The 71,559-nt window shown below is 45.8% G+C and overlaps 3 protein-coding genes across 3 annotated transcripts in view; 1 reads left to right on the top strand and 2 right to left on the bottom strand.

Moving 5' to 3' along the window:
- The window catches only part of LOC114581745 (beta-2-glycoprotein 1-like), a 10,716-nt gene extending 9,759 nt beyond the window's left edge, over nt 1-957 (top strand). The window contains exons 7-8 of the mRNA XM_028702279.2: nt 1-22; nt 613-957. The exon at nt 1-22 is cut by the window's left edge and continues 176 nt beyond it. Coding sequence (XP_028558112.2) covers nt 1-22; nt 613-677 — 87 coding nt within the window. The 3' untranslated portion in view covers nt 678-957. The remainder of the gene's footprint in view (nt 23-612) is intronic.
- A 27,563-nt stretch (nt 958-28,520) lies between these two features.
- MYADM (myeloid associated differentiation marker) lies at nt 28,521-40,694 on the bottom strand. The gene is made up of 2 exons (XM_028702715.2): nt 40,512-40,694; nt 28,521-31,599 (listed from the first exon to the last, which is right to left on the bottom strand). The coding sequence occupies exon 2, from the start codon at nt 31,586-31,588 to the stop codon at nt 30,683-30,685; it is 906 nt and encodes a 301-aa protein (XP_028558548.1). The 5' UTR covers nt 31,589-31,599; nt 40,512-40,694; the 3' UTR covers nt 28,521-30,682.
- Nucleotides 40,695-45,079: 4,385 nt separating this feature from the next.
- ODAD1 (outer dynein arm docking complex subunit 1) lies at nt 45,080-69,821 on the bottom strand. The gene is made up of 15 exons (XM_077917058.1): nt 69,766-69,821; nt 66,539-66,621; nt 63,495-63,594; nt 61,913-62,102; nt 60,984-61,106; nt 60,783-60,896; nt 59,810-59,877; nt 58,664-58,851; nt 56,606-56,731; nt 56,308-56,390; nt 55,492-55,660; nt 52,941-53,104; nt 52,211-52,314; nt 48,636-48,714; nt 45,080-46,546 (listed from the first exon to the last, which is right to left on the bottom strand). Exons 2-15 carry the CDS (start codon nt 66,603-66,605, stop codon nt 46,439-46,441), a joined length of 1,683 nt encoding a protein of 560 aa, XP_077773184.1. The 5' UTR covers nt 66,606-66,621; nt 69,766-69,821; the 3' UTR covers nt 45,080-46,438.
- Nucleotides 69,822-71,559: the final 1,738 nt, after the last annotated feature.

The following is a 71,559-nucleotide window of genomic DNA, read 5'->3' as shown; positions in this document are numbered from 1 at the left end:
AAGATGCCCGACTGCTACGATGGTGAGACAGAAAACAACCCTGCACAAAACAACATTGGGTTTTGGTAGACTGGGGGCAGGAGACTGGAACTGTTATGAATATTATTGCTTTATGTTCTTGGGAGGCAGGTCTACACAAGCTAGTCTCTCTTGCAATATATCTCAGAACATTGAGCTCATGACTGGTACGGTATGTGCCATATTCCAGGCACTGTCCTCGATTTGGGGCTCCACTTCCAGATTTCATTGTGAAGAAGTTCAGTTCCTCATTAAAACGAACTTGAAGTCTGTACAAGTATATAAAAAAATTCATCCCTCTAACTCCAAAATTGTGCAATCAGCATGCAAAGGAACCGAAGTACACTTGAGTAATTAACCGCAATTATAGAATCGTTCGTTTCTGATCAAAGAGCTTGGGATGGGATTGGGAAATGCATAGCATAAAATCTTAGTTTTCCTATTTTAGATATTCTGCTAGCTTCACAGAGGATTTGCACCACCCCCTGTTTGAGGGATGGGGGACACCATACATAGTCAAAAGGGTCCATTTTTATTATATTCCAACCCTCATTGCAAACAGCTTTGCTGATTCCCTTCTCTTTCTTCTTCCAGAGCCTACCTATCTGCAATACCACCTGTTCCCCAAAAGAGTTGTATCTGAAATACCTGCTTGTTGAGCACACCTTCAACCCATACATTCCCCAATGAGATGCTTCCTTCTCTTCTTGTTCTGGCTCAGCAGGCCTCTTGGAAGTGCGGAAAAGACAGATGGAAAAGAGGCAATCAACACAAGCAAATAGGAAACCAGCCACATTTGAAACAGAGATCGGGCCTGGGAATTTAAGTATCCTGATGGCCAACAGCTAGCTATTTTATTGTACTCTATTTATTTTCTATCTTTGTTGCTCCCCAGATGAGCAAGAGATCCCTTTCAGGTCATAAAAACATGCAAGTCAATTTCCTATGTACCCCTTGTTTTTCTCCATTCATCAAGCTGTATGGCTGGATTGACAAATCAGTGCCAACATGATACCACTGGTGGGCTTTTTAAACATGAAGGCAGTTTCATGCAGTAGTTTTTATATAGTGTGTCAAGCATTCAGTACACTTCATATAAATTAATTGCAGTGATCCTACCAATAGCCCTGGAAGGTGAATTATCCATTATATACGAGGGGAGGGCTGAGTCTGAGTAAACAGTGAATGGCTAAGGTTACCCAGAGAGTATATGTGGCTCAAGGAAGTTAATCTGTACCAAGGACTTCTGATCTTATACAGTGGTACCTCGAGTTACATACGCTTCAGGTTACATACGCTTCAAGTTACAGACTCCACTAATCCAGAAATAGTACCTCGGGTTAAGAACTTTGCTTCAGGATGAGAACAGAAATTGTGCTCTGGCAGCGCGGCAGCAGCAGGAGGTGGTGCTTCAGCTAAAGTGGTGCTTCAGGTTAAGAACAGTTTCAGGTTAAGAACAGACCTCCAGAACGAATTAAGTACTTAACCCGAGGTACCACTGTATTGCAGTTCATATCTTACGAATTATGCTACACCAGCTTTCTGTATGCTTAGAAAATATTCCTCCACTACAAAAGGGATTATATTCAAGTAAATTAAAAAGGGGGAAGGAAAAGAGTTTAAAGTTGCAATCTTATGCATTCTTACTTGGAGTAAACATAAATTAACTTGATGAGGGAGGCTTACAATGCAGTCCTACACATCTCATCAGAAGTATGTCCCATTGAGCTGAACGGAGCTTACTCCCAGGGAAGCTGATGTAGAATTACAGCCTTCTTTCTTACAACTCATCCACAGAATTGAGCTGTGCAACAGGCAAAAAAACTGAACGTAGCCTCAGATTGGTGGTGCTACAGGAAGCAAACTGGAGCCAATCGTAACAATGGGCAGGTGCAACATTCGTCCCAGGCCCCGAGGCCTTGTGACACGGGGCTGTGTATGAAGAGAATGGAAACATAAGGCAACTGAAAAACAAGCCTGGAATGAGGTTTATAGCTGATGCTACTGAATACTCATGTAAATTGATTTGTACATAATAAACTGCACTTGTTATACAACAGTGTGAACTTGTGCTCACCATGCAACAGAGAGGAACAAAACAAACCTCTGAGGTTCTCTGGTCGTGCTGCTGCACACGGTTTTAGAGTTGTCACTCTTTCTAGCAGAGCTTTTCCACAGATGAAATTAGGGACATCCCCATCACTTGGGTGGGTGGCACTGAAACTCCTTAATGTAAGCAAACCTTGGCTCCCATCCAAAGTGGCTGTCCGCCATGTTTTGATAACCTGGGGTGTCATGAAATGGGACCCAGGTAAATGTCATGACCTGAGACCCACTGCGATCAACACAGCAAGTAGGCATTTCTGATCATACATTGCTTTCCCAGCACTGATATGTCTTCTCTAAGTCAGTTTCTAATTACTATAGCTTACAGTCTGCTATCAGCAGGTAGAAGGACACCAAGAAGAGCTTGTGCCGATTCGGAATGCAGGGAATCCACAACAAATTCAGATTTTACCATTCTAACAGGACTACAAATGTAGCCCATACTGCTCTAACTAGGGCAAGGCCTACAAGTAGCACTGTCTTGAGGTCCCCCTGAACTGAGGGCTCTGGCTGCATCTGCATATCCTCCAACATTTCTCCAGTGAAAACAGGGATGTCCCATTCCATAATTTTACTATTTATACCCCCACACATCTTCCTGCCTTGCCCCAGCCATAGCTTCCAACATATATAAAAATATAATAAAACATTAAACATTTTTTTAAAAAAAATCCTATACAGGATTGCCTTCAGACGGCTTGGGGTCGGATAACTCCCTACCCTCCAACATTTCTCCAATGAAAATAGGGTCACCCTAAGGAAAAGTGGGACATTCTGGGGTCAAATCAGAAACTGGGATGGCTTATCTAAATGAGGGACGTCCCTGGAAAATAGGGACACTTGGAAGGTCTACATCTGTTGAATTTCTGCATTTCATGTAGCTCTTAAAAGACAAAGGAGCACTACTTGACGGGGACACAGCAATTTGAGGTTACTGGCTAGCATTCACATGTACCTTCTTCTCTCCACCCCATGCTTTTTGGCCAACCATTTTGCCAGTTCAAGGGGAGAGAGCCTAGGCCAAGATTTAGACTGACTGGGGCCAAGCATATTTCAGCCTGATGAAAATGTGGAAGGGGAAACCATGTATTGTGCCTCCATTTTTAAGCTCCTCTACAAACAGAGATGGGAAGCATTTAGCAGTCCCCTTTCTGTCACAAAGTGCTCCCCAACCCCTTCCTGGCTTGTTGCTAGGCAACAGGCCTATTTCCCCCTGGAGCCTTAGCAATGGTGACAGGGGTTGGGGTACGACACCAGTGCCTAAACTGAGAGAAATAAAAGGAACATGGGGGGGGGGGGAGGTGTGAGTCTCTGAGGAGGGCCTTAAAGTTTCCACAAATATCTGCAAGTGAGGTCAACTCAACCCCTTAGATTAACAAAGAGGTGACAAGATGTTGGGTGGGAACTGGATTTTACCTCACTAGGTAACGTGTGGAAAACGGAGGCAGTAAATCTAAAGGCTACACAAATCCAAAAGCAACACAAAACCAGGAAATTTAGTATTGAGTATGATGCCCTTCAGTGAGTCCTACCCAGTGCACTTTGAGCTAGAGTGACACTAGTTTCAAGCCCATGTCGCTGGTTATCAAAGTTACTATTACAGACTTGAAAAGACATCAGAACTGTTTGACTGAGAAAATCATGCACAACCACAGAATAAAGCCATTGGGACTAAATATGAAGAAACATTTCAATAATCACCATCTTCAAATATGTTCATTATTGCTCACAAACCAGACAAAGACAACTTAGGGCTCATCCAGTCAACCTATTTGTTGAGCATTCATCCTGATTTGCTTGAGTGAATTGGTGCTTCCATCATTTTGGGGAAGGATACAATCACATCCCTGCAATTGCAGGTTGCACAATTATAGTTAATTAGGAGGTCTTGCAGAGCAAACCTTCTTCCCCCAAAGGTCAGACTTCTTTGCAATGAGGAAAGCAATGGGAAAATGCACCGGAAAGTGAGGGATAACACTTGCTTTGATGCAATGTCATCTAACCACACTTGCAAAAAAATCAGAATGAATGCTGATTAAATAGCCACTGTAAATAGCCATTAGTAAATCCTCCCTGTCCCTGCAAACAAATCAAATAGGAATACTCAATCAACAGGTTGCCCAAAGCTTATGGGGAGCTTAGATTATATCCAGTCTTTATTGAGCATTTGTTCTGATTTGGTTGTGGGAAGATTATATGACACTGAGCATTCATTCCAATTTGCTTATGGGGTGTGCATTTGTCTTCCCATTAATTCCCATTTTCCTGTCACTTTCCTAGCTGCAAAAAGTTGGTTTCTTTTTCAAAAGTGCATTTGATATGCTAGAATGACTTTGATCTACTTTAGCTGAGCAAACCAAAGTTCCCTGGTATGCACATGAATCCCTCTCTCAAAATACTAACAGTCTGGACGTGCTTTAAAACAAAAACAAAAGAGAGGAGAGGAGAGAAGCATACAAACGGAAGATTTACAAACTGCATGCAAGCTAAAGATTACAAAAGATAAAACGAGGCAAAAGGTGAACAAAATGGCTGGGCACAGGATTGCCCTTTGTGTTAATCATCGCTTTTCTAAAATAAAATAAAAACCTTAAATTTTTGGATATGCAAAGTATAGCTGCCAGCTGCTAGCAAAGGTCATGTACACAAGCATTTATTCCAGAAAAAAAAAATCCCTGACAGTTTTTGTATGCAATGTGTGTGAAGAGGTGAAGGTCACTATTGACGACAAAATGATCTCTTTCTCTTGATCTCTCTCTCTCTCTCTTTCCTGCCAAACCACCAGGCCAAGTATAAGTAATGGTTGCCACTGGGATAAAAGCAAAGACACAGCCTCCACATCCCTCCAAGTTCCTGGAAGCCACCTGAAAAGGGTGAGTGACCTAGTGAGTAACTAGGATGCTATATGCTCCAACTGCCAGGGACAGCCCCTATTATCCAGTCTCTGGTAAATATAGACAATCCTCTTTTCTTGTCCCTAATTTTTGCTTTTAAATGAGATGCCTTGTTAAAATGTTAATGGAGTGTGAGCTGTGTGGTATTCATGGCAGGACTTGGGGGATGGGGAACGGAATCCAGGAACTCAACAATCAGAATAAACAGACCCCTTCAAAAAAATGCAGCATTGCTACCTTACATTATTAAGCAAACCAAGTAATACCCATTGCCATCTAAAGATGAGCACCCCCATAAAAGTCCAGAGTCTAAAAATTACCTAAGTGCATCACTGTGTGAGTTGAGTTGCTAGCATTGCAAATATTCAGTGCTTCAAGGTCAATCCAGAAATAAGTGAAATGTGTGTTTGCATTTCATGTATCTGTTGGAAGGAACGAAGGAAGCCAAGATGTAGAAGAAGCAACCAGAGTTAGGACCACAGCCGATGAGGACAGAGGGGTACCTCTTTCTCCTGTACTACCAACAAAAACCCCCCGCCCTCCAGATCTTATTCCTCCAGAATGAAAACTGCCAGGGCAGCCATCATCTCTAAGTGGGGAATGGGTGCACATTGTCCTGCCAGATGCTCTGGCCTACAATTCCCATCACCCCGGATCATTAATCTTCAGCTGGGACTGATAGGGGTTGTAGCGCAAAACCTGGTGGCAGAGCACCACGTTGGCAACTGCTGCTGCACAGCACCGAAGGCACATGCACAAACACTATGGCATCAAGCCTTAGGCATGAACACAAAGCATGAGCATAGCCCACTGCTTCCACTGCTGAGTTGACAAGATATTCTAGGACAATTATGTTTTCTGTAAAGCGCCATCAGTTACTCTTATGGTTTCTAGGAGCACCCACTGGGCAATTTCAGAATAAATGAATGCAGCATACTGCAGGCAAAGAGCCTGTAAGCATGTGAAATAATGGAGGGGCTGGGACTCGACAAGCAATAACCAGGAAGGGGGGAGGCACAAGCATGGCCTTATTTTCAGCTATGAAATGTTGGAGGGTGTGGGATGGGGAATTGAAGCTCCTCTCAAGGGGACGGCTATTTTCAGCAGTGTCCCTTTCATTTCTGGACCTGCTCCTGCTGCAACTGTCTAGGCTTAAGGAAGAAGGAACTGTGCCATTTATTTTTCCAGATAATGCTGGCATACATCTCTTGAACTCCCTGCAGAATGGTTGCATGAACTACATTCCTGGATGACATGTTAACAGAAGCAGAACAGAAGGATGCTACGGAGATCTGGTTGCAAAGCCACCTCCTCTTTGCTCCTCTTGCCAATCACAGTCAATGGGAATCCATTCCAGACAAGAGAAGGAACAGGAAAATTGCAGAAAGGTACCTGCAGAGCAGAGATGGTTTAAACCAATAAGTGGAGCCACACAACGCAGGGGGAGAGAAATGCCCAAACAAAACCAAGGTCACTTGCTAGCTAAGCAGACCTAGAGCAACATTTTCTCCCAGCCTAAAATCTGAAATAAATCAGACACTGAATTTCAGAAGGGCTGAATCTGTCAGTTTCTATTCCTCTTAGTTTCTCATTTTTCTAGCCTTAAATTTAGTCCTCCACATGTCAGAATGAAATTTATTTTTAAAGTCCTTTTGAAAAACCATCTACATTTTAGTGAAATTACCCTAATATGTACATTTTTCTATGCAATTTTGCCAAATATACCTCTTTCACAAAGCAATTTTCCCAGATGCAAATCATTTCTGTATAGTATTTCACTAATATATGAGTTTCCATGCATACTTTACCCTAGTAGATGCATTTTTGTAGCCATTACTCGGTTTACTTGGCTGGAGAATTGCACCGTAAAATCTGGAGAAGTGCAGAGTATTGTTTTCGGAAACTGCAAATTAGGTAGTTTCACCTTTAAATGCAAACTTAAACAAACCTCTCCCCCATCCCTACTTGGGATATAGCTTCACAAAAAGAAAGTTTTAATGGAGGACAATTCCCTGTCGCATAACATCCTAAGAATTCCTACCACCAGTCAGGTGATTGGCATTGTTAGGTCACTTCCTGTCTCATTTAACAGCAATAGATTTCAGCTGAGGCTTCTTTCACCTCAGCCTTCCTAGGATCCAATTAGCTACCCTTTCCACCCTGACTCTTTTCCCCCACAGAATTTGGAACATTTAGGATGCGGCTTGTGAGCATTCGGTTGTTGACACTTTCCCCATCAACAGAATACTAAGGTATTTGGGGCAGTGAGTGAGGTCCATTGTTTAATGGCAGGGCCTTCTAAGCTCAATAGCACTGATGAGTACTGACAGCAGGCAGAAGCTTCTACATGGTGAAGAAGAGTCTGCTCCTAGCTAAGGATGGAAAGATCTGTCTGTTTCGGTCCTCTCCTTTTTCTCATCTGGAATTCAGTTCTCCCTATTTCTGCAATTTCTTTGAAAATACACATGAATTTTTTCTAGTATTATAGCACATATTTATCCTACTAAACACAGTTTTGTATGTAATTTTGACTAGCATACATATTGTTGTCTCCTAATATAAGGCATTTTTAATACTACTTTCTTTTTAATGCACACTTTCCCCTTCCATATGCATTGTTGTAAACACTGGTTGGTCAGAGAACCGCATCACAAAATGCAGATAAGCCAAAAATTTCAAAAGGACGGCTGAGATTCAGTTCTCATATTGTTTCATAAAGTGCAAAAGTGATACTTTAGGCTTTAAATGCAAACCAAGTCGGGGTTTTCCTCCATTGCTGCTCCTGGCTCTTGCTGAATTGTCGTATGATGGCTGATTCTGAACCTTCCGACAGTTGTCCTATCTGTCCCGGCCTTGGACCTATTAATGATTTGCAAGCCATGAGCAAAGGAACAGAGTGTGAAGTCAATGGCAGGGAGGAGTGGGTAGAAAAGAGGTAGGGTCTTGCCCAAGAGCAGAGAACACAGTTCCCTGTCCATAGTTTTCCTAAAAGGTACAGGCTGGCCTCTAGTGAGGGATTCCTGGAAAAACTGCCACCCTCCATTTTGGCAGCAGGTATGTTCTGTAGCAGGAAACCAACCCCCCCCCCCCAATCATTCAGTTTGTACAAACTTCGCACACACTCACACACTACATACACTACACTTCTGTTATAAATTCATAGAAAATCAACCATACATCGGATTTGCACTGTTCCACTTTTATTTTACTCCATGAAGGAAGGACTACAAAATGGGGAAGGTTTGATACAGGGCACCCATAATCCCTTAAGCATACCAGCACATCCAGTTGCTATGCCAACCCTGATGGTCCTAGACAGAAGACCATCAAGATCACAAAGAACTTGCATATGGGAGTGGATTCAGCACAGACTGGAACAAAGGACAATAATCAACTCTTCCCTCTGGGGGCAGGAAACTGCAAACTCCCCTCTGTCACCTGGAAAGTACTCATGGGGAGGGGGAAAGGGGGAACCAGCCAGGTGACAGGACACTCAGGTTACCACCACAACTCCTCCCTCAACCCCTCCTTTCTGTGATGTATGCATGATGTTTTTGGGGGTGGGCTTGATCTACAGGATGGGAATTTCAAAAGTCTTTATAAGGCCTTGCACACCATTTTTTCTGTGTCCTTTCTCTCTCCTGCAAGGGAGGGGAGCACCCTGTTGCAACAGTTCAATAAAGGCCAAGCCTACAGGCTGCTGTTTTGCTCCAAGTTATCCTGGTTGGTGTCTTTGTTTTTGTCCAAGGGAGCCCTCGGATTTTTCCGTTAACAGTTCCTAGGTTGTCTGATCAGAAGAGCCCACAGCACTCAGTGGTGAGACTGTGTCCTTGCAGAGTCAGTAAGAAAAACTAATTCCAGTTACACACAAACACAGAGGAAACACAGCTTAGCCTGGAAGCAGATTCAGTCAATTATGGAGATGACTTTCACACATAGCATTAAAAGTGCTCTTTGCCTTTCCCTGTGTTTGTAATACAAATGGAAAATTGCATTTGTGAATAGCACTTGTTTGGTCACCACAGGCAAATACACCAAGCGGCTAGATAAGGAAGCATCGCTTGTACTGGGTTTCCCCCACAAAAACCCTGGGAACTAGTTTGTGAGTGCTGAGAAGTCTTTGTTTTAAGATCCCTTATAGCCTCTGGGTACATCTTTGTACATTGGATTGGGTTCAAGAGCCTGAAACTGGATTAAATGTGCAGTGGAAATTTAAGTTGCAGGGATTTAAGTTACAGATTCAGGGCAGGAAAGAAGGTGGGAAACTGCAACAAAATGTTGCAGTATGGAGTGCACCTGTTTGGTGTTCCAGGCATGCCTTCTTCCATGATCTGCGACGCCATTCCCCTCCACTTCTCAATTTTTTTCCTCCCAACAGCCACCCAGCATTCCATAGTTACTGAGCATATGCAATTCCCTCCAGGCTGTTTTGAGGGTTTCCTCTGCTTAGGGATTTTTAAAACTAAAAAGCTTCAGCAAACCTTGCAGTTTCCTCAAGCCTACCAATGCTTCTCTCTTGTGCATGGATGAAGCTGTTTTGGCTGTATAAGGAAAAGGAGTTTGCTATTAGTATACAGGACAAGTAGGACAAAATTGGAATATATTCTCACTTTTGAATAGGAGTACTCTTATTTCAGGTTCCCACTAGCAATGCTGTCTTCTGGCAGGCAATGCCATTCCATTTCCCCTCGCTAAATACAGTGGTACCTCAGGTTACATACGCTTCAGGTTACAGATTCCGCTAACCCAGAAATTGTGCTTCAGGTTAAGAACTTTGCTTCAGGGTGAGAACAGAAATCATGCTCCGGCGGCGGGGTGGCAGCAGGAGGCCCCATTAGCTAAAGTGGTGCTTCAGGTTAAGAACAGTTTCAGGTTAAGAATGGACCTGCAGAACGAATTAAGTACTTAACCTGAGGCAGTGGCGTAGCATGGGTTGTCAGCACCCGGGGCAAGGCAAGTAATTTGTGCCCCCTAACCCGTGGATTTGCGCCCCCTAACCCGTGGATTTGCGCCCCCTAATCTGTGGATTTGCCCTAACCCCAGATGTTGCGCCCAGTGCAGCCGGCCCCCCCTGCACCCCCCACGCTACGCCACTGACCTGAGGTACCACTGTACACTTAAAGCTCTTCCAAACTGTTACTATTTTCAGGTGGGATTCAATCACCAACAAATTCAGGTTGTGCAATTAAACATTATTTGGAGCTCTGGTACCAAAAAAAACCCCCCACGTCCCCTCAAAACCAGACGTTTTTGCAACAAGGAAAGCGTCAAGAAGATGCAATGGAAAGTGTGGCATAACAACTGCTTTCAACGGAGTTGGAGAACCAACCTTCAAACAAATCAGAGTGCGTGTTCAATACATAGCCAGTCTCCCCACCAGCAAATCAAGTTACTCAATAGGCAAGTCATGTGGAAGTGAAACACAGAGTACTTGCCCCACCCCAAACCTGGATTTGGCATCCAGGGAATTATCCTTTCTATACACCTATTTTTCGCCCTTGCACCAACACAGTCCTCATGAGTCCATTTAATGTGCTGATACCTCCCTAACTTATTTCTCAGCAGCCCCATTTTAAAGCTTCATTTCTGTCGATAGCACTTACCACTTGTGTTTGCTATTAAAAGGAGTGATGAGAGAGTGGAATTCTGACATTGTAGGTGACCTGCTGAGTTAAATTGACTCCTCTCCTTAATGGGATTGTGCAATAAACTAAGGTACTAGCTGTCCCGAGACTGCAGAGCTGAACAGAACAGACTCTGCCCTTGGCCACTGACCAGTGGACTAAGGGCTGCTAGGTTGTATGCATGTTTCATCCTTTGTCAACCTGGTGCCAACAGCTTTGCCAATCATCCGGAGGGCATCAGGTCAGTGAGGACTGGTGCACTTAAACACAGGGAGGCCCACCTGTCTAGGTCAGATAATAATGCTGACCAGTTACGCAACTTCAAGAATTGGGGCTTGAATTTGTTTATCATAATTGTTCCCTGGCTTCCTATGTAATCCAGCCTTTTATATACTGAGCCTGTGGGCAAGGACTGTCTTTTATTCTCTGTACGATGGTTAGAAAAGATCATTAGTTATAGATAGATAAATAAATAATAATAGTAATAATAGTTCATAAATGGGTCTCTCTGAAGTAATACAGTGGTACCTCGGGTTAAGTACTTAATTCGTTCCAGAGGTCTGTTCTTAACCTGAAACTGTTCTTAACCTGAAGCACCACTTTAGCTAATGGGGCCTCCTACTGCTGCCGCGCCGCCGGAGCACGATTTCTGTTCTCATCCTGAAGCAAAGTTCTTAACCTGAAGCACTATTTCTGGGTTAGCGGAGTCTGTAACCTGAAGCGTATGTAACCTGAGGTACCACTGTACAGTCCAATAGGTCTAACAGCCTTCTTCCATCTCATTCTGCTGCATCGATAAACTAGGCCATAGGAGAGATTTCTCTTGCCAAACGCAAGGCCCATGCAAATGGCTTCCACATCCACACATACAATGGTACCTTGGTTCTCAAACTTTAATCCATTCCAGAAGTCCGTTCCAAAACCAAAGCGTTCCAAAACCAAGGCGCACTTTCCCCTAGAAAGTAATGCAAAATGGATTGATCTGTTCCAGACTTTTAAAAGCAACCCCTAAAACAGGAATTTAACATGAATTTTACCATCTAATGAGACCATTGATCCATAAAATGAAAGCATTAAACAATGTACTGCAGTCACACAATCAATCAGTCAGTAGCTGAACTAGGTTCCACACAGTCACAAAAACAAAACAAAAAAGAGCCACAAAAACAAAATGCAAAATAAATAGCAAAAACAGACAGACCTCAGTGTAACACTCAAAACGGAAGCGTAACACTCAAAACACAGCATGCCCGGATTCCGAAAAAAAATCGCAAACCGGAACACTTACTTCCGGGTTTGCAGTCTTTGGGTTCCAAGTTGTTTAAGTACCAAGGCATTTGAGAACCAAGGTACCACTTTATACACAAACACACCACCATTCAGTGAATGCCTGACTGGAATTGTTGTTGTTGTTTAGTCGTGTCCGACTCTTCGTGACCCCATGGACCAGAGCACGCCAGGCACCTCTGTCCTCCACTACCTCCCGCAGTTTGGTCAAACTCATGCTGGTAACCTCGAAAACACTATCCAACCATCTCGTCCTCTGTCGTCCCCTTCTCCTTGTGCCCTCCATCTTTCCCAGCATCAGTGTCTTCTCCAGGGAGTCTTCTCTTCTCATGAGGTGGCCAAAGTACTGGAGCCTCAGCTTCACGATCTGTCCTTCCAGTGAGCACTCAGGGCTGATTTCCTTAAGAATGGAGAGGTTGGATCTTCTTGCAGTCCATGGGACTCTCAAGAGTCTTCTCCAGCACCATAATTCAAAAGCATCAATTCTTTGGCGATCAGCCTTCTTTATGGTCCAGCTCTCACTTCCATACATCACTACTGGGAAAACCATGGCTTTAACTATACGGACCTTTGTTGGCAAGGTGACGTCTCTACTTCTCAAGATGCTGTCTAGGCCTGTCATTGCCCTACTCCCAAGAAGGAGGCGTCTTTTAATTTCGTGGCTGCTGTCACCATCTGCAGTGATCATGGAGCCCAAGAAAGTAAAATCTCTCACTGCCTCCATTTCTTCCCCTTCTATTTGCCAGGAGGTGATGGGACCAGTGGCCATGATCTTCGTTTTTTTGATGTTGAGCTTCAGACCATATTTTGCGCTCTCCTCTTTCACCCTCATTAAAAGGTTCTTTAATTCCTCCTCACTTTCTGCCATCAAGGTTGTGTCATCTGCATATCTGAGGTTGTTGATATTTCTTCTGGCAATCTTAATTAATGACTGGAATTACAGCTACCCAATAGCTGATGCACCCACTGGCCACACGTCTAGCAGTAAAGTAAAATGAGTTCACATGTAGGTATGCAGGTGTCTGCATACAGGGCTCATCTATACCCTGGAAACCCAAATCTGAATTTGCAGAGATCTTGTTTCAAACCACCAGCAAACGAACGTCCACTTGGCTTGGCTTGCAAACATACTGAATATGTAGTTAGCAGGCACAATCCCATTCCCCACCCCCCAAAAAAATTACAGCAGGCTCCTCCAGACAAACTGTTCTTTTAGCATTCATACTGATTTGCTTGCCAAAACTTAAACAAAGCTTAGACTGTACCCAGCCTTCATTGAGTATTGAACATCTGATTTGTTTGTGGGGAGTTTGGACGACAATGAGGGGGAAGTAACTTTGCCTTCTGACTTGTTGGCAAAAATTCAAAGTTGCAGTTTACAAGATACTACAGTAACCACCAGATGGTGCTACTGCCACAAGTTTCAAGATGTTGGCTGGATAGTAAGTATGTACTGGGTAGGGCTGCCATATGTCCGGATTTTCACTTTGTGAAATATTGGCAACCCTATACTGGGGGAGTATTCTTTTTAATATATATTGTAGTGATGTCATATTATTTCAGCTGGATAACAGATTTTGGGGGGCAAGGAGCTCAACATATCAATGAGGAAGTTCCATCCTTTTGCAGACAGAAGCAAGGGCTTAATATAACAAGTTGCAATGTAATATATAAGAACATATGAGAAATAATAGCAGGGCGTTTAAGAGTGCTGTGATGTATTGAAGCCAAGATTGTGTACAACGTATTGTTTATTTGATGCAATTCTCCTAAACTTTTATTTAAAAAAAAACAACCCAAACAAACAACTGTATTAAAAAGTAGGCATCATCCATCATGTTCTGGAACAGCAAATTTCAAGATTATGCTTACCCATCAATATTTTTCTCTAGGTCTTAAGGTGTTTTTTTTTTCATAGAACACTTTTCCTTTTCTCTTTTTGATCTAGCCAAATCCCAGTCATTGATGTGAATGGGAAATTTTGTTCCAAAGGCAAATTGCAGACACCAGGGCCCAATCTGGATCAGGAACACAGCAAGGGTAAAGGGTTTAAATCCCCTATTTCCAGACTTAGGTTCCCAATCCTGATCAGAGCCCCTGCTTCGGCCATGTGTGAAGGATTCAATCCAGAATCTTATAACCTGGGGCAGGAACTTGGTCCAGTGATTGCGAGTTCAGGCCACAATTCCCTTGAGGTACTGAAGGAAACAGTGTCTAATTAGCGGTATGAAGCCCTTTGATTGACTAGGCTTCAAATAAATACTAGAAGGGAGGCCCAGGCGCTGCAGTGACCCCAAAACTCAAGCAGGGGCCACCAGTATCAACGCCTCTCCCAGCTTCACCATACTGGATGGTTGAGAACATGCCCTTCAGAGACATTCCTGGAATTACAGAAGCCACCCCAGCTTCTGATTTGATCCCTTCCCCGCCCCCCAGCGCCGCCACCACCAAGCTCAGGGAGGAGGATGAGCTGTTTCAGCTGGCTCCCACAAGTGCGACATCAAAAAACGCACATCCCGATTTTCATCAGAGGAATGCTGGACAGTATGTGAATATGGCAGGCCGCCATTTAAATTTCCCACAATGCCCCAGAGTGGGAATACATTCAAACAACACTGAAAGCCCCTTTGTTATCCTCAGGAGAATTCTGGGCACGGCAGTTTATCCAACACAAATTACAGCAACCCTTAACAGACCACACGGCCCAGAATCCTTTGGGGAGGGCTGCAAATGTGCTTTGAATGTGCTTTTGAAGTGTAGAGAGTACGCAACCTACATCTGGTGCTTGTTGTCCATTTTAAATGGCGGTTTCCGAGGCACCCAGCATCAGGAAGGATGCTCACTGAGGAGGAAGTGGGCCTCTAGGTGGCAATTTTCCAAAGGTGGCAATTTTCCACACTGGAGATAGTCCAGCTTCCCCCTGGTTTTCCTTTCTGCCTTTGCCTGGATATCAAAGTAGATACTTCTTCCAGCTACTCCAGCGCTGTGGCTCAAGCCCCAGGCACCAGCATGGTGTCAGGGATCGTGAGTTGCAGAACATACCCTTCTGGGCCTGGATTTTGTGCATCTGGCCACAGAACTGGCATGACATATCACGTTTGATCTCTTGGCACTTAATTTCCCTGCCAGTGTGTGACGTTAGAAGCTTAAAAAGGGCTGCTGCTACATACAGGAACATGCACTCCATGAGGAACAACTCAACATTCAGACCTGGCCTGCCCATGTGCGGCAGAATGAGGGGGCTGAATGTCAGAGGGGGCTGTCCCAATCTGACTGCAAGGGTGTGCACCACATTTTTAAATGCCCCCTTGTGAAAACTACATCAGAAGTTTAAATACCGTATTTTTCGTCCCATAGGGCGCACCGGCCCATAGGGCACACCTAGTTGTTTTTTTTGGGGGGGGAATAAAGGGGAATTTTTTTTGGAGGGGGAAAAGTGCGTCCTATAGGGCGAAAAATACGGTAATAAGAATTATACCATAACTGGGGGAATGTTCTGCCTGAGCATACTCCCAGCCATACTAGATATCTTAATCTCTACGGCTCTACGTAGACAGAGAGACTGCTAACATTACAATCCCCACATCTGAAACCTGAATCTACCATCTCCTCAATAGTTTAGCCTCGAATTCCTAGCTCAGTATGTTAAACCTGTAAATCAGAACTGGGGGCCATGGGTGTAACATTTAATCAATAGATTTACTAAAAATGTGTCTCTGCATATATTACTACAAATACTTATAAAAACTGCAGGTGGCTAGACACCATCGTCAAGGAGTTTGGGTTGTAGTGTGGGAACTGATTCACAATTCACAACAGTTCATTTTACCCTGGAGTAGATGGTTCCAGCTTGAAGCAGAACCAACAAGACATTTTTAAAAAGTCAGAGTAGAGATTACGCAGAGATGTTTGTAACATTGAACCCCTATTGGTGTTTTTAAGCAGGAAAAGCCAATTGTGGGAGGGTGGTCCAAATGGCTTCTAAGAAAACATTTTGCGAAGTTCAAAAATGTGGTCAGTTTCTCGTTTTTTGAAAAAGCACCTGGGGGCAGTACGAGGAAGTTTGGGAAAGGGTTAAGCGCCCTCCCCCTTCCACACTTTCAATCCTAGCTGCTTCTCCAGAAGTAACCTGTTCTGGTTAAATAGCGGAAATCTTACCTGCATCTTTGTGTAATGTTTACTTTTGCCCTCTGGCAAACCAGACACACATTGTATTCATTTAGTACACAATGCTTATCTCTTTACCCTCCTGGTGGTTTTATTTCTTACTCCTAATTTAAGGTTGGGTTGACAGCAGTCTTGCATTGCCTACTTCCTTAATGAAAATTCCCCCTGTTCCACCCATGTGTTTTAAATGTGAAAAGGAATAAAAAGTAAGTGAGGAAAACGAAAATGAAAATAAGCATACAAAGCAAGCAGCCTTTACAAATCTCAAGATCTCTTCAGAGTTCAGGCACATCTAATCTGGGTTAAGAGATCCTGTTGTCTTGCCTAGAAATATATAGACCTGCCCCCACAAGGTCAGACCAAAGTACACCCATCTGGCATTCTTTGCAGAAATCCCCAATAACCAACAGGCACTCTGTGGTTCAGCAGAAATTGGCCAGCGGTCTACCACAATCTACTTCAGGCTCACCCCTGTGCAGACTTGTGCAGACATCTGTCCCTAGTGTAGTGGCTCCCTAAGCCCAAGCTAGACTTCTGGTCATAAAGGGGTTTTTTCCCCTCTCTCTCCTGTTTCTCAATCCATTAGCAGCTCTCTCGGAAATGACTTCTGAATGATTCATCGGAGAGAAGGAGGGAACCACCCTCTTAGCTCATGGCCGGACCATCCTCACCCCACCTCTCCAGGGATCGAAAAGCAATCCTATTAAGCCATATTTACAGAACAAGGCAGGAGCCTGGGAAGGAAGCAATTTATTATTGCAGGGAGGAAAGAGCTAGAAGGAACAAAGAAATGGAGACATGTTCTGCACAATCCTGCTGTCTACATGAAATTTACTAGTAGGTTAATTTATTGTTGCAGCCTGGGGGAAAGCAGGGGACGCTTCCAGAGGGGGGGGGGGGGCTTCCATTGTCAGATGTTCATAATGAATGCATTTTATTTTACCGTATCCACATGACACTGTTGGCATAAAAATGGCAGCCCATATTTGCCCCTCTCCCATCTAATCCAGATTTACTCTTTCTGGGAAGAATCCAAGTACAGTTAAACAAAGATTAAGGAAAAAAGAAACCCTGTTACCAATATCCTTCTTGCAACATCTGAACAACCCATTTACAATATTAAGCTCCACCTTGAAGCACCCGGAGAGAATAATTCCTGCATTTTCATTACATTTCACATCAATCAATATTGCAGGGTGGGGGAGAGGGAAGAAAAAACCGAGTAGCCCCAATTTTATATATTGAGTCTTAAACTGGTGTAGCAAAGACTAGTCAGTCAAAACATCCCCACCCCACCCCTTTCTACCACTAGTTTGTTTTTCAGATTAAAAGAACAGATAGAATCAGAAACAGGAAATATGACACACTGTACAGGGCAGCCTGTGTGGTATCGGTATATTACACACACACTTTTTTTAAAAAAAACAGTATGCAAGATAAATAACACAAATCAATAACCTTCATACAATTTTGCTCATTTGGCTCAGTTTTCGCAGGGGGTGGGGGGTGGGGGTGTTGCTTTGCATCCTTTGAAATTCAGAGTTGAGCTTCTGGGATTGGAACCAAATAGCAATGTCTCATTCAGCACCAGCTTCCCATCAGAATTTACATAAAACTTGATATTTTGGTCCTCACTAGAACCATCGCAGGACTTGCTGTTTGCAGCCATAATCATTACAAATTACTTTTGTCCACCTGAACTGGAACCTGATAAAAAGGCAGGATCCTTCACATGGACAGAAAAGCGTATTGCACAAGAAGAGCCTTTACTGGATCCAACAAATTGATCCATCTAGTTCCATATCTTGATTCCCTTAATTAAAGGTAAAGGTAAAGGTACCCCTGCCCGTTCGGGCCAGTCTTGCCAGACTCTAGGGTTGTGCGCTCATCTCACTCTATAGGCCGGGAGCCAGCACTGTCCGCAGACACTTCCGGGTCACGTGGCCAGCGTGACAAGCTGCATCTGGCAAGCCAGCGCAGCACACGGAACTCCGTTTACCTTCCCGCTGGTAAGCGGTCCCTATTTATCTACTTGCACCCAGGGGTGCTTTCGAACTGCTAGGTTGGCAGGCGCTGGGACCGAACGACGGGAGCACACCCCGCCACGGGGATTCGAACCGCCGACCGTGTGATCGGCAAGTCCTAGGCGCTGAGGTTTTACCCACAGTGCCACCCGCGTCCCTTTCCCTTAATTACTGAACCAATTTCCTCCAGGAAGCCTCTGCTAGGACAGCAACATCTTCAGTGGTATATAGCACTGCTTCTGAATCCAGAGGTTCCAATTTGCCATCAACCATCATCTTTTTTCTTATTATTTATCACTTATAAAGTATGTAGAATTTTCTAAGTGCTGTACAAAGAATAAAGAATAAGACAGTCATGGCTGATAGCCATTGATTAAGACTACTCTCTGTAAAGTTATCTAATCCCATTTTAAAAATTGCCTAAGGCTATGATCATATCTTGTGGCAGTGAACGTAAATTAACCGATGTCCTATGAAGAAAATTTTTATTTTGCCTGCCCTGAATGACCTGCCCATCGATTTCATTTGGTGACCCAGAGTTTTAACTTAGAATTTTGAGACTGGGTGGTGGGGGGGACGGGACTTTCCTTTATCCACTTTCTCTATAATCCATAGCTCATTTTATAAACCTCTAGCTCATGGCTCCCATATATCATTTTATTATGTGAACAGGCCATTGGATGACTTGACATTTACCAAATAAACGCCATCCGCTAACTTTAGCCAGGAGAAAAGGGCATCTTTAACATTTTCACTTAATCTTTACTGGGGAATAGATAAGGAATAGAAATAGCTTTTTCAAGAACAACTTCAAAATACAGCTGTGTGATGAAAAGACCAAAATTTAATAGATGCACGGATGCTGATTTTAAGTGAAAAGTGACAAAGACACAGGACAGAGAAAAGTAAGTACAGTGGTACCTCAGGTTACATACGCTTCAGGTTACATACGCTTCAGGTTACAGAGTCCGCTAACCCAGAAATAGTGCTTCAGGTTAAGAACGTTGCTTCAAGATAAGAACTGAAACCGTGCTCTGGCGGCGCGGCGGCAGCGGGAGGCCCTATTAGCTAAAGTGGTGCTTCAGGTTAAGAACAGTTTCAGGTTAAGAACGGACCTCCGGAACGAATTAAGTACTTAACCCAAGGTACCACTGTATACTTCTCCATACAGTGCTGTTCATTGTCCCCCGTTACAGAAGACAAGCTGCCTGCATGTACAATGTGTGCCAAAGCAAGGGGGAATGAGATAGCAGAATGGGCTTCACACTGCAGGTATCAGACAGATACCGTACTTGAAAGCTGCCCCATGAAAGTCAGCCAGGACAACAGAGAGAAGTATTTTAGTCTAGTTTGCATACTGTGCTATTTTTTTACTCTGCTCTGGAGCTGGAAAGTGGATTTTGTTTCCCAAGCTGACCCCATTATAAAGCTATTCCCTCTCACCCAATTTAGCAGAAAGGACCTCACAGCTACAAATCACATATTTTTATTTTATAAGAATATTTGTAACCCTCCAACTCATTTTAAAAAAAAAAGATGGCGTTCAACAAAATCATCACAAAACTGTAAAATTATGTAATCATGAAGTACAGAACAGTGGTACAGCAATAAAACAGCCAGCCCATTTGCAAAGCTAAGCAGGGTCCAGTATGCTTTCAAATTGGATGGAGGACTGTATGTCGAGATTCCTGCATTGTAGGGGGTTGGACTAGATGATCCTCGGTGTCCCTTCCAACTCTACAGTTCTCTGATTCTATGAGTCACATGCTCAGGCATCACATGCAAAACCACAAAGAGAAGCTTATACTGTGGGCTTTCTACTTCCTAAAAAAATTCTTTTATAAATAATCTCCGTACCCGCCAACATTTGACATATGGAGAAGAAGCAAGAGCACTGTGCAAGGAACATCACACCAAGTTTGGCCCTCAGGGGCTTTAACGTCTATAAACCTAGCTAAAGAACCTTGCAGACACTGGCAAAATATAACTCCCAGCATCCCTGACCCTGGTACTGTCGGCAGCGGGAGTCAAAGAAGATCTGCAGGGACACATTCCCTAAACTTGCTGAAGAAGAAGAACACGGCTGACTCAAGCATTTGAGGAAGATGTACCCAGGAGGCGAAACTAGAGATAGTAAATTACCAAAGACAAGACTAAGTCCAGAGAGTTGGGAGTTGCCCTGAGAAATAAGGACGGACGGTTATATGCCTTTTCCCCGTTGCAAGCAAAAACGTTACAACATGTTGCTTAAATGTTGGCAGGTCACATCACTCCCCACCCATTGCATGGGTTGGCTAGAACTACTTTGATGCTGGATACAACTCATAGGCTTGTAGTAGTTGCCTATCCCTGCTCTCAGGCCTTGGTTAGCAACTAGTTTTGGTGATGGGTCACTTTTTAGACGAGAGCTAAGGACTCACTGGAAGTATGTACACACACGCTCTCTTCCAAATTGCCACCTTGTCCCTATTGCATCAGCTCATCTCTTTCTTGTCTCCTTCTGAGTTGGAGACATGGGAGTCAGGCTCAGCCCAGAGACCATGAGTAAACTAGCCCTACCCCAAAGCATTTGCCGCCTGCTCCACAGTTTAGTGCAGCGCCTCCCAAACTTGGGTCTCTGGACTACAACTCCCATTATCCCTAGCTAGCAAGACCAGTGAGAAGGGACGATGGGAACTGTGATCCAAAAACAGCTGGAGATCCAAGTTTTGGAAATGCTGGTTTAGTGGAAGGACACATTTTAACCTGTAAGTAATGCTATAAATTAGATCTATTAAAGCGTATAGCCCTACATCAGGTGCAAGAGACCTTTGGCCCTCCAGCTGTTACTAAACTGCGGTTTCCACCATCCCTGACCATTGACCATGCCTGCTAGGGCTGATGGGAGCTGTAGTTCAGGAACAAGTGAGAGACCAAAGGCTCCCCATTCCTGCCATAGATCACAGGTGCAAACTGGACCACACTATTTGAGGCTGTGCCCATGTTCCTGAATCCTCCCCTTCTCCGTTAATGGAATTTGGGAAGTCAAAATCTCTTCTGCATGAAAACAAGTCTGTGCATGAGAACTGGCTCATCCTCAAAAATGTTGAGGAACACTGTCTTGCAAGCCCTTAATTAAGCAAAGCCAAAGGTGGAGATGCTGGTTTGCCTCAGGAGGAGAGCTAGGTTTAAAGGTTACCAAAAAAAAAGAAAGAGTTGTTCTAGGTCAAAACATTATTCTAATCTAAAGTACCGTTTTCTCCTGCCCTTCCTTCAAGGACAAACTCGGGGCAAAAGATTTGGTTCTCTTCTCACCACCTCTTTCATAACTCTATGACGTAGGCCAGGCTGAAAGTTAGTGATCAGCTCATAAAATTAATGGTTGGCTCTAGATCTGAAGGTGGCAGGGACACTATTCACCCCAAGGGCCTCCTTCCCTCATGGCTACTCTTTCAAGGTCTGCATGCCAGAGGTGGGCGGGCTGAAACAGAAGGGGGCGGGGTCACCCCAAAATGGGCAGGATTACACCCACATAGAATGTCTAGTACACAGCCATACATTTAAAGCACATTTTCCCCACCCAAAACAAACCCAGCAAGTTTGTTAAGGGTGCTGCGAATTATAGTATGCTACAGTTCACAGCATTCTGGGGCTGTGTGTACGGTGTCCATGCAACTGTAGTCTAGATGCACCAAAGAACTCTCTAGACCAGCATTCTGTTTCTGACTTTTAGCTGGAAAGATGCATGTGGGCTCTCAAAAGGCACTAGGCCAAAAGGCAATGGCCTTCCCTAATTGGGTGCCCTCCAGACATTTTGAACTAGTTTTCCCATCAGCCCCAGCTGCCTAACAACAAAATCTGTATGTGTATAACTGCTCTGGTGAGAGAGAGGGGAGGGTGGGGTGGGCTTTGGCCATGGCCATTGCTGGCATGTGCCCCTCAGAGGGTTTCGGGTTTTGTTTATTTGTTTGATTTTTACACCTCCCTTCATCCAAGGATCACAGGGTGGTTTACAACATAAAAACACAAAAATACAGGGTGAGTCCTTTAAAAGAGACCCCGTGGATACAGAGTACACATGTTCCACGGGGCCTCTTTTAAAAGACTCGCCCTGTACATACCATAGGTAAAGGTAAAGGGTCCCCTGACCATTAGGTCCAGTCGCAGACAACTCTGGGGTTGTGGTGCTCATCTTGCTTTACTGGCCGAGGGAGCTGGCATACAGCTTCCAGGTCATGTGGCCAGCATGACTAAGCCGCTTCTGGCGAACCAGAGCAGCACATGGAAACACCATTTACCTTCCCGCCGGAACGGTACCTATTTATCTACTTGCACTTTGACGTGCTTTCGAACTGCTAGGTTGGCAGGAGCTGAGACCGAGCAACGGGAGCTCATCCCGTCGCGGGAATTCGAACCGCCGACCTTCTGATTGGCAAGTCCTAGGCTCTGTGGTTTAACCCACAGCGCCACCCGTGTCCCCTGTACATACCATAGTAATGAGCAAAAACAGTATCCCCAACCAGTGCTTTTTCCCCCTGGGTGTACTCAAGGGTACACAGTACCAGCACCCCATGGGCGTAGCCAGGGAGGGGCAGCTGCCCCCCAATCAATAAGAATACATAGCAAACTGAGGTTCCAACCCCCCCCCAACAAAAGGCATGCCCCGCCTAATAAAAATCCTGGCTGCGCCCATGCCCCCCCCCCCATGTTAAAAGTGTGGCGCTTACTGTAGCAACCTCATGGCAAGTACAGTGGTACCTCGGGTTACATACGCTTCAGGATAGATACGCTTCAGGTTACAGACTCCGCTAACCCAGAAATAGTGCTTCAGGTTAAGAACTTTGCTTCAGGATGAGAACAGAAATCGTGCTCTGGCGGCGCGGCGGCAGCAGGAGGCCCCAATAGTTAAACTGGTGCTTCAGCTTAAGAACAGTTTCAGGTTAAATACGGACCTCCGAAACAAATTAAGTACTTAACCCGAGGTACCACTGTACCTTCACCTTTTTTCTATATTAAAAAAGGGAAAACACTGCCTCCATCTCCCCATTAAAGGGGCCATAGATTGTTTAATTAGCCAAAGGCCTGGGATTAGAGGAATGCTTTTGCCTGGCGCCTAAATATGCTTAATGAAGACAGGGAATGCTGCCCTCCTGCTGAAACACATTAGACACCCCTACTCTAGGGAAAACCTTAAGCTGTTTCAGGAGGGCGCTTTTTTTTGTTCTTGCCCAATTTTACTCTGCTTAAAAAAATGTTTGTTTTGGGGTTTTTTTCTTAATGGCAGTCTATAAATATTCTAAATAAGTATCGAGAATGAGCTGGAAATGGTGAATGGGAGGTAATGCCTAATAATAACTGCTGGACACACCCAGCCAGCTGGAGTTCGAGGACTAAACATAGAAGACTCCTTATGTATTATTCCACAATGGGAGCGATGAGGAGTCTCCCTCTCCCTCACCCACACCCATAGACCTGGATCCTGCTCTCAGCCTGGGCGTGGATTTAGCTTCAAGGCGAGCCACAGTATTGGGAAAACACATTCCTGCCAGATATACACACAAAACACACACACACACACACATATTACGATGACCTCATCCCAAGGCTGAGGCACAGCCAGAACTTGCCACTGGAGTGGAAGCAGCTGCAGCCGCAGGAATCCTTTGCACAGTCCTCGGGGGAGGCGGAGGCGGACATAATAATCATAGCAGCTAACAACAATAAAAGTAACACAGCATTCTAAAATCAATTCATTCTAAAATCAATTCAAAATCAAATTAATGGCAACCATTGGGCTAGAGTTCTGTGAGGATTACCAAAGCAGACTGTGCCTTGGCCAAAGGCCTGGTGGAACAGCTCTGTCTTGCAGGCCCTGCGGAAAGATGTCGAGTCCCGCAGGGCCCTAGTCTCTTGTGACAGAGCGTTCCACCAGATCAGGGCCACAGCCAAAAAAGCCCAGGCTCTGGTTGAGGCCAGCCTAACCTCCCTGTGGCCCGGGACCTCCAAGATGTTTTTGTCTGAAGACCGTAAGGTCCTCTGTGGGACATACGAGGAGAGGCGGTCCCATAGGTATGAGGTTCCTAGGCCGTATAGGGCTTTAAAGGTTAAAACCAGCACCTTAAACCTGATCCTGTACTCCACCGGGAGCCAGTGCAGCTGGTATAGCACCGGGTGAATGTGATCCCGCGGCGAGGACCCTGTAAGGAGTCTCGCTGCGGCATTCTGCACCCGCTGGAGTTTCTGGGTCAGTCTCAAGGGCAGCCCCACGTAGAGTGAGTTACAATAATCCAGTCTGGAGGTGACCGTTGCATGGATCACAGTGGCTAGGTCAGGGCGAGAGAGGTAAGGAGCCAACTGCTTAGCTTGGTGGAGATGAAAAAATGCCGCCTTTGTTATACCTGCAATCTGCGCCTCCATGGAAAGGGAGGTGTCGAAGATTACACCAAAACTCTTAATGGACGGTGCTGGCACTAATTGCACCCCCGCAAGAGATGGGAGTTGCCCCCCCAATTCCATATCATCCCAACCCAGCCAAAGGACCAAAGCGCATAACCATCCAGCCACAGCTTCCAAACATCTGATCAGTGTGTCTGGGGCCGAGTTAGGATGGCCACCCATCAACAGATAGAGTTGGGTGTCATCAGCATACTTATGGCAACCCAAACCAAAACTCTGGACAAGCTGGGCGAGGGGGCGCATAAAGATGTTGAAAAGCATCCGGGAGAGTATCGCACCCTGTGGCACTCCACACAACAAGGAGTGGCGCGACCACAGTTACCCCCAAGTGCCACCCTCTGTCTCCGACCAGAGAGAAACTGAAGGACTGTGCCCTGGATCCCCACGTTGGCGAGGCGGTGGTTCAGAAGTTCGTGATCGACCATGTCGAAGGCTGCTAACAGGTCTAAAAGAATCAGCAGCCCCAACCCGCCTCCATCCAGTTGCCTATGGAAATCATCTGTTAGGGCGACCAAAGCCGTCTCGGTCCCATGACCAGAGCGGAAGCCAGATTGGAGTGGATCCAGAGCCGATGTTTCATCCAGAAACCCACCAAGCTGTTCAGCAACCACTCTCTCAATCACCTTACCCAGAAACGGAAGATTCGAAACTGGGCGGTAATTGGATAGATCTAAAGGATCTAATGATGTTTTCTTTAAGAGCAGGCGCAGCAGTGACTCCTTCAATTCGCCTGGAATTGAAACATTCACCCAGAGATCCCTCCTTGCTCAACAAAGCTGCCTCCAAGTTGTGGGCAGCCCCATACAAGGCTCTCGGACCTAGTACTGAGGAGAGGAGAGTGTGCGTGTGCAGTTTTGGCCCAGGGTCACCAAAATTGGGGTTTTCCTCCAGTGTCTGGCTGGGTTACACAGGCAGTCCAGGCAGGACCACACATTGGACAGGCACAGTTTGATCCAGATGTGTGAAAGTGGTTTTGCACAATTAACTACACGCCCACCGTGCCAGTACCTTTCTTCACCACCACTAAGCTAACTCTGTCCATGCTCCCAGCACATCCAGTGAACAACAGCTGCGCTCAGTCAGCTTTCCAAAGCGGAAACTCCTCAGCGAGTGAGTGAGAATTTCCATCGGGTGACATTGTGCTCTGCTCCTTCTCTCTCTCCCAACTCAGCCCTAACCTCAAGCTCCAGAGGCTTTTCGCTTCCCACTGCAAGCAAGATTGTTCCTTTTCCCTCCACCCTGCTCTGCTCGCAAGGTTAGCCAGCCAGACTGTGACCCAGCATAGAAGAAAACTGCTGTCCTGTCCCCTAAACAAGGGAAGCATGTTTGTAAGTCCTGTTCATACCATCACCAGAATCAAGTGGTAAAGCTGTGTATGGACCATACCACTTTCTGATTCAGGCCCAAGGTTGCAAGTTTGAATAGTCTCCCAAGTTGGGGGCAGAACTCCACACCTACAGGAAAACAGAGTATCAGAGACCGGAGGGGGTTTCTCGATGAAAAGGAGTCACATTCAAGCATGCAATTCCACCCCTGCCCACAGGCTAAAGTAGCTTAGCGCAGAAGAGACCTGCAGGATCAGGCCAATGGCCTATCTATCCAGTCCAACATCTTGTCCTCACAGTGGACACCCAGGTGTCTGTTGGAAACCCACAAGCAGGTAGATTTCCCAGGAGATGAGGAAACTGTTGCCCTCTGGATCAGGGCAGTGCAACACATGGCCTGGGGTCCGCATGTTAAAGATTTTTTGGTGGCCCTCGGAAACATTTGATGCCCCACCACCACCACTCCTTGTGCTACCTTCCTGGAACTGGGTAAGCGAGGCGCTGGGCTTTGCGAGGGAGGTGTGAGGGCCCTGACGGGTTCCTAGAGTCCTCCTGCCTCCTTCCCAAAACCTGGATAGCACTTTGCCAGCTTTGGGGAGGAGATCGGAGGTGCTGTAGGACCCTGCTGGAGCCTTGCGCCTCCTTCCCAAAGACTGGTGCCTCACTTAGCCAGCTTTGGGAAGGCAGCATGGTGGGTGTGGGTGTGGGTGGGTGTGTCAAATTTTGGCCTCGTGCTCCACCCCACCACCCCACCCCGCCACAAAACAAGGCAGTGTATGAAAAGTTGGGCCGCCCTGCTCTAGATGCTGCTGGACTCCAACTCCCCTCAGCCCCAGCTAGCACGACTGATGGTCATGAATGATGGGAGTCATAGTCCATCAACATCTGTCAGGCTACAGGTTCCCCACCCCCTTGCTTTACCCCTTGTTTCTATTGAATGTGCAAAGCGTATTCCAGAAAGAATGCTTGACAGGTGGACCCTGCCATGTTACTAGGAGGACTGAGATGTACTCACCTAAATTCCCCTTCTCTGTACCTTTCAGAGCCTGGTCTTTCTCTCTCTCTCTCTCTCTCTCTCTCTCTCACACACACACACACACACACACACACACACACACACAAACACACACACAGAGAGAGAGAGCATTTCCAGGCAGAGTCCTCTGACGGGCTCCTTCTTTGTCAGTAGTTCCTGGCAGATTTATCTGGCTACAGTGGCAGCACTTCCTGCAGTGCTGGGGCATTTATTTAATTCCCCACAATGCCTTAGCAATGCTAGGTCTGGGGAATTGCGGGAAACTGGAAGGTTGCTCAGATCTAGCCACCTGTTGTGGTGCAGAGTGCCAGGCCAGGGTGGGTGGGTAGGGTAAGGCCCAAGGTAGGCCTGTATTCTCTCCAAGCATTACCAGATGCCAGCAGTGCTCCTTCACGTAACTGCAGGTGCAGAATGACAGAAGATCACTCTGCTCAGAGCAGGAGCCCCAACCTGTTTTGTTTTGTGTCCAAAAAGCATATTTGGAAACTGCGGTGAGCACCACAAAATACCCACTTCTCAGAATCCACCCGTGACAAGCAAAACACACAAATACACACACCCACACCCACACCAAATACACGGAGACCAAAAAATAAAAAAATAAAAAGCAGGCCCAACTCCCACCCCCCAACAACAGGCAACCCACTCAAGCAAGCAAGCAACCCATGTAAAAAATAAAATAAACTCAATTAAGAAAATTTAAGAGAGCAGAAGGGCATCTGAGAGTGCCATGATGCTGGTGGGTGTCCCCTTGAGGACCCCACGCTAAGAGCAACGAAATGCAAAAGATGAAACGGCTCCTATAGAAGAGGACATTTCGGCAGGTAAGTGTACAGTAGCTGGTCATAATAATAATAATTTATTTATACCCCACCCATCTGGCTGGGTTTCCCCAGGGACTCTGGGTGGTTTCCAACAAAAGATTAAAAATGCATTAAAACATCAGTCATTAAAAACTTCCCTAAACAGGCTGCCCTCAGATGTCTTCTAAAAGTCAGATAGTTTATTTCCTTGACATCTGATGGGAAGGCCCTCTGCTTGGTTCCCTGTAACCTCACTTCTCACAGGCAGGGAACTGCCAGAAGGCCCTCGGAGCTGGACCTCAGTGTCCGGGCTGAACGATGGGGTGGGGGTGGAGATGCTCCTTTGGGTATACTGGGCCGAGGCCGTTTAGGGCTTTAAAGGTGAGCACCAACACTTTGAATTGTGCTCAGAAATGTACTGGGAGCCAATGTTTGTAAAGGTGGAGTGGGTTTAGGAAAATCCATACCAGATGAAATCTCTTAGCTTAGCCTGCCACACAGAGTTGTTGTGAAGTTGAAAAGGGGAGGAGAACCATGTAAGGCAATCCTGTGAGGTGGATTCGGCTGAGAGGGAGTGACTGGTCCATAGTCTCCCATTGAGCTTCATGGCCAAGGGAGGATTTGAACCCTGGTCCCCAAGGTGCCTGTTCAAACACTCTAACAACACAGGCGTCACCATATAACTCTGAAGACAGACCCACCTGGTGGTGGTGGTCCCCCCCCCCCAGTTGCTCCAACTCTAAATGTCTGAATGTACTGTGAGCTTCTTTGCAGACACAAAAGAAAGAGGAATCACCACTGTTTATTATATCATTGCTCCTTTATTTTATACACATATATTTACTTGCATTTTTTTTTTTTTTAAAAAACCCACACATTCACAAACAAGAGCACCGCAGTTAGGGTGAAAATGGAGCAGGGAGAGCCTATATTTCTGTCTCTATGCTATATGTCATCTAGAAGTATAAAAAAGGCAAATTATGAAAATAATATTGTAAATTCATTTCTTTTAAGTACATGAAACTAAACTCTAGTGCTGAGCAGAAGGGAAGAGAACGTTGTTGTCTTTTTAGGCTGCAGGATGTGTCCCCTGGTATATATTCTCTTTTTAAATACTGGATCAGCAACCAAAACAGAGGCAAAATAACACATTTAACACTCCACTGAACATGTATGTTCAATTTTTCTATCCACCCCCCCCCCATAAGAATATCTTGCTGTTTTTTTCTCAGCAAGAACACTTAAAGCAGATTATTAGGCACTCAACAGAAGGCAGTTTTCAAAGAAGTGTAAAAAATAATAATTAAGCAAGCTTATTTTTCAGGAACAATATTGCCCTAAGTGTAATGTTTTGCTTTTAAGAACATTGCAGGCAAGGATTTTTAATCCTTAGGTGAATAATTAAAGGCGCTTTTACAGCGTAGATGCTGTTTTTCAGGATAGCAAATTGTTGGCTTTAAGCCCCCCCAATAGTCATTTTGCTTTCAACCTCCAAGAAAATACTGCTTATTTTGCTAAAGGCAACTAGAGGCAACTTCTGAATGCAGAGGAGTGAAGTCCCCTTTAGAGATTCAAGGCACTGCGATGGGCAACAGCTCACACACGAGCACTTTTGAGAACAGTGTGCCTTTCTGTCACCAAAAACCATCAACCAGAAGCAAGCACGTTGCCTTTAATCTCCCACCAAGCAGGATGAGTCTTTACTCCCCAGACATCAATAAGAATAAACCATAGAATAAACTCTCCATGGAGGTGGCAGAGGCAACTTTTGGAGAACTAGCCATGCAGCCCTGCTTCTGTGCAGCTTCTGTGCGTTCTGACATAAGCCACATGCAGCAAATTGCCCCTTTGTTTCAGAGACCTCGACAAGCACATCTCAACTACCTTTCAGGCATCTGTGTTCATTAGCAGCCAACAGCCCCCAAGTGACATCTTGCAAAGTGAGACAATGCCTTTAAGGCTCATCAAAAACTTTTCTTTTTTTAAACTGCCAGGCAAATATGTTAATTAAAGGAGAGCTCTCTCAACCCTTCCTGTCTGCAAGCAGAGAGGTCTGTTCTCTCAAGGCTCCGGCACTTTTAATGCCCGCTGAGCCCCGAACCAGGATCCCCTTGCCCTTTGAAAAGAAGATGCTGGTTATACACATTTGAGTAAGCCAGGGTCCTCTCTCCCTACAAACACACACACACACACCCATGCAACCATCAGAAATGCAAGCTGGCAGCCTGGACAGAGAGCAGTCATGAAGGTGGAAGATTTCGTGGCTGGTGAAGGAGCATGCATGCAATGGAAAAGAAAGAGGTGTCTATGAACTGTGCAAGAAGAATGCAGGAAGGTCTTGTGTTCATATAAAAACATCTGGCCAGGGATCAACATGGGAATATTCTGGCAATCTCCTTCAATCAAGGATAATGCCCCCAGTGCAATTCCCCCCTCACAGGGATGTGCACCTCCAGTATCACCATTAGAAAACAAACAGAACCACCCTCAAAACCCTGAATATTGGAGCTCTTAGCTAGCCACGCCTTGCAAATGTACAGGGAGTGGCAAAGGACAAGCATGCAAAAAGAAAACGATGCTTGTGCAAAGGGCAGGGAATGAAGGGGGCAGAATGAGCATGGGAAGCGTGAAGCGTGTGAGTTTTTGAAACAGACACACTTGTGCAAACAGCGGGGAGGGGAAAAGATTGAGCATGCAACAAGTGACAAGCACAAGGCAAAACCAAAAAAAGGTTAACTGGGAAGGAGGAATGTAAAAATGTGAAAAGATTAATGGAAAGTAAGAAAAATGGAAGAAAGGAGTGGAAGAGAAAAAAGCAAAAAAAGAAGAGGGTGAGAGCATGGAAAAAGATGGGAAGGCAATGCTTTAAAAGATGCCTTTGCTTTCCCCTTCTGCTCCCCTTCCCCATCTCTTTACATCCTCCCTCCTTCTTGACCTTCTCTGTCCTGACTCTCGTTGACCCTCTACCCTTGGATGAATATCAGCCGTGCGGAATACACCAGGTCAGCCACGTACACCAGGAGATTGATGGCTGTCAGGACAGCTATAGCAACAAGCTTGTCCCAGTGACACATTGTGGTTGAACTGCAATAACGGGGTCGAGACGAACTGCCACCATGCTTGCTGTCGAACTTATAGATGGGCCAGATGATGGTGGCTGTTGCGTACATGAGCACAGCCAAGAGCGTATAGCCACTGAGGAACTTGTTGAACGGACACGGCAGCCAGCCAGTGCATTCGCCAATGCAGAGGATGATGACCAACAGCGAGAGGATGAAACAGATGCAGTAGACAGCCATGCACCACTGGAGACCTTCTGGACTATCGTAGGAAACCGGATCGCTGATGAAGACGAAGATGATGCAGGCAATAAAGGTCTCCACCACCTTGAGCAGCCCAGGGACGGTGGCCATGTAGCCAGTGACTTCTCCTGGTTTGGCTTTGGTTATGCCCACCTCTGTGGAGTATGCCAAGAAGGAGAGGCATGAGAACACAGTGGCAGAAATGAGGTACGGACGTTCTCTGCGGGAGGGATTTTGGTTCTGAATGAAGCTGACCGGGTAGATGATGGAAGCCGACAGGCACATCAGGGTAGCATACATGGCGAATGTGATGGGGAAGTTCTTCCAGGAAACTGGCATGCGGTGCTGGAGGCCGGCAAACTCCACCACCAAGATGACAATAGTGATGGCGAAGGAAGCGCACCATGAGAACATGCACCAGTCGCCATTGCGAGTATGCCACCTGTCGATGTGGACCACCAGGCTGAAGGTGACACATGTGAAGAGGACCTCCAGCAGACGGACAATGCCCAGCTGAGAGGTCAAGGCAGAGGTGTTGCCCACGGACTTTGAGCGGGTTACCGGCATCGTGCAAAGATCTAGGGGAAAGAATGCAAAACACACAATGCAAGATTACGATGGAGCAGTTCATGGCCCAGTAGTCAGGGTGATGATCTGGAAAGTATCTCATTACACTCACTGATTCACGTTAGTTCAGGTTTGGGGAACCTATGGCCCTCCAGATGTTGCTGGGTATGGCTCCCATCACTTCCATCCCTGTCTGGATCCCTACAACATCTGGAGGGCCACTGGCTCCCCATCTCTGCCTTCGATGTTGCTGTCTCTTGGAAGGCCAGTGTGGTGTAGTGGATAGAGTGTCAGACTAGGTCTGGGGAGACTCAGGTTCAAATCCCCACTCACTGTGTAAACTTGGGCCCACAAGAGTCTAATAAAAATAAAAAACCTGGTGAGAGGACCACATGCACCATTCCTGAGCTCCTTGGAGTAAGGATAGGATATAACTGGAATACATACTTGTCTCGTCCTGTTACCCAATCTGTGACATGTATGTTCCCAACAGTGTTACTGCCCCTCTCTCATGATAGAAACCGAGGTCACCCCCACAAAGCAGAGAGCAACAGTTTTGCTCTTGCCATGGAATAAATATTAATGAGAGATTAACACCTTTAAATAGGTGCCTAGAGTCTATCAAAATAAACAATGGCAGCTGGATATATGATGCCAGACACAAATTGTGATCCACCAATGTTTGCAGGAGATATCTGAGCTGACTTCAGAGAACCCAGATCGGTAGGAGATGTCTGGCCAGATATTGCAGGCCTCAGAACCACCACTCGCCTACAGCAAGAAAGAAGTGACCTCAATAAGGTTGAGATAGGCAATGCTTGTGGTATAAAATAATGCTGGGGGTTTTTATCAGCATGGCTGTTACCAGGACAACAAAACTGTTTAGCAATGCATGAGCAATGAGGAAGCAGATGTGGGGGAAGAGTGCAAGGGATCTACCAAAAGGCGGGTCCTCTCACATCCGGAGCATCACCACAGGAAGTGCAACAGGAAGTACCTCAAAGAGGTAGTCGCTCTTGCTGCACAGTCTTATCATTTCCATCATTGTGCTGTCTGTGCCAATTCTGCTGGCGTGTTTGAAAGTTAGCAGCAATCGCAACAGGGGTCAGCAGTGCACAGGCATGGCGAGGCTTGCAGAGGCTGGGCGCAGCCTCTCTCTCTCTCTCATATACATACACTGGTGTACCCAGAAGCCACCTCCAATTCACCTCATGGGGACGTGGGTGGCGCTGTGGGTTAAACCACAGAGCCTAGGACTTGCCGATCAGAAGGTTGGCAGTTCGAATCCCCGCGACGGGGTGAGCTCCCGTTGCTCGGTCCCTGCTCCTGCCAACCTAGCAGTTCGAAAACACATCAAAGTGCAAGTAGACAAATAGGTACCGCTCCGACGGGAAGGTAAACGGCGTTTCCATGCGCTGCTCTGGTTCACCAGAAGCGGCTTAGTCATGCTGGCCACATGACCCGGAAGCTGTACGCCGGCTCCCTAGGCCAATAAAGTGAGATGAGCGCCGCAACCCCAGAGTCGGCCACGACTGGACCTAATGGTCAGGGGTCCCTTTACCTTTAACCTTTTACCCAGAAGCCACCTCAAATTTATTAATTAATTGGGTGTATTTGTCTTTTAGGGTACTAACCCTTCCAAGGCGGCTAGCAAAGAGTCCATAAAAAAGGTGTAACAAAATACTTAGACCTTTAAAACTACCAAAACCGGCAGCAGTTAGGGCCAACATAAAAGCAAAGGTGGAAAAAAGGTGGAAGAATTCCCCCCTGCCCCAAATCCAGTTAAAAGCTGCCAGTGAGGGGACTCAGAAATGGGCAGCATACAAAGCTGCCTTCTTTGGGTCCATCTGGCTGAATATTCCACTGACTGAATATTCCACTGACCGGCAGAGGCTCTTCTGGGTTCTCCCAGTCCTACCTGGAGATGCAAGGGATTCAACCTGGAACCCTCCTACCTGCAAAGGAGATGCTCCAGCACTGACTTAAGACACTTCCCCAGGCAGGAATTCAAGCACACACACTCAAAATAATGTAAGAGTTTTAATCATCCTGTTCTCCTACTCCCAATCAGCATGGTTAAAGAGCATGCCTTTCCCACCATCTGGCTTTCAACTGACTTTCTAATCTCCCTTAGTGATTGTGTGCTATTAGGAAAGGGGCTTGCCTTCAGCAATGCGTTTGTTGGGGGTCCCAAGACTACTCCGGAACCCATTGCGCCAACAGCTCTGCCCTTCAGACGACTCGTGTGGTGCCACAGTTAAAATGCTGGCCTAAGATCAGTGAGAACCAGGTTCAAATCCTCACTCATCCAAGAAGTACCGTATACTAAAGTAACACTTGGCAAGTCAAAGTCCTGCAGTCTAACCTACCTCACAGGGTTGTTGTGAAGGATAAAAGGTGGGGGAGGACCACATACCTAATCCTGAACTCTCTCAGAGGAAGGACAGGTTTAAAACCACTGCATTTTCAAGTCCCCCAGAACGATTTTGGAAAAACGGTCAGATACTAGAGAGCAAAGGTGTGTGTGTGTGTGTGTGTGTGTGTGTGTGTGTGTGTGTGATTTTACTTTTGCATGGGGGGGGGGAGATACATTTGCTTCACTGCATTCACACTTCCTCCAAACAAATATACAAACCAGAGCACAGCTATCTTTCGAAATTCATGTTTCTCTTAATTTTGCAACGCCGTTCCAAAAATAACCATATAAAAAGGAAAGCGTACAAAGATTACATTAGAGAAAAATGTACAGAAATTGCTTATATCAATGAAAACAATATGCAAAAAAATGCCTGTTTAGGTAAAATGGCATACAAAAACGCTCACATGTGTATAAATCTTTGCATGTCTCTTGAAAAAAAAATACAAGCTGATGTGAAAGCATGGCAAACTGTACTTAAAATTATAAAAATGAAAAGTGGGGCGATGTATTTAAAAAAAACACAAAAAAACCAGAATCTTTATAGACCACAGACATGTTGTTAGAGAGCGAGATAACTCTTATTTCTTTTTAAACTACTTCAATGTTAAGTTCTCCTGAAAACAAAACAAGACGATGGGGGGAGGCATGGTTGCATCGCCCGAGTTTGTTTGAAAAATAGCTAATGCAGCCACAGGATATGAAGATAATTTGGATCATGACTGCAATGCAGAGGAAGGAGGATTCTGTAGTCTCCCCTCGTCTCTCGTGGGGCTAAGCATGCAGGTATCCCACTTGGTACCTCAGCCTGTTTCAGTTAAGTCTAGCTACAAAGGACTTAGGAGAAGTTCTTCCTAAATTTTAGGGATCAAACATAAGCTTACTGAGATGGGAACAAAACACACAGAACGTTACCATAGGGATATGTTTTAAGGGATAGGAATTTATTTTCCTTCTCCCTTGGAAGAAGAAAAAAGGCTATAAAGTAGCCTGGCATCAACACCAGTATCCTTTAGGCGCCAGGCAGAAAGATTATTATGTACCCAGGCATTTGAAATGTTAGCATTAGTCCCTTTTGAGGTTTTCTCCCCTGGCTTCCTGCTCTTTCGCCTGTTTTCATTATTATTGAATTGCTCAGCTTTTAGATTTTGCACATCACCCTGAAATCTACCGTGGCAAGGGGTGGCATATAAATGTTTTAAAATAAATGAGCATAAATAAATAATATATATAAACATAAACAAATAATAAATTAGCAGCAAAAAGCCTTTGCCACTGAGGGCATCCCACGTGGTCCTTAACCACTAAGAGCAGTGTTATGCAGGCATAACCAAGTATTCTGCTTTACAGAAGACGTCCTCTCTGTCTGGTTTAAAGATAAAGATATAAATAAACACGTATAAAAATAGAATAAATGCAATGCAATAAATAAATGCAATGCAAAAATTCATTTCTTTTTAAAAAATCAACAGTGAGCATCTGGACAGCAGATTGAGCAGGACACACAGGAGATCACAGTGTTTCCCACTAGGGCAAGACATCTCTCAGACCAGCCTACCTCACAGGGTTGTGGGGAGGATGTACCGTATTTTTCGCTCTATAAGGCGCACCAGACCACAAGACGCACCCAGTTTTTGGAGGAGGAAAACAAGAAAAAAAATATTCTGAATCTCAGAAGCCAGAACAGCAAGAGGGATCGCTGTGCAGTGAAAGCAGTGATCCATCTTGCTGTTCTGGCTTCTGGGATAGCTGGGCAGCCTGCATTCGCTCCATAAGACGCACACACATTTCCCCTTACTTTTTAGGAGGGAAAAAGTGAGTCTTATAGAGCAAAAAATACGGTAATTCGAAAGGGAGCGGGGAGAAAAACCATGCACACCACTTTAAGCTCCTAGGAGGAAAGCTGGGATGTCAATGTAGTAACAAGATGTACAAATCAGTAAATAGCCAGTATATGCAAATCTTATGCAAACCTGCACCATCTTATTTTATCCCATTTTTAGCAATGCATTTCTTTTCGTTTCCTCTTTTTTGGCAACGCAAAAAGTGGCCAGTCCTAACTGTGACTTCCAAACAACTGGGCGAGAGCAGATGGGAATTCCTAGGGGAGGAGGGTCTGGAAAAGCATCTCAGCTGGGTTAAAATTAGGTTAGAGGCGTTGGGAGCAACATTCTCTCTGTGTGTCTGTCAGACAAAGGCAGAACTGCTCTTGGCCTTTCATCAGGGGAAGACACTTCCTCATCTGGATTTCCTGCAAGGGCCCAGGCAAGGCCAGCAGGCAGAGATATTTGCCTGGAGGTGGGGGGTGGGGAGGTGGGAGCCATTTGCACTGTTATCCATATAAGGCCAGGAGAAAATCCCGCTTTACCCAAAGTTGGACATTTGGTTTCAATCATGCGCTGCTTCCCAGCTGGAAGGGAGGGGGGAATGCTCTGGCTGGGCTCACAGCCATCTCCTCTGTCTTCCTTCTGGGCCATCTCTCAAAAAATCACAATTCCCTTCCCTCCCTTTTAGAAGCGGAGGACAGTTCCCCCCACTACCACCACCCCGCCTCCATCAGCAGCTACAACTTCCTTTCCTTGTTTGTGTTTGGGAAGCCAGAGCCCCTTTAGCCAAGATGCTGGTTTGGGTGGGCGAAGAGGTGGAAGGGGGGAATGGCAGAAAGAGAAGGGAAGCAGCTGTGGAAGGAGAGAGGCGAAGATAAAAAGGCGTTTCAAACCCTGCCTGGCATGTTGCAAGAACCTCTTCTGAGCTACCCACCCTCTTCGCATTTGGGTCACTGATTGGGCAAAGGGGTAATCAAAGCAGTTGTGCAAGTCGTGCCACAAAAGTAGGGTTGCCCAGTAAAATCTAACCAGCCTGCCCAGACAAATGCAGCTAAGCCAGTTATTTGGGGGAAGAGACCAAAGTGGGGGCCAGGGAATTAAGAGAGAGAACCAGTTTCTGTGACACTTTCCTGCCCGGTTTTCCAGCAGTAATGCACAGGTCCAGTTCATACATAAGAGCAGAATCAAGGGGGTGGGGACCTTTCTTGGGCAGTGCCACTTCAGGCTGCAAGGAAGGACCTGACACTGCCCCACACATCCCTGCATTCCTTGCATTTAGAAAACTAGTGCCTCATGGAGAGTTTAACCCTAGCAGGCTGGTTTACTGTGTGCAGAGGACCATTTTCCCCCTCCAAAGCAGCAGCCTAAGATGTTACTCCCTACCTGCAACCTGAAAAAGTAGATTCCATATTATTCCCCCGTGCATATGAACTGAGCGACTATTCACAGTCCCAAATTATTCCAAGAGCATTATCAAAATCCACCACTACAGCTTTCAAGGCTTTAAAGAGTGAAGAGTGCCCAGAGTTCTTTACATTATCATCACATGGACAACAGGGAGTGGCTAACCTTTTTTTTTATGCTGAAGGCTGCATCGCCTTATTGCAATGTTTCTGGGGGTTGCATGTCACTGGCGGCCGTGGGCATAGGCAGCTCATGCCCATCACACACTGAGTCCCCCCATCAGCTGATTTATGCAGCTAAAAATACTAAAGCACCTCAGCAGTGCTGTGGAAGGCTCTTCCAAGAACAAGAACCAGATTATAATCTCCATTTGGCAAATGTGAGGCAGCTGAGAGGGCAGCAGGTTACTTAAGGCTGCCCTCAAAATCCATGAAAGAAGGGGTGTTTTCCAGCGGGGTTGAGGAGCCTCTCTCAGCCGAGGGCCACACTGTTGCAAGGAGAGGCTTCCTGGGGCCACATCCCAGTGATGGGTGTGGTCAGAAAAAGAGATGTGATGCTCAGGGATGTGAAAACTAGGCTACATTCCAGGCATGCAAAGCAGGACATTTCCAGCTTCCCCGTCCAAGCAAGTAAAAGGGACTAGTGCACCTCAAGAACACATCTCAAGACAGGCAAAAAGGCATTTGAGGAGGACTGGTGTGGAAAGCAGACTGAGGAGAAAGGTGTGGCCTCAAGAGAGCCTTGAGGACCAGACTGAGAAGACTTGAGGGCATGGGCGTGGTCAGAATTTATGTTGGGGGGGAGGGCAGAACCTCAGTTAGTTAAGTATTTTTATTGATTTACTTGATTCGGGGGGGGGCAGCTGCTCCCGCTGGCTATGGCCATGCTTGAGGGCCACATTTCACCCTTATGCCTGAGGCTCCCCACCCCCAGTTTAAGGCAAAACTTCACATGATCCATTATCTATATGCAATGAAGCATGATGCAACCTCACACAGCTCTTTAATGCTACTAAAAAGGCTCTCTGAAGAAATGGCTTTGCGGTTCCAGTAAGTGACACAGATCATTATCAAGAAAGTATTAGCTAACTCTTAGCTAGAAACCTTGAGCATACAAGGAGGAAATGCCCAAGGTAGGGAACTAAACATGTGGCAGAAGGACAGAAACCCCCCCCCCCCCACACACACTGCTGCCCACTTCAGATAAGGAGGCTGGGAAATGGTCGAGCTGTAGGAGAGGTGCCACCCAAGGAAAATAAGGAGCTAGGGTCTTCATGACCAGATTGTCCAGAAAAACTCAAATCCCGTGAGCAGGATGAGAGTATAATGGGAAGGCAAGGTTGGGAGTTTGGGATTCTCTGGACAAGGCATCTCAGGAGGTGAAAGAGAGCAAGAGGGTATGGGATGGGGGGTGATCTGAGGTTTACATAAATAAAAAGGAAAGATTCCCAGAGAGCCTTAAGTATTTACAGCCATGAGACATTCTGAACATTTCATCCTATAACTTTCCAAACATGATAATTTACTGATCAGCAAATCAAGACACCGGATTTGAAAAAGGAATCTTTCCATGCAACTCGAGGAGAATGGAAGAAAACCAAAGGTTAATATTTTAGAAAGTTAGTTCCAAAATCTGTCAGTCCAGGCGGTTTTCTTTTGCACTAAAGCGTGTAAGTGGAGCTACAGGTCTTCAGTACGTGCCACAAGTAGCTAACAACAGCATCCACTGGCTAGAAAAGTCACTGTGCATTAAAACAGCCTGCAGGCTTTTGTGACGTCTCCTTTATAAAAATGCATCGCACACTCTGAGGCATGCTCTCTCACACTGCAAAGCACGCAGTACTGTCACAAATGTACATCATACATGTATTCCCCCCCAAAATGGCACAAGCTATCAGTCGAGGGAAATCAGCTATCCTGCTGTGCGCATCATGCATGACATATGCAGCACACAGACGCTGTGAAACATGACTTCCATCTTGAGAAACGCAAACACTCCCATTGTGGCCGCACCCCGTGGACAAACCTGGGAATTATAGAGACGTATCTGGTACAGTTTGTGCAGAAACAAGCCCCACTGCGACCAATGGGGCTTGCTTTTGAGTATTCGGGATTGCAACTTCTCCGGGATAATTTACTGCATGCGTTCCAGAGAGACAGTCATGGTTCTCTTTGGTTTCTTCCCTTGCTAATCCTAGACTAAAAGCCTTCTGGCAACAAAGGTGGACAAACTACCCCAGAAGGAGCGTGGCAAATCCCCCACCAGAGGTATTGACCCTCCCCTTCTGCATGGACTTAGGTATATTTATTTGCCAGGCTTCTTCCTTTAATGGTTTATTTTATTTTGTCCCTTTAGTGTTTCTGGGGCGAACTGCGTTTCACTGTCAGAGCCCTGTGGCACCTTAAAAGTCTTGTTGTTGTTCTTACCGATAGTCACACCTCCCAGAACACACCCAGGCCAACATGCCCTGCCCTGGCATCCCTACACACAAACAGCTGCCAAAATTAGGTTCACAAGGCATTCCATTGTTTCTATTATTGCTACTATTTTTAAGGGAATGAGGAGGTGGAAGCAGAGGTATCAATCAAATCCCATTAAGTTCCAAGTCGGCCACACCTACCCCTCAAAACTATATATAAGGGTCTGGTGACTTCTGCTTCAGTGTATCTGAAGACGTGTGCATGCACACAAAAGCTCATACCAATAACAAACTTAGTTGGTCTCGTCTAAGGTGCTACTGGAAGGAATTTTTGTTTTGTTTGTTTCGACAAACAGTAAGTGGATCACTAAAAAAAAAAAAAAAATCAAGAGGGAGAGGATTTATTGGCATGGTGTGGTACCCCAAAAATGGAGATGCACAAAAAGTTCATAAACAGAGCATCATCCTAAGGAAATCTCATGGCGGTCACGCCCTTTTCCCAAGTTGGCAGAAGCTGGAATACACACCATTCCTCGGGAAATCCAGTAAGCTCCCAGCCACCCACTCCCCCCAATATCCTGGCTCCCAGCGCTTCTTGGGATTAACTTCCCACGGACTTTCCTAAAGAACCAGGAATCCGGGCGGGTTCCCTGATGCCCTCCCCCCTAGTTTTAACCCTCTGGAACCTCCTCTCGGCTCCTCAACACACACACACTCTCTCTCTTCACTGTATCCTTCCCTTTCTCCTACAGAGAACCCAGGAATTCTGGCTCGAACCCCTTCGCCCGCAGCGCAGCAGCGCGCCCCTCTCCCTCCCTCCAGCACCCAAGACTTGACTTTCCTGAAGAAGCGACTTACTTCCAGAGCGGGGTGGAGAGTGCACGTCTGGAAGGTAGCCTGAAGGTGGGCACGCACGTTGCAGCAACCGAGGCTGGGAGCAGATGCTCTGGTCTGATCACGGGAAAACGGCGAGGCGAGGGACTCGTGGCTGGGACAGGAGGAGAGAGGGGTGGGGCGAGTCCCCCACCCCACCCACCCACAGACAAGCAGGCAGGAGGTTGGGAGAGGGTGGGCCGTGGGCGGAGACAGGGAGGTAGCAGAGGAGGCGGGGGCGGCGAGGAGGAGAAGGCGGGCGAGGTCGAGGGGAGAAGACCCGGGAAGGCGGAGAGTGGACTTTGTGTTATTGCTGTTGCTGGGAGCCAAAAAGTACACAACGATACACAGACCACCGCACCCGCAAGGAGGGTCCCCCCCGCTGACTCAGACAGAAACGATTCACGGTTCTCGACCCGGCTACTCATTACTCAAAGCGGATAGCCAGATGCGTGCAAGACGCTGGTGCAGCAGCAGCAATAGCAGCAGGGCCTGCATGCTCGTTGCGCGCCCGTCGCTGAAAGCAACAGGCGTTTTGCAGGCACGCTGCGCCTAACCATGGAGGTTTCATTTATCCCGCGCGGTCGAGAGATCCAGCCCTCCCTGCATTTTGCTTTACTCTTTAATCACGTGGCAGTGAGTTCCGTAAGCCAACTGGGCACGCGAGACGCAGAGATAGAATTTTCCTGCTCCCCCCACACACTTTTTTTTTTTTTACGTGTCCTGAGCCTCTGCCTTTAACACCGGATTGATTTAGCCGGCGGCGAAAGCCCCCGACACCCAGCACGCCGTGGAGACAGAAGTACTGAGAGGAAACTTCGTCTGCCAGATCCAGGTGTGCGAAAGGCTGGATTAGACAACTGGGGACCCCTCGCCGCGCTACAGTTCCCATCACCTTCAAACCACAGTTCCCAGGATTCCTTCTGGGGCGTGTGCGCTTTAAATGCAGGGTGCATGAATAGTCCAAATATCTACCTTGCCTATAAACAGATGCTTCTAAAACGCACCCAAGGTCAGGAAAGCATAAGGCAGTAGCCCCTTCCCTTTTGCATCCACACCCGCTGCCAAAACTGCTTCTCTGCAGAGGCAGACTGAGAGATCGGTGTGATAGGGAGGGCCAAGTTCAAATCCCCCCTCTGTAGTGAATCTTTTCCTTCTATCTAAGCTAGTGGCACGTCCCCCTCATATCCTGCGGCAGTGAATTCCATCAGTTACATATGCATAATTTAAAGACCTTTCTTTCTCTTGTTCTGAATCCGCTGCCGCTAATTCCACTGGCTGGTCTCGAAGCTCTTACCTTACTATTTTATTATTAACTTTACCACTACCCATTGTTTTATGAACTTTTCTAATACCTCCCCTTTTGGTAGTCTTCCCCGCTACCCCACCCCCATGACCATATTTATATCCTTTCTCTTTCATGCTCCAAAAAAACCCCCGTGGTTATTTTCACTGGCATTTTCTGTTTCTTTTCCAGCTTTGGGCTTCTTAAAAAGTGCCTGCTGAAGGTCTGGCTAGGCTGCCACTCCCCACTGTTACAGGCTGATCCCATTGCAGCAGACCTGTCTCCTCCTCTTCTTCCTGTCGTATTTCCACTGCCCATCTCTGCAGAACAGAGGGTTCTTTCACACCTAACCTCTCCCCTCCTTTTATAGAAAGGGAAAATCAAATTAGATGGCCTCTCCCATGTAAACACAAAAACAAAGAACAGCCTTTTTTAGGGCTCATGGAGCATAGCGGCAAAGGGAGTGCTAGCATCCCATTTGAATATCACCTCTGCCATGAACTCAGTACAGTACACAACAACAACAACAACAACAACAACAACAACAAGGCAGTACAGTGGTACCTCGGGTTAAGTACTTAATTCATTTAGTGTCCCTTATGACCCCAAGAAGCAAAGGAAGGAACTTTTATCAACAGCAGTCTTATCCTTTAATTATACTTCCCACTGTAATACAGTGGTACCTCGGGTTAAGTACTTAATTCATTCCGGAGGTCCGTACTTAACCTGAAACTGTTCTTAACCTGAGGTACCACTTTAGCTAATGGGGCCTCCTGCTGCTGCTGCACCGCCGGAGCACAATTTCTGTTCTCATCCTGAAGCAAAGTTCTTAACCTGAAGCACTATTTCTGGGTTAGTGAAGTGTGTAACCTGAAGCGTATGTAACCCGAGGTACCACTGTATATAAATGCAATGAATGAATGAATGCAGTGGTACCTTGGGTTACATATGCTTCAGGTTACAGACTCTGCTGACCCAGAAATAGTACCTCGGGTTAAGAACTTTGCTACAGGATGAGAACAGAAATCGTGTGGCAGCAGCGGGAGGCCCCATTAGCTAAAGTGGTGCTTCAGGTTAAGAACAGTTTCAGGTTAAGAACGGACCTCCGGAACGAATTAAGTACGTAACCAGAGGTACCTCTGTACATGGTGTTAGGGCAAACTACCCTTGGCTGCCTACACTCCATACATTTAAAGCACATGGCTTTTATTCAAATAGTATTGGGAACTGTAGTTTACCCCCAGAGCTACAGATCCCAATACCCTTTTTTAAAAAAAACTATGGTTCCCAGTATTTTCCTTTTTGTGTGTGCTTTAAATGTATGTGGCCTCAGTCCTCCCCACACCATTTGCAATATGGGGGATAATAATACTACCTCATGAGAAGACTCCCTGGAAAAGACCCTGATGTTGGGAAAGATGGAGGGCACAAGGAGAAGGGGATGACAGAGATGATTGGACAATGTTCTCGAAGCTACCAGCATGAGTCTGACCAAACTGAGGGAGGCAGTGGAAGACAGGAGTGCCTGGCGTGCTCTGCTCCATGGGGTCACGAAGAGTCGGACATGACTAAACAACAAAAAAAATCTTACAACACTGGTCTTCCACTGGTGGGGCACAGCCCGATCCAAGCTGGGTGGCCACAGGAGCATCATGCAAATAAAAAGTTAGAGAATTTGGAATCAGAGCCTTTTGCAAATCGCCTAGAAACTTACCTGTAAATTCCTAATCTGTCTTTTATTCATCCTTGGTTTCAACCCCCACCCACAGTATGCAAACCCCACTGCAGTGCAAATTCATCTAAACGCAGATTAGTTACCACCATAACACATTTTAGCTACCTTGCCAAAGGTTTCTCCACACCTATCCCCCAAAACACCCCTATTAGCAAAAGTGTGGGTTCTAATCTGCAATAGTCCAGAACAAACAGGTAGCACTTATTCTGGATCAATTCATCCAGAATTCAGCTGGGCAATTACGTATATGCAGCATTACAGAAAATCCAGGGGTTTTATCTACTGGACTTGACCCACTTCGGCTTTCCCACTAAACCCAGTCTCCCCAGCTCCTTGCCTTATTTATTCCAATCCCCAGCACCCCACTATCCTCCCATGGCTCTTCCCATAATTGTATGCTTATCCTCTTTTTGGGACACTGCTGACACCTTGTGGCAAACAAATGGTTCCTTAAAAAGCTTGAGTAGGACTTCCATGAAGGCTGATAGGGCTTTTTCTGCCACAACCAAGTCTCCAAGGCCAGCTCTACCATTAGGCAGCATGAGGCAAACGCTTCAGGGATCCCACTCCTAGCTGGTCCTCCAGAGTCCACTGTCTGTATCCTTCTACTGAAGGACAGAGTAATCTGCTATATGTCCCAACCTGCAATTTAGTAATTTCACAGTGGAGGACAGTATCTCATTGCCGGTTATGATACTAAGATTCAGCTGCCAAGCTTGTGTGTACACCCGCAATGGCTGGAGCAGGGACATTCTGTCTCTCACCTCACACTGAAAAATGTATTTGGGGAGTGCGGTGTAGTGGTTAGAGCACGGGACTACGCGTAACCTGGGAGACCAGGGCTCAAATCCCTACTTGACCATGAAGCTCACTGCCTCTGTTTAATCTACCTCACAGGGTTGTTGTGGGGATTAAATGAGGAGGGGGAGAACCATGAGCATCACTTTGCGCTCCTGGGGCGGGGGAGGTAGGCTAAGATTGCAATAAATAATAAAACAACAAATTCCCAACCATATTGTTTACTTCCACACTAGAGCCCTTAAACACAAGAGGATTATAGAGGCACAGCTTTTCTGTGCTTAGGTTGGACGTGGAGTTTACAACCATAAAATATAGTGTAAGTTGTTGGACTACACCTCCCATAATCTTTTGGCTGCTGGCCAGGCTGGCTAGGTCTGATGGGGTTGTAATCCAAAATATTTGGAGGACATCACATTGGCTACCCAACTAGCAAAGAATTTTCCCATGACCAAAATCTTCTGCTACCTTTACTCACACAAGGAAGGCCTGTTTAGCAAAGTTCACCTGCAACGCTAATGAAAAGATTATTCCTTGGAGGTCCTGTTGCTTTACTGTTTCTTGTTCTGTTTCCCCTCCCACCGTCTCAAATTTCTGGGAGACGAATTTAGATAAAATTCTTTAAATCTGGATGGATGATAGACCTCTGCCTCATCCAGAGGCACATTCAACCTGCATCACACTATCTCTGGGTCCAGTTCCCTCTCCCCGCCCACAAATAAAAATATCCAGTCGTTACCTCACCAGTTAAACATTTTAATCATTTTAGTTTCCAATTTACACTGATAATCAAAAAACGCGATAGTTTTTCCCACTTGTCACAGGGACTGTGCATGAGTTGCCCCCATCAGAGGGCAGGCCCCACCCACTGCTGCGGCCTCCCCAACACGCATCGCTCCCACATTCCACATCCATGGGAACGACAGAGATTTTTTCCATGATGATTATCTTTGGGAGAGGAATGGATTCCCCAAGATTATTCTCTGGCGACACTGTAGGAAGAGGGCACTGCAGGGGAGGGTTTGGGTGAGGTGAATATGATGGGAGTATCACTCTTTTTGAGGATTAAAAAAAAAACACCACTCATTCTAAAATCAGGGCTAAAAGAACTTAAAAAACAACAACCCACACCTTGAGGAAACTGCTCCTCACCATAAAAAGCAGAATTTTTGCATACACGTTTACATGTAATCTTCAAAACTCAAGACGCTGCAGTTTAGCAGTGGTAAACGAGTGCTCTGGGTGGAACTGACACAGTCTCATTTTAGATACCCATGTGGTAAAAAACACACTCTGAGGAACAGGCTAGTTGGTTAAAAAAAAAGAAGTTAAAACATGTGGCCAATGCTTTGAACACACCCAGTTTCCTCTCACATAGCAGAGCAGACACTTTATACCCTTCATGGGCCTCAACCACTCTGTCTAAGACAGCAAACGAGACTTCATTAGACTCTGGCAATTCATAGCATGAGGGAGCTAACATGCCGGTTTCCTGACACAAGATGGCTGCTGAGGAACAGAGCCGAGTTTTAGTCACCTACTTCTAAGCCCAATGGTGAATCCTGTTAAGACAGGGAGCTGGGCCCCCTTGCTCCAGAAGGCTTCTAGAAGTACCAGCTCGCTAAACCAGAGACTCAGGGATAGATTCCTTTATCAGAGAGGTCGCAAGTCCATGTACCATGACAACAGGTAGAGGTGTGTGGTTTTTTTAAGACGCATTCTCTCTTTGCAAGAGGATCTAGAGTCAAATTATGAAGAATTTAAGCAAGTGGGCAGCACGGGAGTGAAGAGCGCTGTTGATATGGCGGACCATGTGTTATGTATCATCGGCACAGTCCATCTGTCCTGATCGAGCGAGCAGCCAAGAAGAGGGGCGTTTCACCAGGAGGAGGGAGATCTTTGGAGATCCACGGCAGGGTGGAGGCTACATCCAAGCAGGCCGATCATCCCCAATGGGAAGAAGGCTGCAGAGGCTACAGGTGTAAAGGCAGTGGCGCAGGACCACACCGTAACACAACCCTGCCAGTGACAAACTTGGCTTCCGTCTTTTGCGTGGCACGGGACACAGACCGCGTATATAGCTTCCTACTCCAGTCAAGAGGCCTGAGGTTGTTTCTTGGCCGCACTTAACCCACCACGCTCATCCGCTAAATCAGGTTGTGTGCTCCTCTTTATGGAAAGCGCTGCTGTCTTGCTTGCGATCTGGAGGCCGGGAGAAGAGAAACCTCAGTTAATTTTGTGAAATGGTTTCGTAACCGCATGCATCTGTGGAAAAGGCTCAGGGGAAGACTCTTCGGCGTCACATACAAGACTCCTGAGATCAGAATACCTGGATCAGTAACTTATTGAATGCCTTAACTGCCACTGTATGGTGTTAGAGGTTGGCATCTTGAGTTCCCTGCAGGGGACCCTCTGCCGAGTCCCTAACCTCTGGGGGCCTGCCGCTCCTCCTTTTCACTGTTGCTGCCAGTCCATTGCGCCTCTTTGAAGATGCAAGGACAAGTGTAAAGAGAAGGGAAAGTGCCCTGTGCTCCTTCTCCACTTGCCCTGTGCTCCTTCTCTCTCTTGACAGAGAACAGAATCATAGTATTGTATAGCTGGAAGGGACCAAAAGGTTGATGTAGCCCAACTTCCTGCATTGTGCAAGATGTGCCCATAGGAAGGAGAGGGTAAGCTGCAACAGTAACAGTGGCAAGGAGGGAGGTGGGCCCACAAAGGAGGGGGGGATGCTGAGAGTATCTTCCCCAAGGGCCCCCCTAAAACCTACTACTGACTAGATGGCGAAATACAGTAAAAACCTGAATTTGTGTTTTAGTGTTGCTGTTATATGAAGCACCATCAAACTGCATGGCATATACGAGGTGCAAGTGGGAAGGTCCCTGCCTTCAGGAACTCACTATCTGAAAGATGGCACAGGGGAGACAATAGAGGAAGGAAGGGAAATGGAGGTGTTGATAAATCCTGGGAGCAGGACATGCATTTATTTTAGATATACATACAGTGGTACCTCAGGTTACATACGCTTCAGGTTACATATGCTTCAGGTTACAGACTCCGCTAACCCAGAAATATTGCTTCAGGTTAAGAACTTTGCTTCAGGATGAGAACAGAAATTGTGCTCCGGCAGCGCAGCGGCAGCAGGAGGCCCCATTAGCTAAAGTGGTGCTTCAGGTTAAGAACAGTTTCAGGTTAAGTACGGACCTCCGGAACAAATTAAGTACTGTATTTTTCATCCCATAGGACGCACCGGCCCATAGGACGCACCTAGGTTTTTTTGGGGGGGGGAATAAAGGGGGGGAATTCCTTTATTTCACCCCCAAAACCAGGTCGGGGAATCCAAAGCAGGTCGGGGAACAGCGGGATGGCGGCGCTGCGCCTCCCCGCTGTCCCGCGAGCTTGTGGGGCTGCCCGATGTCTGCCCGAAGCGCGGAGCGCTCTGCTTCAGCGCTCCCCACGTTCCGTGCAGCAGGCTGCTATCTGCAGCCTAGGGAGCCCTGCGGGAACTTGCTGATAGCTTCCTGAAGCCTGGAGAGCAAGAGAGGTCAGTGCGCACCGACCCCTCTCGCTCTCCAAGCTTCAGCGAAAGCCTGCATTCGCCCCATAGGACGTACACAGATTTCCCCTTCATTTTTGGAGGGGAAAAAGTGCGTCCTATAGGGCGAAAAATACGGTACTTAACCTGAGGTACCACTGTATTACAGTGGGAAGTATAATTAAAGGATAAGACTGCTGTTGATAAAAGTTCCTTCCTTTGCTTCTTGGGGCCATAAGGGACACTAAACGTTTGTATCCAAGCACACCCATGATTGCTTTTAGGGCAGCCTGCCTTGATTTTGTATTGCCCTTTGGATTTTATTTTTTAAAAGCTCTATGGATTTTGTTGTCTGCAGGCTTGTTTTATGACTCAAGTTATTTGCATTTTGCCATGACCTTTTGGCTTAGACAAGTAAACTAATAAATATGCCAAGAGGTAGGGAAAATATCTGCCCCTGTGTGAGGATTGTTTACTCTGACTGCCAAACTGCTTCTCCATGAAAATGTTTTTAGAGTAGGGGCCTAATCTACTTCCCTCACCCCAAGAGGCAAGGGGAATTGCAGAAAGCAAAGCAGAAGAGGAAATTATTGTATGGCTGTTCGGAATTAATTTGGCTGTATATAAATATACTTCAGTCACAAAAGGTATGTAAATAATAATCCAGTAAGGAACTTGCTTTAGAAGACCCCGATCTGAGTAATAGTAATAGTAATATTAGCTCTGCATCCAGGACTCTCTCTGGCCTTTTGTACTCACATCATTCATAATTTTTTGCTTGAGCTCTTCATGAGTTAAGGGTTTCTCGTCTTCCTCTGTTATTGGCTCATGGCCAGTTCTGCAAAGAGCAAACATTAAGATGATAAAAACGGAGAGTGTCTTTTGCACTAAGTACTGCAAACCAATCCTTTTAAAAACAGTTTTTTTCAGGGCTCCTCCCAAGACCAATTTTTATTCAGCATTTATTCCAACTTGTTCATGAGGCATTTATACGACAATAAGCAATCATCCTGATGTACACATCTTCCTGTTAATCATTCATTTACCCCACAATTTTCAATGCATTTCCCCGTAACTTTCTAAGAAGTCCAGTTTTGTGGGTTTTTTAAGTGGATTTGTTGTACTAGGGTGACAGAGTGCTTTAACCTACTTTAAAGGCACAAACCTAAAGTTTTGCACTTGAATCCCTCCTGCAAAACATCGGCAGTCTGGAGGCACCTAGAGAGATGGAATGTGCTGCATCTGTTGAATGTTCTGCCCGCTGCCAAGTTATTCAGAGTAAAATATTTCCTGGGAAGTGGGCAGCTGGATCTAACCCACTGCATCCCAGTCCCATCCTAAAATTTCTCCTATGGGTTTAACACAGTAAACCTTTCTGCTCAGAAAATCTGCTGATATTCTGCTCTGCATGAGTGCTTTTCCTACCGTGTGTGTGTGTGTGTGTGTGTGTGTGTGTAAAAACCAAGGCCTCTTATGGCATTTAGTCTTGATTGCATTTTTTAAATATTTATCCAACATGGGTCTCCAAGGCAGCTTCAAACATAATTAAAACCATCCATTTCAATATAACAATTAAAAAATAATTACAGAATCAGCAACACACAAACATATACACAAAACAGAAAGCAGGAAATCAGTTAAATATCTCAAAACAAACATGTCTCTTGAGCAAACAACAACACGCAGAATTGGCAACTACAACTTAATGATGTAGGCACCCAATGACAGAAGCTACACAGGGTGCATCAAAGAGCAGGGGCCATCCTAGAAAAGGCCCCGTTCTCCATTTCTTCTCCTTTAATGCTGGAGGTGGGAGCAGCCAGAACAGAGCCGCAGTAGAATTATTTGTTTCCCCAGCTTTTAATGTGTCTTATTTTATAGAGACAAAAATAAACTATACATTCTAACTAATGATCCTCATGTCATCTATCAACATTAAGGCACTGCAAATTAACATTGTTTTATAGAATTCCACAAACGATCTTGATATCCTACCAGAGGCTTTCTCTATATAAATAATGCATTCCTATACAACATAAAGACATAATTGCTTTATAATTAATTAATTCTTACTACTGTAGTTCTTTCTTTTACAAATTAGGCATAATTTGAATCTTAGATTAATTTCCAGTAGTGCTTTCCAAATATTTTATATTGAGTTTTACAATTCCAATACAAAATACATTCATGCAAACACTTTAAGGACTTTATCATCATCATCATCATCATCATCACAGTACTATTCCAGATTGTTTTATAGTAAAATATTTTATGCATTAATATTCTATGCCAAATATCTTTTGCTCAGTCCCACACAGATGGCATTTGCTGTTTCTTCCGGTGTTTAGCTATCCGTATCTGGGGACACTGCCAACATATTGCCCACCATTTTCCTTTCCTAATAGCATAATCATAGGATCCATAATTTATTCATATCCTATGATCTCATCATTTTTCTTTGTAATTTATTTTAACTGTGAAACATTTTCTGCAATAACATTCCATACCAGATATCTTTTTCTCATTCCCATAGATGTTTCTTTCAGTGTTTAGCTATCTGTATCTTGGGGTGTTAGGGACGCGGGTGGCGCTGTGGGTAAAAGCCTCAGCTCCTAGGGCTTGCCGATCGAAAGGTCGGCGGTTCGAATCCCCGCGGCGGGGTGCGCTCCCGTTGCTCGGTCCCAGCGCCTGCCAACCTAGCAGTTCGAAAGCACCCCCAGGTGCAAGTAGATAAATAGGGACCGCTTACTGGCGGGAAGGTAAACGGCATTTCCGTGTGCTGTGCTGGCTCGCCAGATGCAGCTTCGTCACGCTGGCCACGTGGCCCGGAAGTGTCTACAGACAGCGCTGGCCCCTGGCCTCTTAAGTGAGATGGCGCACAACCCCAGAGTCTGTCAACACTGGCCCGTACGGGCAGGGGTACCTTTACCTTTACCTTTTATCTTGGGGTGTTACAAACATATTGTTATGTACCACCCCAATCTCCAAGCAGCGAGAGATTCCAGGGGTTCCAAGTGCTCACTCGGGGTTTGGTTTTCTTGGAACAGGGGTGTCCACTTGAATAAAATGGGCAACACCCATCAATATTTGGGGGGGGGTCCTAGCTCCCTCAAATATTTTATGGGGGTTCAAAAGAACTGGCTCCTAAGTCTTGGAATGAAGGTCAGTGGAGACTGAGGTGTCTTTAGGGTGTATGGTTTTATATGCACATGTGTACAACCTGGATATAGGATTCGAGGGCTCACAACATTAACACATGGGTCCTACTTCCCCTTTAGGTTTCCAGAGAAGCCCCAATGTCCAGGACATGTTTCTGTTTCCCAGCTTCCAGCTCTCACACACAACAACTACTCTGGCTATTGCTTTTCTGCCTAGGCTCACATGGTCTCCAACCATGGAGTGCGGGGGGGGGGGACACCTGTCAGTTTGCATTTCTTAGTACAGAAAGTATTGATCTGATGTGTAGAAATCTTTCCTATTCTACTTAGTTCAAGAGTGTTCTGGAAGGTTTCTTTCTATGTGAAGGAAACAGGCAGGTTTCTGATGTTTGGGTTATTCCTTCTGGGAAGCTGAGTACAGCTGGTTTCAAACTGGTTCTGTTCCCTTTCTGTCAAGATCATGCTGACTATAATAATCAGGCCAGGAGGAGCCTGGGTTTCACACACTTTCTTTTTCTATCTCTTTGTTCTGGTGTGGTGTTCCGTTCTGTATGCTATAATGTTAAGGTTTAGTCTTATTATAAGTTCTTTTTAAGTTTAAGTTAAGTCTGCTGCAACTGGATTTCTTATGGACTGTGCCAATCCTGAATGTATTGGATTTGTGACCATTATGCTCATTTGCCTTCAGTGGCAGTAAAGCTCTGCTGGATGAAATACAATTGCCTCTGGTCTATTTTTTGGGAACTCTGCAACGTGTTTAAGTCCTCCTCCACATGCACGACAACACCTACCCCATTTTCCCAGGCAGAATCATCACTTTGCTCATTCTTTGAGATGCTGACAAGCAGTTAAACTGGACAGCTAAAGCCATTACAAAAAGAATACACACTCATAACAATATTCTCTAACATCTTCCCTTAACATATGCTCATTCAGTTTTCCTAATAACATAACCATGGGGTCCCTCATAAACTCATATCCTATGCTCTCCAATTTTCCTTGTCACCGCAACCCAAAACATCTGAACTTTCCATGATCTCAGTATAGAACCCCCTTTGCCAGCCCTCCAGCTGCTGGGCTGGCAGGAGCTGATAGGAATTGTAGTCCAAAACAGGTTGATACAGAAAATCTTAAACATACGGGCAGGTTCATGTGGGGTTAGGCAGGTCTCCTTACCCAGCAGTGGGTGGCCGAACAAGCATAGGCTGTGCCCGAATCTCAGGTTTCTGCCCCAGAAGCAGTTGCACTGTCTCCAGAGTGTCGTAGGGCTGATCATATTCCTGAGAAAAGAAGAGGCAAGGTTTATTGATTGCTTCCTCTCCCACTAGAGATTTAAAATAAAACAGCCTGAGGTCAACCACTCTGCCCCACCTATTAATCCAGATCTATCTATTCTTCCTACTAGATCAATTAAAAACTGAGTGACTTCGTTAGCTGCAGCTAATATGAGAATTTTGGTTTTCGGTTTTTTTAAAAGGTTACTAACTCTCACAATTGCAGAAATGCATTTGATAAAATAAAAGTAAATGTGTTAAGGGATTTGAAATGAGGCTGGCAAAGCAAAAGTAATATCATGCTTTCAAGCCCTGTGGATTCCACTGCAGAGCTGCAAAGTAATTTCCCTCTGCACCAGGACATTTTGAAAGGAACACATAGAAACAGTTATATCAGAATGGGATTAAAACCCTAGACTATTCAACAGGAAAGATTTGCAAGCAGGTTTGCCCTGCAAAATCGATAGGGGTTCTCACTCTCAGTAAAATATTTTGCACACGGTAATTGCAGCAGGGAATTGGGCCCAGAGAAGTGAGTCAAAAGGTTGTCTCCTCCTCTCCCTCTCTCCATGATCCCTAAGCCATCCCTTTCTCCTGCCCGTTGTTGTGTCCTGCCCATCCACCCTGCATACCTCAGCCTTGGCGAAAGAATACATAGCCAACAGCTGGTTGGTCTTTTGTTCAATCAAGCCCAGGTAGATCGCAACATTCTCGTCCTGGGCAGTCGTCGACCCCCCAAGTTTCTTTTCCAGCACTGAGTAGTCACACTGCAGTTTCCAAAAGAGAGCCTCGATTGCTTTGAGAGGAGGAAAGAAAGCAAAATGAATGAACCCCTGCCCACCCACACAGCTCTTAACTTTAAGCACTCACTTCCTAAAGAGCCTGGAAGTCTTGAGGTCAACCTGGATAAGTGTCAGGGGTCAGCCCAGCGAGTGGCGCCCCTTCCCCAATACAAGGTGCCCGGTACCTAAGGCTCGCCAAATTATTCTGCATATGAGACAACACCCCGTCCCCCAAAATAAACACCTCTCCCTGGGAGCAGAAATACAATAGTAGTAGTAGTAGTAGTAGTAGTAGTAGTAGTAATAATAAATTTTTTTCAAATGGTTTATCATTTTTCTGCTCTTTCATGACAAACAGAATTCGCTGCCCAAGGCAATGGTAGCTCCAGCCCTGCTAAGAGTCAACTTGATAAATGGTGGCCTGGTTTGCATGGTCTTATCTTGGCATTTAATAAGCCAGGATATGCATGAGCTACTGCTGCTCGCAGGTGCCAGGCAGCTCCTTTGCTCAGCCCAGCAAGCAGGCGGCTGAACAAGCCAGGACCCAGCTGTCTACCATAGCTGCCCATTATCTGAAAACCCAGAAACTATGGTGAATTGCTTACAAACCAGCCAGGGTCTTAAAATCAACTTTAAGCCATGGCTTAATATCCTGGCTAGTTTGTAAGCAATTAACCATAGCTTTCAGGTTCGCACATGTCAGGAAGTGAGGAAGAAGCCATCGATTTCCATTCCAACCTGCGTTTGCTGCATGCAGCGCTGTTTCCATTCCACTGCAGTTTGGCTTCTGACAAAAAAAACACACCCTATGTTATTCAGCTCACTGTCCACTGTGGTGGAACTTGACAGAACCTCTGACATTATTTCACACCATTCGCTGCACTGCAAAGGAAACACGATGAAAAGCGGGAGGGAGAGTCATCAATTGTGTATCTTTTGCAAGCTTTAAATGGCAGCAACAAATACCGCTCATATTCGCTGGATTGCTTTCCATCCCTGGCATGGGATGTATAAATGAGCACTGGCAATTTCCACCCCCATTCCCATCAGAATTCCTCAACAACCCTATGGGAAGCTATAATTGATAGCTGAGTCCTGGCTTGTTCAGCTGCTCACTTGTGGGCAGAGCGAAGCAGCAGATGACACTCATTCACATCCTAGCTTATTGAGCCAGGATATGATAGTGCAGATTTGCCCTGCATGTTCTGTACTTTTTGTCTACATGGCTCTTTGGAAGCTATCTTCAACTGGCCAGCCATCAGCCCATCTTGTGACTATGAATTCCAAGAGACAGGCTGGAGTCAGGTGACAGCTTTCTTTTGTCTGTTTTCCCAGAAAGCTGAAGGCCATTTGAAAGAAGGGTCCATTGGGAAAGGAAAGCCTCTTAAAACCACTCAGCTTTCTTAAATGCTGGAGTTTGTCTTCAGTCCTAATTACACATTGCATGGAAAATAAAAAATAATAAAAGAAATTATTTCCTTTGTCCCACACCTACTGGCAACCAATTCCACAGGATAAGCCTGAGTATTACTGTTTTGACAAAATGATATTCTCTCCCTCTTCCAATTTTGCCTTTCAGGCCTCCCCCCTCCTCAAGCTTATCTGTCTGCTAAGGATGATACAGCCAGGATCTGTGCTATTTTCTGTGACTAGCTGTGCCTGTTGGCTGATCATCCTGTTCCTCAAGGGAGTCTGTGGACTGCATCAGACTCATACAGCCTTTTCAAACCAGATCATAGAGCCATTTCCCTCCCCACCACTATCCCAACTACTGGCAAGGAACCACAACCGCTTCTTCCTTTTTAAAAAGAATAATGGTGCTGAAGGTAACAGGGCCTGGTGACCAGGGCTAGGCACTGGCATTCGCTGTTAGAAATTGAAGCCTCTCATCCTCCACTATCTGTGTAGTGCTAGCCTAGCACTCAAACCTGCCCAATAGTGACAGCCAGTGTGGTGTAGTGAATAGAGTGTCAGACTAGAACGTGGGGGACCAGGGTTCAAATCCCTCCTCAGACATGAAGCTCATTGGGTGACCCTGGGCCAGCCACTGACTCTCAGCTTAACCTACCTCACAGGGGTGTTGTGGGGATTAAATGTGGAGAGAGTGAACTGTGTATGCCACCTTGAGCTCTTTGGAGAAAAAGGTGGCATGTAAGTGCAATCAATCAATCAATCAATCAATCAATCAATCAAGTAAGTGCTGGCCAGATTCCTTGCTGTGAGAGCTCAGCAACTGCTATGAAAAGTGGCATCCTGAGAACCTAAATTTTCAGTGCAAAGACAAAACCAAGCCCCAAGTTCTGCAGGTTACAAAGGAAAGCTTCAGAACATGTTTCCAGTTCCTACGATGGTGCCTCCACCGTCTTTCTCTTCCTGACACACAAACACGGCCCCTGCTTACCGTTCTTGAGCTGCTCCCAAATCTTGTGGTGACCCTTCAATGCCAGCTCAATCCGGTTCGCCTCTTTCACAGCTTCCTCCTGCTGCGCTTCGGCCTCCTTGAGCCCCAACAGCTGCTCCCCGTCCTCCTGGGCACTCCGCTTTTGCGCCTCCTGTATCTCATGGTAGAGCTAGAAGAGTGGAGGAGCAAGATGGAGAAAGCAGGGGGGTGGGGTGGGGTCATTCGTTTTACTATTACAGGAGGTTGGCAAAAACAAGGCGCGTGGAAGAGATAAGAGGGTGGGAGGGCATCGTTCCTGAAAGAAGCTTGTGCAAAAATAACACTATGGTGCTAGGACATCTCAAAAGGGAAAGAGCCCTGCTGCAATGTGGTGCAGCCCAAGGTTTATTTGGGTAAGCAGAGGGCATCCACAGCATACATTTAAAGCAGATTCAATGCACATAGCTTTCCACAAAGAATCTTGGAATTCTAGTTTGCCCCAACACCCTTAACAAACTACAGCCCCCCACCACCACCACAAACCACATGCTCTAAATGTATGTGGTGGGGACGCATACTGCTTGTTTCTGTGTTTGTGTTGAATAAGGAACTGGGAACCAGGAAGCAAACTTCAGCCTCGTTCAGCAACATGCGGCAGGAATCCCTGCTTGCTAACAGCAGCCAAGGTTGGAAGAATTGGGGAAGAGGGTGAGGAAGTATGGGCTGGCATTGTGATGATGACAGCATTGTGCAGAGACTGCAAAAAAACTTGCTTGCACAAATATCACTAATTCTATGATACGGAGGGGGGGGGGGGACCCAAGACACAGCACTCACCTCAGTGATTTGTTCCCATATCTGCTCCTTCTGATCGTTCTGATCATTGACGTAGTTGAACTGAGCAAAGTTCCGTTCCTCCTCTGAAGTGGGAAAGAAAAACATCGGTAGTGGATCTTAACTCGCATCCCACTGCCTGAACCAGCCAGGACCCAAACTGCTTCAAGGGCAGCCCCTATGGAGGGTAAGGTCCCAGATCTCATTCTGTTCTTCCTGAGCCAAAAAGACCCAGAGGACAGTCATGGTTCAAAAGGAAAATGGACCCTCTCCCATTGCAGCCCCCTGCCCTGCCCATCACCTTGCACGTATATATTCAATGCAGCATCCAAGGTTGGCGCGTCGGTGAGTTCCAGGACTTGATCCACGGTGGTGTGTAAAGATTCAAGCATCTCCTCCTCGGGGTCTTTCCGTTTGGACTCTTCCTCTGATTGAAAATAAAGAGAATTTAGGAGCCCCGGTTCCTAGGGCAACCTCAAAGTCATGTGAATCCCCACCTCAATCAGAAACATGGATTAAAGGAGTGGAAAAGCCGCCCATCTTTTTTAATCACTTGTCTTGACCAAAGCTGCAACATTTCAATTATTATAAACCGCAAGAGGAAGCAAGATGTGACGTGTAAACCAGTGCTGGTGGCTCGATTCTCCTCCAACAAACCACACGAGAAAAGCAAGGTTGATGTCCCCTATGATAAGGTTGCAGCACTGGGGGCTTTTTAGCTTAGAGAAAAGGGGCGCAAGAGGCGACAAGATAGACATTTATAAAATTATGCATGACATGGAAAAAAGGTTTTCTCCCTCTCTCATGACAACAGAAATAGAGAAAACCCCATGAAGGTGAGCGTTGGGAGATTTGCATGGAGAGAAACAAACCATAAGTGCTGATTTGTTGCTGCTTTTCAGTAAGCCATAGTCTGTTTAGCGGTGGCTTGCCGTTGACCCAATTACTGTTAATAATTGCTAAGCCAAAGGAAGTAGGCAGATTGCTTTAGAAATACTGTTTTACCCACATGCGAATTTAAATCAAACTCACGTGATAATGTATTAAAACTCACATGATAACTTATTAAAATGTTTTAATTAGGCTGCAGCCATACTCTTTAGCCAACTATTTGTCTGAATACAAAAAAGTTCATTAAAATGTGTGTGTGTGTGTGTGTGTGTGTGTGTTGGGGGGTAACTTAACACAGATTGATTAGGTATTAACCCCCAAGATCCTCTGCTTTAATTCACAAAATTCTTCCCAGAGAAGCCAGCCGTCCTGGCTCTGAGCTGTCCCACTATAAACCACAACACACACTTGCTTCCCAAAGGCTAAGGAATACTTCTGGCACCAGACAAAGAAGCAAACACTGGCCCTTTTCTCACAAGGGTCTGATTGTGCAGTTTTTGGCTGCTGGTGATATCTGCTGTTGGTAAGTTATATCGTATGGTGATTTTGCTTCTGTAGATCCAAACAGATCTTGCTATTGTGGGGAGAATTTACTACAAACTTTTGTGGAATTTAATACATAACTTTTAGTTTTGCTCATTGCATATTATTATTCAGGACATCTTGATTTTCTAACTGCCTTTCACCATGAGTTCCCACGGCAGGTTACAACAATTTAAAAACATAACATTAAGAACAGTTAAAACAGAATACAATTAAGAGAATAGGGTGGACCCTGAGATATGTATCTCAGGCGTCAGAGGCCAGGATAAAGAGGTGCATCTTCAGCAAATGATGAAAACCACATGGCGAAGGTGCAAGACACACATCTGTGGGAAGGAAACATAGTTTAGGGGCTGCCACAGATAATGCCTTCTACTGGGCTGTCCCCCTCAACTTTTGAAGATGGCAGAATTACCCTACAACATTCTAAATCCTGGAGGGAGTCTGTAGGGAAGCAAGCGGGTCTTTCATACATTTGGTGCCTAAGTCATTTAAAGCTTTAAATCCTAGCAGGAGCACTTTGAACTGAGCCTGAAAATGCAACTGTTTTGAAACTGGCTATGTGAGTTCTAAATGGATCCCCAGCCAGTAGCTGTGTTTTGGATGTGGTGAAGTCTCCCAAGTCATCTTCAAGGGCAGCCCTACAGAGAACATGTTGCAATAATCCAGTTCTGGAAGTTGCCAGAGCATGGGTAACAGCGTCCAAGTTATTTCTGTCCAAAAGGGTCCATAACTGACAAATGAGCCAGAGCTGGAAACTGGCACTCCATATCATTGAGGCCACCTGAGCCATTGCTTAGTTTCTATTTGTTCTGTACCTGTTTTGTCTTGCCACAAGACCACTTCTGGGCATGTGGAAATGAATGAATGACTCAATAAATAGCCCCTAACCATACATGACACACATACATACACACACACAAACCTTTCTTTTGCTTGGCCTTTAGTGCCTCCTCCGTCAATGTCCTCTCCTGCAGCTTGACGGAAATGAACTCATTCAAGCGCTGGTCATTCTCTATCTGGCGGCATAATTCTTTCATCTCCGATTCATACTGCGCTACATCTTTCTTTGCCTTGTCCTGCAGCTGGCCTAGGCGCGTATGTGCCTCATCCCTATATTTACCCCAGAGGACAAATGGGATGGGGACAAGGTTTGGATATGTGAGAGAGAACCACCAGCAATTCCACTCCCCAACTTTTCTTCATGCTCTTATCCCCATTCCCTCACCACCTCTGAAATCTAGCATAACGATGAAGAGCTTGAGTGACAGGCAGGAAGGCCTTGTTTCAGATATTACTTCACCATTTAGGAGAGGCCACAGCTCCCCGGGCATAAAACACCTCTGCGTGCAGAAGGTCCTATGCTCAACTGCTGCCATCTCCAATTATGGAATCTCAGGTAGAAAAGGCTGGGAAAGGCCTCAGTACATGATATTGGAGAGCAGCCGTAAGTCAGGACTGACGGTGCATTGTGTTGAATGGGCTGATGGCCTGGTCCACTCTAATGGAAGACGCAGGTGCCGATGCGCAATCGAGAGCCTCAAAGTGCACTCCTTTGTGCACTGGAAAGGGAAAGCAGGCTTTGGCTCTACCACCCCATCACCTGACGGTTTGGTAAAGCCTTGCATTCTTTTAAGCACCGTGCAACGCTCTTTGCAAGCTTTGGGTGGTGCCGTGAAGTCCCAACTATGTGACATCAGCAGCCCTGCCTGCATGTCAAATGTGGCCTGTGTGGCTTGGATCTGACCTACAGAGCCAAAAAGGTTCCTCAGGCTTGCTGCACAGGTCACAGATTCCTGCTTTTCCTGGTGCAGAATTTTTGTTTCCCTGAAGCAGAATTTCCATTCTAGTGCAGAGGATATATAGCCCTGTCTTTTATATTAGAGTGATGCTTAGAAGCTAGGACTTGGAGGGAGCATGGCTATTGCTGATTAAGTTGTCAGCGCATGAATGGGTGGAGGCAGCAGGACAATGGAAGAGCAATGAAGAACCAGGGTATGAACATGAGCAAGGTTTCTGCAGGGACACTCCTCCCTGCCCCACCGTGCTTGAGTACTCCCCTTCCCCCAACCTTGCTTCGTAGGCTGCAGAGGATGTGCTGATGACTGCGCCAATGGCTCTACGAGTTTCCAACAGCTCCTAGAGGGAGAGAGAGGAAGCCATCAGATCTACAGTGGTGCCCCGCAAGACGAATGCCTTGCAAGACGAAAAACTCGCTAGACGAAAGGGTTTTCCGTTTTTTGAGTCGTTCCGCAAGACGAATTTCCCTATGGGCTTGCTTCGCAAGACGAAACGTCTTGCGAGTTCTTGCGAGTTTGTTTCCTTTTTCTTAAAGCCGCTAAGCCGTTAATAGCCGCTAAGCCGTTAATAGCCGCTAAGCCGCTAATAACCGCTAATAGCCGTGCTTCACAAGACGAGATAACCACAAGACGAAGAGACTCGCGGAACGGATTAATTTCGACTTGCGAGGCACCACTGTAGTCCCTAATTGCAACACAGCCATACCATCCTGTTCACAAAGTTCTATCTCCTCACTGGAGCCCAATCACAGCTCTTCCCTTCTTTCCTAACCATTGTCATCCACACTATAGCAGAAGCACAGTCCATAGATTTAAACTCCACATGAATCTGCAAGTGTTAAAGAGGTCCTTCAGACCCTGCCCTGTCAAACCCAAGAATCAGAAATCCTTAGGTCCAAGAGGATAGGAATAAGGCAGGGGGCATCATAATTTCTGTTGTCAGAATCTAGTTGGTCAGTTACAATCCCTAGTTTAATAAGAAAAAACATACTTTCCAAAATGCATGGTTTAGCTTTGTGATTCTCTCCCAGCCAATAAAAAGCCTTGATTTTTTTTTTAATACCACTCTCAACAGTCAATCATATCCTTCCATTCCATGCTGCAGTCCTCTCCAAGCAACCAGATCTCACAATTCTATAACAGAACCTTCATTAGTCTATATCACGACTCCAGTCCCTCTCAGAAACTCTCTTGGGCAATTACATCCTGTCAACTCTCCTCAATTTTCTCTTAGTGTGAATGTACCGTCTCTAGACGTCTATAAAGCTGTTCGAAGTGATCGTGTTCAAGCCGGAGAATTTCTAGATCCTCACGTAGCTGTGAATTCAAGAGGAGCTGAGAATTGAATTCTGTGGTGGTCTGGAAATAGAAAAGTGGAGTGAGAAACTGAAGACAAGCCAAGAATCCTGGCTCTCAGAAACCCTGGGCACTTGCAACCATTTTTACCCGGTCAAGCTGATTCTCAACTGTTCCTATCCGCTTCAGCAAGTTGCCCTTCTGTTCCTGGATCAGGGTCCCAGTGCCCACCACCAGCTTCTGGTCAGTCAAACGCTTGTTCCAGTTTTCGATCTGTCAGAAATGAAGAATGAAAGCAGGGAAATGGGATGAGAAACTTGTATTTGGGATAGAACTAAAGAATCCTTGGCTCTTGGATCCCCTGTTCTAATGAATTCCACCCTCAAGTCCTAGCTGCCAATTTCCTCTGCATATTTTAAAGCCCCCACACCCATTTTTAACCCCAAAAATCCTCCTCTCCTTTCTAGAGTTCCTCTTCACCTGGATTTTTTGGGGAGGTGGGGGAAGGTGAAGGTGAAGGAAAAAATCTTTTTCTTAGAGACTTCCATTCTGCTCTCAGGGCCTCACTTCACGCTACTTGTTCTCTGTACCTGCTATTATACTCCACTCCCCAATCTGGAAGGCCTCAAAAGCCTATCTCAGGATACTAAAGGTAAAGGTAAAGGTACCCCTGCCCGTACGGGCCAGTCTTGACAGACTCTAGGGTTGTGCGCCCATCTCACTCAAGAGGCCGGGGGCCAGCGCTGTCCGGAGACACTTCCGGGTCACGTGGCCAGTGTGACATCGCTGCTCTGGCGAGCCAGAGCCGCACACGGAAACGCCGTTTACCTTCCCGCTAGTAAGCGGTCCCTATTTATCTACTTGCACCCGGGAGTGCTTTCGAACTGCTAGGTTGGCAGGCGCTGGGACTGAACAACGGGAGCGCACCCCGCTGCGGGGATTCGAACCGCCGACCTTTCGATTGGCAAGCCCTAGGCGCTGAGGCTTTTACCCACAGCGCCACCCGCGTCCCTATCTCAGGATACTACTTCACATCAATAAATGCCAAGCAACTTGGTACTTAGCTCCCTTCTCCGTACCTCTTTATCAAGCAGGGCTACCTGCTTCTTCTCTTGAATTATTTGCCGCTTCACTTCATCCCGCTGTCCCAACAAGGAACGGAGAGTGTCACCATGGAGCTTTTCCTGCTGTGCGTTGGCCTTGCTCTCAGCCACAGCGTGCCTCTGAAGCAGCTCTTTGTTATCCTTCTCCAGGCGCTTTATCTCTGCCCTGTCCAAGAGAAGCGGGCCAGAGACTCTGAGGGGCGGCAGGATGACACGGCGAGACACAGCTGCGTGGGCACGGACGGGAGCGCCATGGCAGCAGGTGTGCTGGTGAGTTTTGGTTGGGATTGGTGGCAGCGCCAGCTCAGAGGAGTTTTTGAGACACTGCTACAGAAACTCCTGGAAAGCTGGCGATTTGAATCTGAGCATGCATCTCCCCAACTCTGGATGGGACAAGATGGAATGGGGAAGGGGGGAATCGGGACAGGATATACTCTCAGAAGAGAGCAGGCTTCAACAGTTCAAAATTAGCAGCTCTGTGTAAAAAGACACAATAGATTTCAGGCCTTAGGATGACTTATTGAGCCTTTACATGCCTATGAAACAAGCAGTGTTGGGAACGCAGAATTTCTGATTTCCCTACAAAGAAAGTACTATGTTTTGTAGGTCGGGGTAGAAGGCCAGAACTTCAAGGTTCTCAGGGGCAGGGATGATAAGTAACGTTCATTAAGTGATCTAAACCAGAGTACGGAGAGAGAGAAGAATCCTAAATTCTCTGGGAACGTTTTATACTAAAGGGGCAGGAAGAGGTTGGACACACAGAATCATGAGTACAAGATCTGAAACCATGTCAGCGTGCAAAAGCGCATAATGGCAAAAATAAAATGTTTGTACATGGATGTACACATATGTGATAGATTGTGGGGGATGGAATTTGGCTGCATGTGCTAAAGAAAGGCAGGTTACATGCGCAAACATGTCCACACATGATGTGACCAAACCAATTGTCAGCTGTGTGTTGCCAGGAGCATATCAGTTGCTATGTGCCCTTGTGTTAAGTCAGTATCTGCTTCAGTACATGAGGTGGGGATTATTTCTTAATGCTCGGCTTACAGCTCTCTCCTTGCAGTAGGATGTACAATATTCAAATGCTCCCCAAATCCAAAACTGGATGTTTCAGAGCAAGAGATGACAGGCTGTGCTCTGTGCCAAGAAAAATGGACAGGAGATAGCACCCCTCAATGTGATTATATACCGCTCTCTCATCAAATTGTGGCACAACTGAAAACTAAAGGTTAGACAACTGGTCCAATGAAAGCAATTTAAGGCTGGTGATGGGCAACAGGCTTGTTTCTCTTAGAAATCTGATTATGATGTAAAAGAGGGATCACCTCATGGTGCACAGACAGCTCATTCTTGCCCCCAATAAAAATATTTTGCAGGATTTGGTATAGCCTCCAAAACCCAAATGCATACACATATAGTTCTAAAGAACTATGTCCATCTCCAGCGTAAGAGGACAGTACAACCATGATGTTCCTGCTGTGAACAGGGAAAAACAAAAGGGCTCTCCAAAATGGATCCAGAATTTTAGCAAGGATATGAGATGAATACATACTTCTGCCTGCGAATGATTTCATGGGATTCGAAAGCGTAGGCATGGCGGTTGCCTTCTAGGAGACGAAACTGGCGCTGGAGTTTGGCTAACTCGCTTTCGGCTAGTGGGACACAAAGCCAGTGAAGCAACAGGTGGTTTGGGGAGACAGAGGAAAGAAAGGTGGTTAGAAAGTCCAGCATGATGGCCTTCTCTTAAAGACCCCACCTGTCACACCTGGTGCAAAAATTAGGGCAGAGACTAATGTGGTCCAGGATTACAGAAAGAAGGGAACTTCCCTGCTGTCTTTGGCACAGATTTGATGAGCACAATCATGAGCAACTTAATGACTACCAGTGGTATTCCATTTATATAATGAGCTCCAGTTGGCTTTGTTAGGCTTGAGACAAACAGCTGTTTTTAAGAGAGCCAAAAGGGGTTTGAGAGAGGCTTCACTTTCCATGAACATGCCCACAGGTTTTGCCCCAATGTCACTTCTGAACAAACAGGTTTTGCAGGTTCCTGTAACAATAAAAAAGGCTCTAAGACCTGCCTGCCAGAGGACAAAACTAGTGGCTGTGCAAACACTATGACTTTAAAGCACATGCTTTCCCTCATAGAATTCTGGGCAATGTGGTTAGTTAAGAGTTGCTGAGAATTATAGCTCGGTGAGTGTGGACCCTCCATTTTCCAGGGACACCCCCAATTTAGAGAAGCCATCCAGGTTTCTGATTTGATCCTGGAACGTCCCACTTTTCCTTATAATGTCCCTATTTTCACTGGAGAAATGTTGGTGGGTATGGAGTTATCTGACCCCCAAGCCATCTGAAGGCAATCCTGTATAGGGATGTTTTTTAATGTTCAATGTTTTATTACCCTTTTTATGTATGTTGGAAGCTTCCCAGAGGGGCTGGGGCAACCCAGTCAGATGTGTGGGGTATGAATAGTGAAATTATCATTAAGGAATGGGACATCCCTATTTTCATTGGTTAAATGTTGGGCGGTATGCGAGTGCCCAGAATCCTTTGAGGGAAAGAATGTGCTTTAAAGCTATGGTGTATACACAGCCTTCATGTACACAGCAATCCTTCTTTCAAAGAGCCTTCAATTCTCTGAAGAAGAAACACACACGCAAGTGTCAATGACCTCCATGTAGCCAAATGATAGGTCTCTTTGGTCACTATCAGGTTCCTGGACCCAGGGAATCCTTGAGTCTACAGAGCTTGGTCAGTTCTGGGAGGAATTGGTAGAGCTGCTTTTGCGCTCCTGATCTAGGCAGCCCTGATGTGTGGCATGCTTTGATCGGGTGCCGAGCCCAATCATTCAGTGCAGTTTATCAGGAAAGGACTGAGGAACAGAAGAGGCTGTGCTGTCTTTCAGGGGAGGCAGCCTGGGGAGCGAGGAGGCAATACCTGTTCCCTCCTCATCAGAACATGATTGCATTTCTGATCAGGTGCTAATAGTGCCAAGAACAGACAAACCTTTATTCTACACTCCAGCCTTATGGACTTCTGGTCCCTTGGTGGCAGACAGGCTCTTGTTTTGTTCCTCGACTGCCATTTTTTGTTCACTCCCAGCAAAGCGAATGACTCAGTCTCTGGATCCTCACAAAGCCACTGACTCATGCCCACATGTGTCCCCCGTATGCTAGCAAGGATTTGGACAATTTGTACCTCCGCTACTTTAATTTAGTCCCTGCTGCTTTTCAAAGCCAACATTCACTTAAGAGGCCTAGTTCAAAGAGTAATTCTTACAAGCTAACCAAGACATGTGGAAATCAGCCAAGGCGCCCTTGGTTCTGTCTCTTTGGCCTCATTCTTTGGATACAAAGGCCTTATTTCTCATCCCTCTGCTCCCTTTCAAAAGCAGTCCTCTTTAGCAAGATTTTTGCTTGGCTTGAAAAATATCCCCCAACTCCTTCCTAGTCACCCTGGCAAAAACTGAAAGGAAATATATATTATTTCATGTAGCTGTCAAAGAAGGAGATACCCTCTTAGCTTTATTTTTGTATCAGATTTTGCAGAACTGTCTGGTATCTTCAGTTTGCTTCAACCTGGGATCAGTTTCAGTGAGTTTGATGTAGTTATACACATTTCACTGCAGACAGTGAGCTACTAGCATAAATCTTCTCAGTAAAAATATTTATTATTGCTGGTTTCATAGCTTTCCACATACATGCACTGGCCTAAGACCACAGCAATACTGTCCATGAAAAACCTCTATAAAAATACCAAATACATATACATGTATATATATATATATACGATGACATGGGTGCTTTATTGCAGAGACTTAGGCTGAGAAATGTCATGGGAAGTTCCCTAACCACAAGAACATTTGCCATAACGTCAGCTGAATATCTACATGTTGTCAATGCATTAAAACATGCAGCAATTCAGAGAAGCCTGCACTAACCCCAAACTTCAAAAGTTTAAACTGCTCTGTGAGACAGCAAGAGTGCTCTGCTGATATTTTACAAAGTTTGGGGGTGGAAGGATGCTGTGAGGGAAAACAGCAGCCGCTAAAACACTATGGGAAGAGCAAGAATATATATGGATTTCAGCCTGGAATAATCACATTGGTGGAAACAATGTTGCAGTGAGCTAGGCGAAATCAGGGCAGGCCCTCACCAAATCCAGACTTCGGCCATCATCGTTAAAGGATGTCTCCCTGTTCGGAGAAAGTAGACCTCTAAATACCAGATGTTTGGGACGAAATAGGGACTGTCACTTCCATGTTATGCTTGTGAGTTTCCAAAAGCATCTGGCCAGATGTCAGAAACAGAATGTCTTGGATCCAGAGAGACTTAATCCAATCCAAGGAGACTTTTATGTGCACAGCAAACTGAATGGAGAAAGTGGACCAGAGAATGACCTTTCTGTTTCCCTATTCTAATGTGTGTGTGTGTGGGGGGGGATTTTCCATTCAAATGACACTGGGATCACATCACAAGCTGCATCCAGGGAATCTAGTGTTACAAGCTTCCCACAACAATATTCCCAAATGCAAATTCTGGCTATGCAAGTGTTCCTACAGCGGTATCCTCACTTCCCTCCATAGGAATTTACCAAGGCCTTCCAAGTCCACGTCACTGCCATCTGAGCGGAGGCTTGAAGCAGATTTGAAGAACGGCATCTTCAGTTTCTTCCTGCTGGTGGAAAAAAATGATAAAACAAAGTGGGAGGCTAGCAGGTGAGAATCACTGTCATAAAATAACTCATTCATGGAAAACAGTGCAGCATACTGCATAAAACATTTGAACGGGGAGACCCAGGTTGGAACACTGCTCGCCATGACATTTCCCATTCTGATCTTGGGCCAATCACATGAGCTTAACCAAGGGGGGCAGGGGGGCAGCTGTCCCCCCCCCCCCCAGATCAAGTAAAACAATAGAAATACTTAACTGACCAATCACATCGGTTCTCCCCCCCAAATAAAATCCTGGCTATGCCCATGGCCCGTCACTACATCTTAGTCCAGTGGTTCTCAAATTTTTTTTTTCTGGGCCAGACTTTCAGAATAAAAATTTGCTTGTGCCACACTGATTTTTTTTATTGATAAGAAATACAATGGAAAACAAAAAGAAACAACTAGCTGTGCTTGATTTATAACAATGAACACAACATTATGAAAAACTACCCATCCATATTCTGCAAATAAAAAACCAAATTTTTTGATACTAATTACACTACGCTACACTGAAGTGTTTAAATGTTTCTTTGATTGTCCACGAATCTTTCTGCCACACTTGCCATCATCTCTTGCCACACCTAAGGGGTGCTAGGACAATTAATGGCAAGGGAGCAAGACACCTCTATTCTGTATTCTGAGCTCCCTAAATAAAAACATAAATAAATCCAAATTAAAGCACACAAATAAAATGGCAATCCAACATTTTCTCCCGCCAACTGACATTCATCCTACCAGCGTGCACGACGCCACAAAAACCTCTAACCAGCTGCATGCATCTAAATCAGGGCTCTGCTTTGTCCCTGGCAATTGTATTTTCATGTGTTTTAGAGTCTGGCAAACTGCCTTGCGAGATCAATGCACCCTGAAAGGCAGGTTTTAAAAAATAAACTTCATTCTAACTCAGTACTTCATACGCAGTCTCTCCTGCTGCAAGAGCCAGCATACTTCTATCCATTACACAGAATCATAAAGGGATCCCAAGAGTCTTCTAGTCCAGCCCCCTGCAATGCAGGAATCCTGCCCACAGCCATCATTGGGTGGGTCCAAACACCAACCTTCTGGTTAACAGCCAGGTACACTGGCCCATTGTGCCACCTGAGGGACAACCTGTGTATTTCACCTTTAAGAAACTCCCATCCATCTTGAATTATCTTCTCTTTGAGTATTTCTGACCATGAGACTTCACCTAGTAGTTCCTTAAGAAGTATTGAAAGACTTCTAAAGATACTAATAACGTTCAAGTGCCCAGACTTATAAATATAATCATTTCCCTGCTTGCCTGAGGCGGTGGAGAACTGCCTCAAGATGCCTATAACCAGGAAGCTTTACAAGAGTTCCCTCTTTCTTTCAGTGTTAAGACATCAAATCTAGGGGGGGGGGGGCGGCTTTGGGCTAAAAAGACAATAAATTACTTAAATGATTAACGTAGGTGGTGGTAGCATTAAAAAAAGTTGTGGGCCAGAAACTTGTGCAGACTTATCTGCATATCCTCCAACATTTCTCTGATGAAAACAGGGGCACTCTGTTCAACAGCAGCAACAGCAGCAACAACAATCATTTTATTATTTATACCCCACCCATCTGACTGGGTTGCCCCAGCCGCTCTAGGCAGCTTCCAACATATATAAAAATATAATAAAATATTAAACATTTATAAACTCCCCGATACAGGGCTGCCTTCAGGTGTCTTCTAATAGTTGTATAGTTACTTATCTCCTTGGCTCGGGGGTCACATAGCTCCAATGAAAATAGGGACACCCTACCACACCCTCCAATATTTCTCCAATGAAAATAGGGACATCCTAAGGAAAAGCAGGACATTCCAGGATCAAATCAAAACTGGAATGGCTTCTGTAAATCTGGAACTGTCCCTGGAAAACAGCAACACTTGGAGGGTCTGTATTTGCAAGGCTGCAAAATACAAGAAAGGGGTAAGCCATACAGTGTGGGTGATATGAACACTGGCAAGGCTCTCACACGATACAGCTGCAGAGTGAAAACTTTTTAAGCAGTCTCTAATGACGCGGGTGGCACTGTGGGTTAAACCACAGAGCCTAGGACTTGCCAATCAGAAGGTCGGCAGTTCGAATCCCCGCGACGGGGTGAGCTCCACGTTGCTTGGTCCCTGCTCCTGCCAACCTAGCAGTTCAAAAGCATGTCAAAATGCAAGTAGATAAATAGGTACCGCTCTGGCGGGAAGGTAAACGGCGTTTCCATGCACTGCTCTGGTTCGCCAGAAGCGGCATAGCCATGCTGGCCACATGATCCGGAAGCTGTACGCCGGCTCCCTCAGCCTGTAAAGCGAGATGAGTGCCGCAACCCCAGAGTCGGCCACAACTGGACCTAATGGTCAGGGGTCCCTTTACCTAATGCAACAGCCAACCATGTAACAACAAGCCCTTAAAACTAGTGTCTTAACAGATCAACTTCTCAGTAACACAGGATGCACAAACCTTGTAATGCTCACCTCTTTTGCCTCACATTTTATTGGCTGAAAAACTATGACTGTAATTAGCAGGGCTGGAGGGTTTTGTGGTGGTTGTTTTTTAAACAATTCCACTGTGGGTGCCTGTGTGGTGAAAAGGACAATCCACTTTTCATTTTAAAAATGAACATTTAAACTAAAATCAGGTGTGCATGCAGCATTTCCCTTTGTTGCCTTTATTGCTTTCTTGTGGTCCAGCTGAATGACCACAAAAATGCTGCTGCTGTAAGTAACATCTTAGTAGAACCACCCCTCCTGAAACAGAATAACCTCTGGTACTTAGCACAAGACACACAGACACACACACCATGTTACTTCTTAAATATATCCCATCCAATAGTTTTACGACCACAGCAAGCAGCATAATGCATTAGCACTCACTAAATTTTGCCCACACTTAAATCCGCTCATCTCTTTTCAAATCACGCATCTACCTCATCCTTCTTCATATACATACCATCCCCCCCCTTTCCATCCAAATGCATCCCATGCCTGTTTTCCCACTATACCTAAACACCCTCTTATCCAAAATCTGTATTAAAATGCAGCTTTCTCAGCATCTGTGAACTGGATTAAATCAGCCCCACCTCCCGCTCCAAAAGCATTAACTAGAAGTACCTTTGCTCTCTACTGGAGAGCCACTCTGACAGCTATGCACTTTATGTATAGGCAATCTGTTTGGGGGATGCTGTGGTGCAAACTCCTGGGCTCTCCTGCCAACAGCACACGTTGCCTTTGTCAACTCAGTTGTTAGCAACCGTCTCCAGGAAATGCATCAGCTCTTCACCAGTCCTAGTGAATGAGGAAGGGCAAGAGGAGAGGAAAAAGAGAGAAGGTTACATACAACTGATTAGGAAGGCATTATGAGGATCCCTGGGTTCTCTAAAAGGGTAATCTAGGGGGCCAGCTAAAACAGGGGGCAAAAGTAGAAGAGGACTCCAGGGTTTATTGATAAGGTAAAGCAGGGGTTGAAGGTTATGGTGGACCCGAGATCCAAATGTGCTCAAATGAGACTGCTGTCTTAGAGCCCAAGAAAGTTATTTTGAATTCTCAAAGATAAAGGGAGGTTAAATTTGTATGAGTTATAGAGCAATAGCTTCTGACTCTACTGGGAAGGTAGTAGGGTCTAATGAGTTACAAGAGTCATTAAAGTCAAACACACAGAGAAAAGGCTTATCTAGGAACATCTGGTTAGTTTAGGCACATTTTTCTCATTTTTCTACCCTTTCTTATACAGTACTTTGCAATCCCTGCCCCCCAGCCCTACATACAACAGTCCTTTCACTTTCCACCATGCCACACAGGGTCCTAATACTTTCAGATGTACCTAAGGCTCTACCAGGACATATCATCATAATTGTCAGGTCATCTTGTTCCATGGATTTCTCAGGTCAGAATGTCAGCTGCCTACAACTACTGCTGTGTGCATTTCTAATCACAACAGCCCGAGAAAGCAGGAATTTAGTAGCTATATTTCCATTTACTCCCCCCCGCCCCCTTCTCCTCAGGAAGTGCTTCATCTGTTTAATTTCTGTGTTCCATGCCACAGCGACAGTTAGAAAAAGAGATGGCAACCCTACCTAGCATTGTATATTGTTGGTGGGCACCAAGTAAATGCACCAAAGCTCCTATCTGCTTCCATGACCTATTGCCAGCATGTTATGCCAAAGCTCTAATGTACCAGATCCAGGACATGAGAGTTCAGGTATCAGCCAAGTGAAGGGTCACAGCTCAGGCCAATATCACTGAAGATCATGCTAAGAGCCTGTGAGGGCATACAATGTTTAGCAGCTCCAAGGATCCTAACAGGATGTGGCAGTGCGGTGTAGTGGTTAGACTGTAGGACCTAGCAGGCCAGGGTTCAAAACCCCACTCAGCTGTGAAGCTCACTGAGCAACCTTAAGCCAGCCATTGTTTTATCAATCTAAACTACCTCACAGGGTTGTTCTGAGGATTACATAGGGGCAGGGAAGAACCTTGAGCTCCTTGGAGGAAAAATAGGATACAAAGGTAATCCTAAAATCCCAATACTAATGTGTTTGGAGGTACGCGCCTACTCCAAAGACCCAGCAGGTGACCCCAAAGCCTGACCTCACCAACGTTCTCTATAACCATGCCAAGGCACCTGAACCACCCCCTAGGTCCTGGTAGATCTTGCTAAACGTGTAGCCATGCGGCTATGGGGCTCAGTCACACTGCAACCCCTACAAGTCATGCCAAATTCCTTTGAATGTGCCAAGCCCCCCCCCCCCCATGTCCTGGAAGGCCACACTGAAAGTCCTGCAAAGTCACGTGACTCCGAATTATCAGCTCACAACCACACAAACCCCTCAAATCCCCCCTGTTTCGCCCTCTCCACATTTACTCAAACCATACAGAGGATCCCAGCAGTCCCTAAGCCCCACCCCTTCT

Source organism: Podarcis muralis, chromosome 13 (assembly GCF_964188315.1).
Source record: "Podarcis muralis chromosome 13, rPodMur119.hap1.1, whole genome shotgun sequence".
Taxonomy (NCBI): Eukaryota; Metazoa; Chordata; class Lepidosauria; order Squamata; family Lacertidae; genus Podarcis; species Podarcis muralis.
This window is presented reverse-complemented; position numbering and strand designations above follow the sequence as displayed.

Coding starts and splice junctions, on each gene's coding strand:
- MYADM (XM_028702715.2), bottom strand. CDS start 31,588: ATGCCGGTAACCCGCTCAAAGTCCGTGGGCAACACCTCTGCCTTGACC.
- ODAD1 (XM_077917058.1), bottom strand. CDS start 66,605: ATGCCGTTCTTCAAATCTGCTTCAAGCCTCCGCTCAGATGGCAGTGAC. Junction 56,391..56,605: donor ATTGAATATATACGTGCAAG/GTGATGGGCAGG, acceptor TTCCCACTTCAG/AGGAGGAACGGAACTTTGCT. Junction 48,715..52,210: donor GTTCGGCCACCCACTGCTGG/GTAAGGAGACCT, acceptor TGCTCTTTGCAG/AACTGGCCATGAGCCAATAA.